Raw genomic sequence first — 72089 nt, 5'->3', positions numbered from 1 at the left:
AATATCGCTTGGACCCATTACACACTGCGCCCATGTTTTGAAATGATCCGCTAGATAGAAATCTGCTAAAGACTTAAAGCCCAGCGCTTCCCATTGCTGTATGTTTCTTTGATTTATTTCTAATCCTAACTTCCAAATATCCCTTACTCGTAATACCGAATATGTCTTATCAATTTGGTACTTAGCCTGTATCTGTTATATAGCAACCTGAATCATAACCGGTAATTTATATCTAACCCTTTTTGGTAGGCGAGGGAAATTCAGAAAGCATGAAGGATGGTTATTGGTTTCTACCAGCATCTGATTGAGATAGAAATTAAGTTTTGTTTTTTGTGCTTGTCTGGACACCCAATCCAATAAAGCTGCTTCATAATAAGTTGTAATATTGGGAAGAGCTAATCCCTCATCTTCCACCGCCAAAGTTAACTTTGCGAACTGGAGCCGGGGTTTCTTATGATTCCATATGGATTGTCTGTCAAAAAACTTTTTAGGTACTCTCAGAATTACACTTGAGAAAACAAATAGTAATTGGGGCAGGTTCATCATTTTGACCAGTGCGGTCCTTCCTATAATGGTCACAGTAGTTTCCTGCCACTTAAGAAATAGTCCTTGAATCTTTTTAAGAACATTCATATGATTCAACTGGAGCAGATCGGCCGAGCTCCTGGACACGTATATTCCTAGATATCTAATGGGGTGAGAAGATGAAGAAACAACACGGATATCTTTCGGCAGGACCGATGTCTCTGCATTATACAACAAAGCCTCCGATTTTGAATGGTTGATTTTATACCCCCCTAGCTCTGAAAAGACCTTGATCTTTGAAACGATCTGTCGATAATATGCTGATCAGCGCAAAGACACAAGATCATATCATCAGCAAATAGCTTCACTTTGGGGGCTGAAGACAGTGGCGCCTGAATATGTAGATCTTGTTGAATTGTTGCTGCCAAAGGCTCAATAAAGAGTGCAAACAAAACTGGAGATAGGGAACAACCCTGTTGTGTGCCACGTGAGATTTGTACTGACCCTGCTATTTGAGTGTTGACTGAAACTTTGGCTTAGGCCCCTGTATATAGTGTCCGTATTGTCTGAATGAACTTTGCGGGGAAGCCAAATTTTTCGAGCACCAAAAATAACACTTGCCATTGGACTAGATTGAATGCTTTTTCGGCGTCGAGCATTATGATTGCCGCCGGATGAGAGCTATGCGATAAATGATCTATTGCCAGTACCAATAAATTGGTATTACTGGACTATAACCTGCCCGGCATGAATCCGCACTGGTCCTCATGTACCAGTACCTGCGCCACCTGAGCTGTGCAAACTGCCAGAATCTTGGTAAATAATTTATGGTCCTGGTTTAACAAGCTAATTAAATGATATGAGCTGGGATATTCTGGTGGTTTGTCTTTTCTGATAAAGCTAACCACTATTGCTCTTGAAAATTCGGAAGGAACTTCTGCTCCTGCTAGTATTGCATTGAATAAGTCTACTAATATTTTGGTGATTTGATCTTCAAAAAAGTTATAGATTTCTGCCGGAAGGCCATCTTCACCTGGAGCTTTACCATTAGGAGCGCCCCTTATTATTTTAATAACTTATTGAAGACTAATTGGGAATAATAATATATTCTGTGCCGCTGCGTCTAACCTTGGTAAAGTTACTGTATCCAAGTATTGTTTAATTTGCACATTATTTACTTGTGTCTTCTCTGTATATAGTTTACAATAATGTAAAATAAATGCATTTTCAATCTCTTTGCGGTGTGTGACCATTCTGCCCTGCTCTTCATCAAAAATAGCTTTTATTAAATTAATGCTATAGTGCTTTTTGATTGACCAGGCAAGAAATTTACCTGCGTGCTCGCTTTCTTCATATTGTCGTTGGAAACTAGTATGTCTACTTAGTATCTCACTTGAAAGAACAAAATCCCTTAGTTTAGCCTGAGCCCTTGCCAGCCCTAATGCCATTTCCGGACTAGAGAGTAGTTGATTTCTTTTAAGTGCCTGTTCTAGCTCAATTTTGTAGTATAGTACTTCTTTCACAGGCAATTTTACCTAGATGTGCCTTGAAGGAGATTGCCTCCCACCGTACGAAAGCATTGGTGACCCCCGCAAATATAAAAAAGAGGGGCGGACCTCTTATTTATCTCTAAAAAATTTGTAACTAATGCTTTAAGGTTTGCTACCCAGTCTTTGTCTGCCAAAAGAGATCTATCCAGGCGCCATTGCGAGTGGTGCTGCTGATTGCCAGGCTCCTTAAAATCATTAAAATCGACCCAAGGGACAGAGTGATCTGAAAAAGAGTTTGCAAGTATTCCTGTTTGCTGCATTTTAATGTGAATGAAACTAGAATATAATCAATTCTTGATGCCCTATTGTACCTTTTGGAATAACATGTGAATTCTTTAGCATAGAAATGGTCGGCTAGCCACACATCTACTAAGACTAACTCTAGCATCAGTTATGCAAGCAGTTGAGAAGTTTTTAGTTTATTCTGCACTTTATTCTTCCGTGATGTATCCCACAAAGTGTTTGGTATAGTATTAAAGTCCCCTCCTATTATAAAATAGACTTGGAGAAGGGAAAGGTGCGTATACAGTGTCTGCATTGGCTTTGTATCGTCCTCTATCGGGCCGCAGTAGCTTACAAAGTGGACCTCTTTGCCTGCCAATATAGCAGTGACTACTATCCATCTCGCCTTCAGGTCTCACACAACACTATTTATTCTCCCTACCAAATTTCTAGAGAACAAAACTGCCACCCCCGTACTGCAGCATCTGCTGGTGCATAAAAGGAATGAGCAATGCATGCCTGGAGTCTAGGTAGCTTGACATTAGCCTTTAGATGTGTTTCCTATAAAAGAACCACTTGAGCCTGTGCTGATTCCAGCCAGTTAAGTGCAGCTCTAAGTTTAGCGTTATTATTAGCCCCATTTAGATTACAGGAAGCTACTCTTAACTTAGATCCCATCCTTTCTCAATGTGCCAACCCTTTGCTGCCACGCACCATTGTAATAGTGCTATTAATTTGGCTAAACTTTTGACTAAACTTTTGTCTAGTGTCTTTTCTTCAAATAAATAGTAAAGTTGGTTGATCGCCACCTGCATTTTTTGTTCTGACTCCTCTCTGTGCCCCCATCCCTCCCAGTACTCCAAGCTACACACTGGGCCTTACCCACCCTGGCCCTTCCCTCCCTGAACCCCCCCTGTGCTCCCCCTTGTAGCCCCCATCGTCCATACTTCCCCCCACCCTCCAATCCCCAAATTAGAGTGCACTGGCACGGCACTCAAGGGGCATAACCCGGTGCAGTCAGCAAGATCGACGGACGGAAAAGGAAAACAAAAAGAAATTGGGGTGGAGGCAAAAACTCTAAGGAAATTCCAGGGAGGTACTTGGGGAATAGGGGCATATCACAAATGGTGCATCCAGTTCCAACAGATACCCTTACTTCCCCACTCTTCCCCAAACCCCCCTCACTTATACCTCTTGCTCCTCTCTTCTGCTCCTCCCCCTTCCCCTTACCACTGCAGCCCCTGTTCCCTGCACTAATCATGTTGGCACTGTTTTAATGATACTAATAAATTGTTAGCATCCTGTACTCGCTGAAATACATGCGCTTGACCTTTATGCAATACTTTAAGTTTGGACAGTTATACGATTCCAGCCGGGGCTCCCAGCCCTTTAAAGTCATCTATAAGCCATGCAAACATCTCTGTGTCGATGAGCTGCATTAGCAGACATATCTGAAAGCACTCAAAAGGTGAAAGTGTACCCAGATCTAAAGTTTTTTTTCTGGATTGCTTGTGATAGAATCTGTTCTTTGATCCTAAAATTCCCAAAGTTAACTAATATAGTTTGAGGTATTTTGAAGTAGCAGAGTGCGTGAAGGGTACTCTATGTGCTCTCATTATTGAAAAGTAGGGTCTCTGCTCTAACCGCATCAGGAAGAATGCAGTTGGTAATGAGGTCTGAAACCACCTACGTTACTGTGGACGTTGCCTTTGTCCCTTCCGGTACTCCTACGAACCGCAGATTTGATCGTCGAGATTGATATTCCATCTCATCCATTTTTAGTTGGAGATCCTCTAATTCTGTTTGAAGCTGCGGTATTGCTCATTCCATTTGTTTGCTGGCATCTTCTAGATCAAGACTCTCTGTTCTACTTGTGTTAGTTTGGTAAAAAGATGGGCTAAATGGATGTTTAATTGCGTGAACTGCCCTTTAAGCCAACTCTTGAGATAGTTTTATAGCGCATAGTTCCTTTAGAATCTGCCTCATCCAGCCCTCCATTGAAAAAGTGTCTCCCATTGTTCTGTGATTATTAGGACTAGAATTTGGAGTGCCAGGAAGAGTACTAACTTATCCCTCTATGGTGGTATTTGATATTAATGAATCTGCTGTGGTGAAGGGGGAGATCTTCCTCCCGGGGTCTACTACTTTATTTGAAATTGTAGCACCATCTACAACCCCTGTTCTGGGTGTGGATATGGATTTCTCCCGGTCTGCATTTCTGATCTCTTTTTCTTCAGGCCCAACTGTTACTGATACTTTTGCAGGTGCTTTGTTGTTGGTGGAAGTTGAAAACAAAGGGTATGTAGACAGTTCCTTAAGCTGAGACCTAATAGCCAAAAGAGCGGGGAATTCACTACCAGAGACTGCCATAATTGATGTAGAGGCTGATGGGGGGTATTGATAATCTTGATGGAATCCCACTTTGTGCTTGTCTTGATGCTGGTGTCACATCTGAAGCGGGCACTACTTGCCCCGGAACTGCTGACAGCACCAAAGGAGCGGGCGAAGAGGAGGCCCGCTGCGGCGAGCCTTGCGCTGCAATAGAAATTCTGAGCCCCATATCTGCAGGCGGAGCCTCCGAACTACAGCCCGGTCTGCCCGTAGCGGGATTCAATGGCTTAGTTGATGTTTTAATTTTAGGTCCTTTTGCTATTTTCCCCATTGTTCGTGCCCTTTAGCTTGTGTCTCTAGTAATCCTTTTTATGCTAATGAGTGAGGCAGAAACAATTTAGACCCCTCTCCAGGATTTCTCCTAGAGTGCCTAGAATGGGCCAAGAGCTCCTAGAGTCCACTCAAAAAGCCAGAGAAAGGAATGTCACACCAGGGTAGTCCAGCATCCAACACCTCAATTGCTGCGTCTCTTGTGCCCCTTTGAGGTGATTAACCCCAATGTTGCTCCAATTCTCTATGATTATCAGAAAATATTTGCTGCTTGCTGCTTGTAATACTACTTGTAAATAGCTTTGGTTCTAAGCAAAAAATCCATGGTTGGGGGAGCAGTTTTTATAGCCCCCACCATACTCCACCACTTTCATACCTTGTTGAGGACTCTTCTCCAGTCTCAGCAGTCTCACCAGTCTCACATCGAGGTAGCTTAATTTGCTGTGTACTCTGTTTTGAAGGGGAGCAAGAAACAGGAGAGGAAGAACCAATTTGGACCCCCCCCAGGAATTCCCCTAGAGTGCCTAGAATGCACCAAGAGCTCCTAGAGTCCACTCAAAAAGCCAGAGAAAGGAATGTCACACCAGGGTAGTCCAGCACGCAACACCTCAATTGCTGCGTCTCTTGTGCCCCTTTGAGGTGATTAACCCCAATGTTGGTCCAATTCTCTATGATTATCAGAAAATATTTGCTGCTTGCTGCTTGTAATACTACTTGTAAATAGCTTTGGTTCTAAACAAAATATCCATGGTTGGGGGAGCAGTTTTTATAGCCCCCCCATTCTCCACCACTTTCATACCTTGTTGATGTCTCTTCTCCAGTCTCACCAGTCTCACATCGAGGTAGCTTAATTTGCTGTGTACTCTGTTTTGAAGGGGAGCAAGAAACAGGAGGGGCTGTAGACCTTAGCCCCTATTGAGACAAAAAAGCTCCCCCTGACCAGGGCTGGAGAAAACAGAATCCATGTAATATCATGCCATTGATTAAAAGTACTTGCTTCGAATTACGACGTGCCTGAAGCGTGCTCGTAGTAGCCAAAATTCTCTCCAGCGTCCTGGGACGCTATCCGCTACTGTTGTTTGCTGCCATACGAACCGTCTCTAATGCAGCGTGTAATGCGGGAGAGCGCTGCTCACTCGGTTCTGCCCGAGCCAGGTGCGCCTCCCGCTCGAAGAAAGCTGTGGGTAGAGCGCTTCAGTTGTTCTGAGCGGCAGCGCAAGCCCCCAGCTCCAGCGCTCAGCTCGGTCCGCCCGCCATCTTTCCTTTGGCTTGCTGGATTACTGGTCCCGGAGCATGATGGGAGCTCCCATGGGACCCGCTGTGATTCACCACCCTATTCCCATTTCTTATGGACAAAAAGTAAAGTAGTAGGAGGCTGGCTCTGTATATACTATACCAAAGTAAGTTATAGTGTGCACTCAGTTGAATGGATCCCCAGAGGTTTTACAGAGGCTAAAGTAGATAATACTAATGTTCTCTTTTGTTGTTGTGTGGTCAAGCAGTTAGGCTTATCAGAGGGTAGTGCTAAGTATTTATTATACACACAGTTAAGAAATGATGCACACTCTCAATGTCCAACTCCAGGCCAATGTTTATGTATAAAACAAATATACTTTGTTACTTCATTTCTAGAAACAAAAGGATTTTTGTTGCAGTTAAGTACAGTTTCAAGAATGTATCACTTTCAAGCATCAAATGCATTCTGTTTAGGTTTCACAGATAAAACAGTTCTCAGGTAAGTAATACGTTTCAAAATCAAAAGTTCACAGAGTGCAATTTTAATAGAAAGCACTGCAGTCCTAGGGGAGGAAACGTATCAACACAGTTTGCAGGTAAGTACTAGACTTATGATCCCATTCTTCAGGGGTTAGGGTTTCAACAGGGCAAGGTTCAAGAAGACACCAAGGGTGCACCACCAGCAACAAAGGCCAGCCGGGTGCAGAGGTCAAAGGTGGTATTGGGTGGCCAGTGGAATCCTATGGAGACTTGGGACACTTAGAAAGAAACAGCTTGCAGGTAAGTACCTGTGACTTCAGGGCACAGACCTGGGAGGTTTAGATCCGCACCGGGGGGCCACAGGTCAGCACCAACCATACACCTCAGCAGCACGGGGAAACTGGATGCAGGGTGCAAACAGAGAGTAGGCGCCCAATGCTGTTCAATGGAGGAACCCTGGTGGTCACAAAGAAGCTGAAGGCTTGGTCTAGGGAGTTGGCTGAAAAAAGACCAACAGCTGGACAGGTAAGTAGAGCACCCACTGGACATTGCTGGGCTACCGGTTGGGTTTCCAAGGCCAGGGTGCTGCAGGTGTAGGGGTACCTTTAGGCGTCAGTAAGCTTAACCGGAGCTGGTCGCATGAGTAGGGTCCTCTGGATTTAGGCTGCAGGCGTTGTCGTGTTGGTCAGGAGAGGTCAACCCAGGGTGGACTTGAGGTTGGAATCCCCTGGGGACCTTCTCTAGACCAGTGGGCCACCTGGACTTGGGCCGTGAGCATCAGGTGCACAGTGGGCAGGATTTTCAAATCCGGGAGGGTCTGGAGTCCTTCTTGGAGGTTCTTTTGGGGACAGGGCCACTGTCCTCGAGAGATCTTCGTCCTTGGGTAGGCAGGCAGTCCTTTGAGGGTTTGTAGAGGTCAATGGTCCTGTAGGATGCATCACCTTTTAGTAGCAGGAGTCTTGAAGCTGCGGACAAGCCAGTGGGGCTGAGGCCAAGTCCAATGTCATCTGGAATCTTCATTGCTGGAGCGGCTCTTCAGTCCTTCTTCTTTCAGGTCACCAGGAATCTGAAGAACAAGGTTCAGGGGGGCCCCTAAATACTAGATGTAGGGGTGTTATGGGGGTCAGAGGGAAGTAGCCAATGGCTACTGACCCTGAAGGTGGCTACACCCTTCCTGTGTCCACTCTGGGGAGGGGGGCACATACCTATCCCTATTGGCCATCACACTCCAAAACAAGATGGAGGATTCTGCCAGGAGGGGTTAATCTCAGCTCTGGTCACCCTAGGGGTGGTCCTAGCCGGGGTGGACACTTCTCCTGGTGTTAACTAATTTTCCCGCTGGACCTGCGGTCAAAAGTGGGCTTGGGCCGGGGAGTGGGCATCTCCACTAGCTGGAGTGCCCTGAGGCATCCAAACAAAAAAGCAGAAGCCTTTGAGGCTCACCACCAAGTGTTGCTGTTCCTGCAGGGGGAAGTGTGAAGCACCTCCACCCAGAACAGGTTTTGTCCCGCTCCCTGAGAGCACAAAGGCCCTCACCCCATGGGGTCAGAAACTTGTCTGGTGGTGGCAGGCTGGCGTAGACTAGTCACCCACACACTAGAGAGTTGAGTGAATTTCAGGGGGCATCTCTAAGATGCCCTCTGTGTGCATTTTACAATAAATCCAACAATGGCATAAATGTGAGTTTACTGAGCTGAGAAGTTTGCTACCAAACTTTCCAGCTTTCAGTGAAGCCATCTTGGAGCTGTGGAGTTTGTAATGACAAACTCCCAGCCCATGTACTCAATATGGCTACATTGCACTTACAGGGTCTAAGAAAGGACTTTAACACTGTAGGGGCATATTGCTCATGCAGCTATGCCCTCACCTGTGGTATAGTGTACCCTGCCATAGGGATGAAAGGCCTGCTAGAGGGGTAACTTACTTATGCCGCAGACAGTGGTTGGTGGGCATGGCACCCAGAGAAGGATGCCATGTTGAATTTACCTTTTTCTCCCTACCAACACACACAATCCGCAATGGAGGTGTGCATCTGTTTGATGAGGGGTCCCTTAAGGTGGCACAATACATGCTGTAGCTCTTTTGAGACCCTCCCTGGTCACAGGGCCATTGGTACCACAGCTATATTTTACAAGGGACTTAGCTGTGTGCCAATGGTGGAAGCAATGGTATGGTTTAGGGAAAGAATATGGGTGCTAGGGCCTGGCTAGCAGGATCCCAGGACACACTCAGTCAAGTTAGCATCAGATATCAGGCAAAAAGTAGGGGGATTAACCATGCCAAAAGGGGCACTCTCCTACATTAACCATTGTATCTTTATGAATACCAATTGTATATGTTTCAGAAACTTCACTGTAGCAAATGGTCCGATTTTAATTTGTGGACAACACTGCCACCCGCCACCATCCTATTTGCTCATTCTTATCCTTCGATCTCTCCCAGTAAATACTTGGATTACAATCTCAATTAATTGCCAATGACTCTTAGATGTTCTTCTCTTCTCTTTCTCTTTTTAATTTTAGTCCTGTCTCACATCATATCCTCTCCACATCTCTCTTTGAAGTCACATTTGATTTCTCTACCTCAACACATACAAACCTGAAATAATTTTCTTCTTCAACAGCAGACTCCTTCCATCAGTACTCTTTGTTATCTCAACATTTCTGATATTGTATTGTACAAGGCTTAATGTACTAAGGCATCCATATAAGAGACCTGTATTTAAAGGTCATGATCACAGGATTAAATTCATCTTTGCAAAAACAGTGTTTTCATCCCTTTAAGCTTTATAAAACAAGCTGCATTCATTTGAACAAAAAAAAACATTTCTTATTAGTTTCACGAAATGAACAGCATGCTTTATAAGTTATGTTATTGCTCCCCTTTTCCTCTTCAGTCCTGAGCTTCAGCATTAAATGTAATAATTCCATCTGGAAATGTTGTCTTTCTACTGGGTCACCCCAGATTTCTTTTGCCTATTTTTGCCTAACCCTACTTTTGCTGGCAGTTGAACTCTGTGCACTCTACCCTGATAATCAATGGTAAAGTGCTTGTCCTCCAACTTTCAACAAGGTAAAATTGTTATACACTCGATTGCCATATTCAAGTTACCGATAAGTGTTGAGTAAATGGTGCCAAGGTTCAGCCAGGGCCTAGATAGTAAATGTCACAAGTGGACTGCATTGGCCATTGTGCCATCCTCTACAATGACAATGTAAACATGATTGTAGGGCTGCCACCAGTAGCCTTGCTGTGCAGGTTTTAAATGCAAACACGGAATTTGATATGCTTAAACCTTTCTTTTAAATATTTATGTCACCTCTAAATAGGCATTGTTGCCCAATGGGACAGGTTGCATGGATTTTAAAAGTAGGACATGTAAAAGTTCATTATTAAACATGTCCTCAAAGTGAAAAAGTCCTAAACAGTATTTCACTGTTGCAGGGTTGGCTGATCCATAGAAAAGCATTGGGATACAATATTACGTTTAATAAATGTTATTGCTGACTAGGAAAGAGCTACAACTTTAATTTTAGATTGCTTGAAATAATCATTACAAGCCCATTCCACTGGTGAAGTTTTTGTCATAAATATTTTGGAAAAGTGTTTTTTTTAAAGTTACCGAAGACCCTAGAAGCTAAATCTGAATTTTGTTCTACCACTTTTGCCAGTCAGTAATTGGCATGTCAATATGAGTAAATGAGCTGTGAACTTGCTTCCAGAAATGTGACAAAAGACTTTGGATGAGGACCGATGCTCTTATGCGCTTGCCAGAAAGGCCGGTGGGTTGAGCCCAAGGACTTGATTAACTTCAAAGAGGCCTACCCTGCCATAAGTAGATACAGCTAACACCCAAGCTTGCACCCTTCTTTTTCCCTCCAGCTAGACCTGCCTCCATCGCAGTGGGCCCCTTGTTGACATCACAGTGTCAGATCCTTTTAGAGTGTCAAGGCCTGCTTGATAGAGCTGCTGGGGTTTTGTCATGTGATATTAGAGACACACTTCAAAGAAGGGAAACAGAATATCTCAGGGGCCAGACATAAATAAGGCATCTCCAGGTACCTACTTCAAAAAACTACTGGACCTGGGGAAGATCATAAGAAGATTGAATCTGCTGTCTGAGACTTAAGAAGAGCCTAGAATACTGGACCTACTCTCCCTCTTGTAGATGGGACAAGTAATTGGACTCCAAGGGTCATTATGCTGACCTTCTATTAAAGCTACTGGGACAAAACAAGCTACAAGAGGCCTTTTCCTGCGACTGCCCACCATGCCAGTGGCAACTGGACCTGGACTGGGCCTTCCTTTGGCCCTCTGCGGCCACTCTGTGAGTCTCTAAGTGCCTACCCTGAGGTCCTGGGGGCTTTAAAAGTGTACTTCTGTTTGTGGATTGGGACTTAAAGGACTAAAGTCAGAAGGTCAAATTTACCAAGATGAACCTGGTTAGTGTAGCCAACCCGTACTCCATCGTGGTCAGAGTCAAAATGCGTCTAGGTCCTGTTCTACCACGACCATTGACTATCATTGGCATTTTTTGCTTCTTGGCACTATTTACACATAAAAGTTTTTAAAAAATCATATCTCTTATTCCCCTTATTGAATCGTTGTTATTTTGGTGTCATTTTGCGTATCACATTTTACTCTGCTTTTCCAATTTGTTCTGGCATTTTTATTGTTTTGCATTTCAACTTTATTACTTCAATAGTACTACATAAATACTTTACACATTGCCTGTCCGTTAAGTATGTCTTCTGTTCTTCTGTTCTTCCGGTCTTCTGGCCTTCGGCTCTTCTGCCTCCTCCGTCTTCTTCTCCCCGCGCCTGCCCTCCTGCTCCTGCCTCATCCCCCTCCCTCACTCGCATCCCCCTCTCTATCTCCCCTATCTAACCCGTTCACTATCTACCTCCCTCACTCCTCCTATCTACCTATCTCTCTATCTCTCTATCCCACTATCTAACTCCCTCACTCTCCACCTCCTCCTATCTTCCTATCTCTCTATCTATTTCTCTATCTATCGATTTCTCTATATATCTATTTTCTCTATCTATTTCTCTATCTCTCCCCCCCTCCCGCCACCCCCTCTATTACCTATCTTCCTATCCTCTCACTCTACCTCTCACCCTCACCCACCTCTACAACCCCCCTCCCCTATCTTCACAACCCTACTCCTATCTTTCTCCCTAATCTCCTAAACCTCCTAACACTCACCCCCCTCCACCCTTAAACCCACCTCCCCCAGCTCTTCTCACTCTACCTGTCCCCCCCTCCCTCGCGCTTTCCCGCCGCGACCTCCTGCACGCCCCGCCCCCCAGCTCCCATTCGCCCCCAGCTGACCCCTCCCCTCCCCTCCTACCTCATATGGCGTCCGCTGCGCGACAGTGGTAGCGACCCTTGACCCAAGGGTAGGTCACTCCCCCTGCCGCTGCAGCTCCTCCAGCTCCTCCAGGTTCCTGAGTTCCTGAGACCCACCTCACAGTAAGTACCCCCCACCTCCCAGCCCCTCGCTCTGCCCCACGCTACTCACCGTCTCTCCTGCTCCTGCTTCTTTTCTTCTTTTCTTCTTCTCTGTTCTTCCTCCTCGCTCCTCGTCTGTAATCTTCTTCTGTACTCTTCTTTTCCCCGTCTTCTCTCTTCTTCTGTGTGCTTCTCAGCCTCTCCTGTCGCCTCTCTTCTTCCTCATCTTCTTCTGTGGTCTTCTGCCCTCTGTTCTTCGTTTTCTGTATCTTCTTCTGTGTTCTTCTGTGTTCTTCTGTGTTCTTCTGTGTTCTTCTGTTCTTCTGTTCTTCTGTTCTTCCGGTCTTCTGGTCTTCTGTCTTCTATCTTCTGCCTTCGGCTCTTCTGCCTCCTCCGTCTTCTTCTCCCCGCGCCTGCCCTCCTGCTCCTGCCTCATCCTCCTCCCTCACTCGCATCCCCCTCTCTATCTCCCCTATCTAACCCGTTCACTATCTACCTCCCTCACTCCTCCTATCTACCTATCTCTCTATCCCACTATCTAACTTCCTCACTCTCCACCTCCTCCTATCTACCTATCTCTCTATCTATCTATTTTCTCTATCTATTTCTCTATCTCTCCCCCCCTCCCGCCACCCCCTCTATTACCTATCTTCCTATCCTCTCACTTTACCTCTCACCCTCACCCACCTCTACAACCCCCCCTCCCCTATCTTCACAACCCTACTCCTATCTTTCTCCCTAATCTCCTAAACCTCCTAACACTCACCCCCCTCCACCCTTAAAACCCCCTCCCCCAGCTCTTCTCACTCTACCTGTCCCCCCCTCCCTCGCGCTTTCCCGCCGCGACCTCCTGCACGCCCCCGCCCCCCAGCTCCCATTCGCCCCCAGTTGACCCCTCCCCCCCCTCCTACCTCATATGGTGGCCGCTGCGCGACAGTGGTAGCGACCCTTGACCCAAGGGTAGGTCGCTCCCCCTGCCGCTGCAGCTCCTCCAGCTCCTCCAGGTTCCTGAGTACCTGAGACCCACCTCACAGTAAGTACCCCCCACCTCCCAGCCCCTCGCTCTGCCCCGCGCTACTCACCCTCTCTCCTGCTTCTTTTCTTCTTTTCTTCTTCTCTGTTCTTCCTCCTCGCTCCTCGTCTGTAATCTTCTTCTGTACTCTTCTTTTCCCCGTCTTCTCTCTTCTTCTGTGTGCTTCTCAGCCTCTCCTGTCGCCTCTCTTCTTCCTCATCTTCTTCTGTGGTCTTCTGCCCTCTGTTCTTCATTTTCTGTATCTTCTTCTGTGTTCTTCTGTGTTCTTCTGTGTTCTTCTGTGTTCTTCTGTTCTTCTGTTCTTCTGTTCTTCCGGTCTTCTGGTCTTCTGTCTTCTATCTTCTGCCTTCGGCTCTTCTGCCTCCTCCGTCTTCTTCTCTCCGCGCCTGCCCTCCTGCTCCTGCCTCATCCCCATCCCTCACTCGCATCCCCCTCTCTATCTCCCCTATCTAACCCGTTCACTATCTACCTCCCTCACTCCTCCTATCTACCTATCTCTCTATCTCTCTATCCCACTATCCAACTCCCTCACTCTCCACCTCCTCCTATCTTCCTATCTCTCTATCTATCGATTTCTTTATCTATCTATTTTCTCTATCTATTTCTCTATCTCTCCCCCCCTCCCGCCACCCCCTCTATTACCTATCTTCCTATCCTCTCACTCTTCCTCTCACCCTCATCCACCTCTACAACGCCCCCTCCCCTATCTTCACAACCCTACTCCTATCTTTCTCCCTAATCTCCTAAACCTCCTAACACTCACCCCCTCCACCCTTAAACCCCCCTCCCCCAGCTCTTCTCACTCTACCTGTCCCCCCCTCCCTCGCGCTTTCCCGCCGTGACCTCCTGCACGCCCCCGCCCCCCAGCTCCCATTCGCCCCCAGCTGACCCCTCCCCCCCTCCTACCTCATATGGCGGCCGCTGCGCGACTGCGCAGCGGGCGCGCCAGAGGCAAGCCCGTCTGCGCCCGTCTGCGCCTGGCCCACGCCCAGCGCCACGACCCCTGGTCCCCAGCTCTCCCAAGCCCCGCTGATCCGCTACGACCCCACCACCCTCCACGCCCTCAACCCAGGACGCTCCAACACCTGCTTCCAAGCTCACCCCAAACGCACCCATGGACCCTTCGCCTGCAACTCCTGCAAACGCATCTTCCACCATGCAACTACCACGACCACAAGCCCACGCGCCATCAACCACCTCAAGTGCATCCTAGTCAACGCTCGCTCCGTCCACAAACACGCCGTTGAACTCTGGGACCTCCTGGACTCCACAGCACCGGACGTCGCCTTCATCACGGAGACCTGGATGAACGCCTCCTCTGCTCCAGACATCGCCACCGCCATCCCCGAAGGCTACAAGATCTCCAGGAAAGACCGCACCAACCAAGCAGGAGGAGGTATCGCCATCGTCTTCAAAGACTCCATCAGCGTCACCACCTCCACGGAAGACACCCCTCTCGCCGCTGAACACCTGCATTTTCAGATTCGCACCGACCCGAGGACCACCCTCAGAGGATCCCTCGTCTACCGTCCTCCCGGACCACGCGCCCCTTTCAGCGACGCCATCGCCGACTTCATCTCCCCGCACGCCCTCGCCTCACCGGACTACATCCTCCTAGGCGACCTCAACTTCCATCTGGAACAAAACAACGACCCCAACACCACCACCCTGCTCGACAACCTCGACAACCTCGGCATCAAACAACTGGTGAACACCGCCACCCACATCGCCGGACACACGCTCGACCCTATCTTTTCCGCCAGCAAACATGTCTTCTTCAGCCACACCTCCGCCCTACACTGGACCGACCACAGCTGCGTCCACTTCACATTCCGACGTGAGACCCGCCACCTCCGCACTCAACCCATCCCACGTCGACAGTGGAACAAGATCCCTGAAGAGCAACTACTCTCCGCACTCGCCGCCAACCAACCCACCCTCACCACCGACCCCAACGACGCAGCCCTCAACCTCACAAACTGGATCTCCAACTGCGCAGACAACCTTGCTCCCCTCAAACGCACGCATCGACAGACCAACACCAAAAAACCTCTCTAGTTCTCTGACACCCTCAAAGAATCTAAGAAAACTTGTCGCGCCCTTGAGAAAGCCTAGCGCAAAGACCACACCGCTGACAACATGACCGCCCTCAAGAACGCTACCCGCGAACACCACCACCTGATCCGCGCTGCCAAAAGGAACTTTTTCACCGACAGACTGGACAAAAACAGCCACAACAGCAGAGAACTCTTCAGCATCGTCAAGGAGTTCTCCAACCCCAGCGCCAACGCCAACGCCGTCACGCCCTCACAGGATTAGTGCGAATCCTTCGCCACTTTCTTCCATCGCAAGATCAGCGACCTCCACGACAGCTTCGGACACCAGACCCAACCAAACACCACCGAACCCGCATGCCCGGCCATCACCCTCAACAACTGGACCCACATCAACACAGAAGAAACCAAATCCATCATGAACTCTATCCACTCCGGCGCCCCTTCGGACCCCTGCTCGCACTTCATCTTTAACAAAGCCGACGACATCATCGCCCCGCACCTCCAGACCGTCATCAACTCTTCTTTTTCTTCTGCTACCTTCCCCGAATGCTGGAAACACACCGAAGTCAACGCCCTACTAAAGAAACCTACGGCTGACCCGAGCGACCTGAAAAACTTCCGCCCCATCTCTCTTCTGCCTTTCCAAGCCAAAGTAATGGAGAAGACCGTCAACAAACAGCTGACCACCTTCCTGGAAGACAACAACCTGCTCGACCCCTCACAAACCGGATTCCGAACCAACCACAGCACTGAAACCGCCCTCATCTCAGTCACAGACGACATCAGAACCCTGATGGACAACGGTGAAACAGTCGCCCTCATTCTTCTCGGCCTCTCGGCTGCCTTTGACACCGTCTGTCACCGCACTCTAATCACCCGCCTCCGCTCCACCGGGATCCAAGGCCAGGCCCTGGACTGGATCGCCTCCTTCCTCGCAAACCGTTCCCAAAGAGTTTACCTCCCTCTGTTTCACTCAGAACCCACCGAGATCATCTGCGGCGTACCTCAAGGCTCATCGCTCAGCCCGACACTCTTCAATGTCTACATGAGCCCCCTCGCCAACATCGTACGCAAGCACGACATCATCATCACCTCCTACGCCGACGACACCCAACTTATACTCTCCCTCACCAAGGACCCCGCCAGCGCCAAGACCAACCTACAAGAGGGTATGAAGGACGTCGCAGATTGGATGAGGCTCAGCCGCCTAAAGCTGAACTCTGAAAAAACGGAAGTCCTCATCCTCGGCAACACCCCGTCCGCCTGGGACGAATCCTGGTGGCCACGGCCCTCGGCACCGCACCGACCCCCACAGACCACGCCCGCAACCTCGGCTTCTTCTCACCATGACCAAGCAAGTCAACGTTGTGTCCTCCGCCTGCTTCCTCACCCTCCGCATGCTCCGCAAGATCTTCCTCTGGATCCCCGCCGACAACAGAAAAACCGTGACCCACGCCCTCGCCACGAGCCGCCTGGACTACGGCAACACCCTCTACGCCGGGACCACAGCCAAAATCCAAAATCGCCTGCAACGCATTCAAAACGCCTCGGCCCGCCTCATCCTCGACATACCCCGCAGCAGCCACATCTCCGCACACCTGAGACACCTGCATTGGCTCCCAGTCAGCAAAAGGATCACCTTCCGACTTCTCACCCACGCTCACAAAGCCCTCCACGACAAGGGACCGGAATACCTCAACAGACGCCTCAGCTTCTACGTCCCCACCCGCCTCCTCCGCTCCTCTGGCATCGCACTCGCTGCTGTCCCTTGCATCCGCCGCTCCACGGCGGGTGGGAGATCTTTCTCCTTCCTGGCGGCCAAGACCTGGAACTCCCTCCCCACCAGCCTCAGGACCACCCAGGACCACTCCGCTTTCCGGAGACTCCTAAAGACCTGGCTGTTCGAGCAGCGATAACCCCCTTTTTCCCCTAGCGCCTTGTGACCCGCACGGGTGAGTAGCGCGCTTTATAAATGTTAATGATTTGATTTGATTTGATTCAATTTGCCCAGTTTACACACCTCCCCAAAAAAATGGTCTATGAAGTTTTGATTCTTGAACTAAAAGATAACATTGATTGGAATGAACTATACAAAGCTTTTTTAAGTTGTATTAAAAATTGGATAACTTACAATTTCATCTTTTATTTAAGAAACAGGTCAACTTCAAAATTCAAATACAGACATGCAACATCATTTATATAAAAAGTAAATTCATAGTTTTCTTATAACTATTTTTTGCAGTGTACATAGATTCCTTAGTCGTTACTCTGTTCATTTTATCATTTCATTAAATGAAAGTGGTGTTTGCAATGATGTCTAGTACTGCATGATCAATAAATGTAGAATTGACATACACATTTGTATGAATCTTCCCCCTAGACAGGTCCAATTTTTTCAGATCTATAGTAGAGCCTAATAACATCATACATGGACCCAAATTAATTATTTTATTTGACCTCTGGTTTTTAAATTGATGAATCCTATCCCAGAAAATAGAATCCTTTCAACGCTCCCAAGTTATGCACAACCAACTCCTATATTATCAAATTGCATCTAAACAGACAGCTGATGTGTTTGAATACATCTTGTTAAAACCTTAGTGACTAGTGCAAAGATGTTTTCAATAGATGGAAAAGGACTCATTTTGCAAGGAAATCTTAGTGTTTAACTTGAGAATAATCAAAGATTTAATTTTGGCTTAAATAAGAGAAAATCATATTGCAGCATTCATGTTAAGAGCCAATTAGCCAGTGTTAAAAACATCCCCTCTAAAGAACAGAACAGACATTTTGTAATCTATTTTTTGGGAAAGATGGTTGAGAAACTCTATCTCATTTATCAGATGACTGACCCAAAAGCAAGGATATCTGAATTAAATACATGAAAATTGTAATTGACAGATCAAAATGATGCAGTTGGTTGGTGTATAAAGAACTAAATATAAGAAATGGTCATGGAGAACTGAGAAAACTTACGAAATATATGACGGATGTTAAGATTGACATCTCATTCATATGGTTTAACTCTAATAAGCCTCTTGAACTGGGTTGGGGAGGGAAAATTAACTGCTACCATAATCCATCTAAAAAATGGCTCTCATTAATTGCAGTACAAGTAAATTCCATGGCTTTACTGGTAAAAGTCGAGGCATTTACCAAAGTGTAACAATGGAGCCATAACAGAACTGGTATAAAAGATGTTATGTCCTTTTAAGAAAAGTATATGAATGGTAATGCTAATGGATGCTCCTGAAATGCTCAGTTTTATAGACAGTTAATTTGGAGAATAAAGTTGATTACAATTTACAGAGTAAATTATGATCATTTTAAAATGCAAATAAGATGTCAGTTTCTAGAAGGACAGAAGACTATTGACGATATATATTTCATCATGGTGTGAGAAGTGAATTTAGAGTCATTTATGTTATTAAAATGTAAGATAGTGTTGATTTCAACTAGCAACTACATTATTGCTATCCATTGAATGTTAACCTCTGACTCAAGCCCTTGAATTAAACCTTTATTTGTGGGTATAAACCAGCTTCCCTCTTCTTTTTCCAGGATAAATGGAGTGGTTGTGCAGTGTCCTGTTTCCTTGAACCATACGGTGCACTGGCCTCCCTTTCTCACAGCACTGATGACTATAAGTCTGGAGCACATTCTTCAGTATCAACCTGATGGAAAGATCACCTTATTGGAATCTGGATGAAGGTCCCAGTGGCACAGGTGGATACCTTTGGAAAGAAGCAACTGAATGCTTGAATGATGCAGGATGCCGAACACCATAGAAAAATATCCAGACATCAATTTGGTGGCTTCAGGAGACCTGACCTTCCCCTCAATGGCTAAAATATTCCTAGGTCATCTGGCAAGGGCCAAAGTGGAATGGGCCATCTATTTATTGGCTTCTGGAGCCGAGGCCATCTGGGTAGTGGCTCCAGAGCCTGGGCCACTGGGTTAGTTGATCTAGGGTCCTGGGTCATCGTGCCATTAGTTCCAGGGGGTCTCAGTCATCTTGTCAGCAGCATCAGTAACCTGGGCCACTGGATAGGGCATCCAGGGGCCTTGACCATCTACTCAGTGGTTATAATGGCTTTACCCATTGGGTCAGTGGCTCCAGGTGTTTGGGCTATCTGGTTAGTGGCACCCGAGTGTCTGGGCCAGCTGTTGGGTGCTATATGGGCCACATGATCAGATGGCCAGCAGTGGTGGCTACCTCTGACATTTTATTCCTCTTTGGTTCCAAAAGTACCAGTTCATGACTCAGTAGTTTAAAATATACTTTCTGTGGAGGTCCAGAAGCCACATTAGCTAGTTCAGGTAAGGTGACAGGATATACGAGATTCCAAGGATTTAACTAATGTGATCTGATGATCCCATTCAGAGACAAATGCAGCAAGTGCTTCAAGTAACGCTTGGAGTGGTACCACTAAACAGGGCAAGATCAGGTTAACTTTGGGTTGGACATTTAGAACTGACAGCTTAAGTCACAAATGCCACATGGGGATAGAATGTTAAGACTGCAGCAGGCACAAGACACCACAAGCAGAAAGGAGAGACTGGCTGGTGTGGGCTCTGCAAGTCCTAAAGGTGAACTGGGTAGGTATATGCAGTAGGTCATGGAGCTCAAGGAGGACACTGTGATCCAAGTGTGGCAGTAAGTGACACCTCCAGGCTGTTTGGTGGCAGAGGGTAAGATGGGATATAATGTAGGTCCAGAAAACATATGTTATAAACAGTTCATCTAGAGCTGTGAGATGCCTCATAATAAGTCCATGATAAAATGTCCACCTGTGCATGCAGACCTAGGGTTCCCCATGCAATGACCCTTTGCACCCAGAGTTGTACATGTGATATGGGACTCCCTTGTTGCTTTCCAAAGACTCCATTAATGTTGAATTCGAGCTGGTGTAGGCCCTAATCCAGGTCTCAGGGTTTACCTGAGTATGATAAAGACAATCTAAGGAGACTCTGTGTAAAAAGAAAGTGTTACATATGCTAAGCAAGAGCTACTCCGCTCCTGCAGGTGTTATTATCTGAGAAGGCATCAATCATTGCTCCTTAAAGCACATCTGTACCTTAGGAGTGACCCCTGTACCTGGGATCTAGCCACCAATCTAGTGCATCCCTCCATATCCAAAGCAGTATTTTCAGGATCTGGTGAGGGCCCTGGTGCTCACTGTGGGTTCAAGCTGTTACTATACTCCAGGAGGCCTTCCCTATGATCTAAGGCAACTCACTACCCTGGATACAGGATAAGAAAGAGGCCAGATACATTTGGTGCTGAGCTCCAGTTACCAACTGAAGACAATGTTGAGTATTCAGGGCCGTTTTCCACACGCCCAATAAGGACTCCCAGTTCCACCTACATGAGACTCCCTCTAGAAGGGCAGGTTTAAGCTCCCACAGTATCACAAATGCTACCAAGATGCACACCTGAACTTCACTCTAGTCACCAACTTGGGGGTCTCCCTCTATAACCAGAGACAAATTCCACAGGCCAGAGGAGAAATCTTGTACTCCTCTAGAGAGTCAAGTTCAGACCAGACATCAGACAAACCACCAGGAGGCTTGCCTGCACATTTGGGACACATCCCCAGGACTGATCCATCCTCTAAGTGGAGGGGGCCTTTGCACTTCCACAGCACCATGGGAATTCCAGCACTCCACATACCACAGAGGTTCATCATAATGCCAGATGACTAAGGTCCTCTGGAATTCCAGATGAAGAATTATTTGGAAATGTCATCATTTTGGATCTCTGAGGTGGTCCAGTCCAGTCAAGGTTGTGAAAGAGAAGGAGTCAAGAAAGTGAACATATATGACTCCGCATAGGTTTTGAGTGAAGGGAGAAGGTGGCATCCATGGAGACACAAAGATGCAAAGCAGGAGGAGGGACTTCTAGGTCATGAGATGGTGGAAGGCCAATGGATGAATAGGAGTAGCCGGGCAGGTGCTTCCAGGTTAACTTAAATGCAGTCACCGGAACAGAAGACATTGCCGCGCAACTTTATTGGTTGAAGATGTAAGTTGATTCATTGTTGGCATTCACCTGTATGTTTGTTGTGTTTCCCTTCTTTATACCTGCTTTCCATTGCTCCTCTTTCTACTAGTTGCCTAAAGGATTTGTTTCTAAACTGATGATCTCTGCTCTTGGTTGGAATTCTGCATTCGTCTTAGCTGCTGGTGCTCTTGGGTCTGGGGATGGTTCCAAGAATGTTCCTAAGATCAGTGAAGATCAGTGGAGTATCAGGCAAAGCGCCAGGGGATCAGAGAATTGTACCAGTTTGCTCACCATATGTGAATGCTATAAATAATATGTGTACATTCATATTTGTAAAGAGTTTGCATACATGAGAAGCATGAGCCCAATATGAGCCACTGGATGAGTTACTGGTTGATATTGTGAACCGTGCTAAGGTGGAGCCAGAGGAGCCATGATTTGTCCAATTTTCCCCACCTCTTTTTCTTTCCCATTCCCTACCCCTAATTTCCCCTGGAGTTGGAGTGGCTGCAGGTTTTTTCTTTCTTCTTCATCATCAAATAGATTGGTGGATTATCATCTTTAATTTTTTGGCACAACACTGTCTTCAAAGCTCACTTGGTGACACAGTAGTACAAAGATTACCAAAAGCGTCCAGTTGCCTTCCCCTGCATTGTTAAATAGATTTTGATAAAGAATGCCCTACCACCCCATATGTCTCCTAGGCAAGAGTGCATCAGCAGGCCAAATTTAGACTCACAACTATGTGACCTGCGGGCATTTCAGATATAGTAAAATGTGAAATGGCCAACTCCGTCCCACTTCATTGTCTGGCACTATAGAGTTACATTGAACCCGCGATGGGCCTAGGATGCCAGGGGTTTTCTGGTGTGGACCAGGACTATCTAGATCACAATAAGGAACCCTTGATGATGCTTAGAAAACATAGGCTCTAGCCACATATTAAAGGCAAACCACAACACACTTGACAGAGTTGCACAAGGCTGGCAAGGACTTCTAGGATTCCACACAGTGTTAGGCACTGAGTAGACAGATGTCAGAGGTCTGAATTACCTGCCTGAAATGGGGTGTCTGGTTCTTGAACCAAGGCGCCAGGAATCAAACATGAGGCATCCTTTCATATTCAGATTAGAGTTCCAGAAACACATTGAGGTCTCTCAAGCCCCTCTGGTGCATTAAGCTCTGACCTAATCTCAGTCAAAGCATTTCTCCAGAGAAAATGTAGAGTTCCACCACCAAATGCTTCTAGGATCATAAAGGGCATCAATCTCTGGGAGGCCCATCCACACATACAGGGCATGTGTGCTGGCCTGTGCTCTAGCAGCTGAAACTCTGCATCTGTCTATCCTATGAGCAGAGTTCTGTAGGAGGCCCTGAATGGGCTACCATGCTCTGATGAGTCATAAAGTGTTGACCTGACTCTAGCCAGAAGTACAAGATGGTCACCTACAATGTCTAAGGTGCAGAGCCTGGATCATAAATTAACAACCGATCGAAGGTTTCCTTCCATTCCCAGGGCATAGTTCCATAGGCCAGACAAGGGCTATGATTCTCCCCTGAGGACAAACGCTCTATATATGCATGTCTAGGGCACATCCCTTGGACTTGAGCTGCAGTGCCTCATCCAAGTACATTCTCTGAATGCCACACAGAATTCCTCATGCCATGGGAAGGCTCCATACGTTCCTCTGGGGTGAAAAGTTCTGACAGCAGGCACCCATGCACCACCGAGGCATTGTCCATGGACAATGGCTCCAGTCGCTGACCATAAGCACCCTTTATACCAACATCATATTTCCACAAGCCTGTTAAGGGATTTCTTGTTCCTCTGGGGCATCAATCTCTCACAAGTCACCAGTAAGTGGTCCTGAAGGCCTCTTTGGGAATCTGGTGGAGACCCCAGACCTGAGCTCTATCCACTGATCCAAGGAACCTCTCCATATCCAGAGCTGGTTTCCAAAGGTCCTTTAAAGACACTTATATTTCTCTGCAGCATAAAGCTCTGACAAGGCCCTCATTAGAGATCTGGGAGGCTTCTCTCCCTCTCGAGCCACAGCTTCTGGTCCTGGGTTTCAGTCTCTAGCCATAGCATACCCACAACACCCAGGGTGAAATTGCTCAGGCCAGTAATGACTCCTGTGCTCCTTCATGGTACGCCTTCGATAAAGGCCAGTATGCAGCTCCTAGCAACCCCAACACACCTCCAGGACACAGTGGTCACATTTGGACTTCAGACCCTATGCAGTGCTCCATATGCCAGATAGAATTCAACAAGCATTGTAAGGGATGTGCCAATCACTTGGGGTAACACGTTCTAGCAGAAAGCCAGTTAAAGTTCCATGGCAGAGTTCCAGAAGCCCAGCAGCGACTCCCAGGTTCCTCCAAGTTGAAAAGCTGCATAAGTTATAACTGCCCTCGCCACTGGCAGGGTCTGGCACTGGCAGCTAGTGCTCTAGTGGACAATTGGGGGCCTCTGGGGTCCATGGTTTACATCAAAGTTCAAGGGCAGCTATCACTTCACTTCCTTTGGAGTGCACACCTCTAAAACCAGTAATTTGTTCCCATATTGAGAATGGATAGCAATACCAAATGATTGAGATACTTTCGAAGCTCTGGTGACGGCTCCTTTGACATTTTCCTAAATTTGGGCCAAGAGGAGGTCTGATGCATTTGTTCATGTGTGCCCATCTATCACCTTGGGTGTACTGATTACAAGAAAACTAGTCACCTTCCCAAAGAATAGTATGGACAGGGTGTTATGAATTTAGCATAGCTTGGTCAGTAAGATTGGGGAAAGAGGGTGAGCTTCAGATTCTCCGACAATCAGGTTCACATATAGGGGGTCATTACAACCTCGGCGGTCTTTTTACAAGACCGCAGAGGAACCGCCGTGCGGAAGACCGCCAGTAGTGGCGGTTTGCCGCTCGGCGTATTATGACTGTTGGCTGCTCTCCGTCCATTTTCCGATGGAGAGCCGCCAACAGCCATACTGGCGGGCGGCGGGGAAGTGGAGGTTGCTCCACCTCCACCGCCACGCAAACAGAACACCGCCCAGCGAATCACGTCCTGTGATTCGGCGCAGCGGTGTTCTGTTGGCAGTGTGGTGTCAGGGGAGCGGCCCCCATGGATCCCGTCCCCTCCTGGCGGATCTACGGAACAGGTAAGTTGAACGTCTGTTAGGGGAGGGGGGCGGGGGGGTGTTGTGTGTTGTGTGGGTGCATGGGGGTGTGCGTCTGTGTATGTAGAGGGGGTGTGTGAGTGCGTGTATGCTTGTGGGTGTGTTGCGTGTTTTGGGAATGAGTGCGTGTATGTCTGTATGTATGTCTGTATGGATGTCTGCGTGTATGTCTGTATCTGGGTGTGCGTGTCTGACTGAGTGTGTGGATGTAGGCATGTATGTCAGTGTGTGTGCGTGTGTGTGTTGGTGGTGCCTGCATGCGTGTCGTTTGTGTGTGAGTTATGTGATGTTGGGGGTCGGGGTGGGGAGGGGGGCCCTGCCACCTTTGGGGGGTGGCAGGGGTGGTGGGGGGTGTAGGGGAGGGAGTCGGGGTGGGGGTGGGGGGTGGGGGAGACCCCTATCAGTGTTAGGGAAGGAATTCCCTGGCACTGATAGTGCTTACCGCCATGGATTTCATGGCGGTTCCTACCGCTGGAAATCCACGGTGGTAAGCCGGGTCAAAATACCAGTGGCGGTATTGTGACGGCCGCCGGGCTGGAGACCCAGGTCTCCAGCCCAGCAGTCGTCTCCGCCCTGGCGGGCAGAACTGAGATGCGGCGGATGACCATGGCAGTAACCGCCATGGTCATAATACTAAACAAAAGACCGCCAGCCTGTTGGCGGTCTTACCGCCGCTTTAACACTGTCCGCCAGGGTTGTAATGACCCCCATAATGTTTAAATACATCATACGACAAGCAGGATGCATAAGTAGGGCCTAAGGGGGCAGTGGAAAGGGAGAGGAATGTGGTTTAGTAGGAGTACTGAGAGAGAAACACATTATTCTGTAAAATTACCAATATTTTTTGAGGACTTTCACACAGTGTGCGTGTGAGTTCTTGGTCTGTGTGTTTAAAAAAAAAACCTACATAAATCCAACTGATATCTCACAATACCATCAAAGCACCTGTATCCAACTATTTATAATTTTTTTAAAAAAACATTTATTAGGGGTGTGTAACACCTCAAACAGCCCCTGAAGCTACGCCCCTGCTTCTGATCGCTGTGTTCTATCCATGTTGTGCAAATAACTCTTACCCACCTCCTTGGCCCTTGTCTGACCCAACGTCCGGTCATACCAATAGGCTAACTGGCGAATGCCTTTTTCACAAGGCTTACTCCGTGTGTAGCGGTGAAGGACATAAAGAAGCTGTAGCCACAGGGTGGCTTGCTCGGGGACAGTTTACCCAGCTCCACGCTCTCCTCGTTTGGGAATAAAGATCCCTCTAGTTATTTCTCTCTCTCTCTGTGGTAATGGAATAGTTGTGGGTGCACTTTTCTTAGCTGTTTGCAGATTTGAGGAACACATTACTTACTGCTTTGAATGGGGCAGGAGAGAAAGTGTGAGGGAAAAGAGTATGATCCAATAGTATTCCATTTAAGCATTTTCAGCAACACAGTAGGTTGTACCATTTCGAACCTTATTTAGGATCATGTAATTTCTTCGTAAATACGATTACAGTTGATGCTTACACAGCCCAAGCAGATGTCTGTGCACATATCCTGCATTTCTTGAATAAAGAAATACATCATTGTCGTATGAATGATTGTGTATGCAAAGAGTGGAGATCCCACTCCAATAGTTTAGTATTAAATGAGCATACATTATAAATGTATGTATAACCCAGAAGCACTATATTGATATTCTATATTTTATATTCAATCGAGAATCTCACATCAGATTTTTCAAGTGCCGATGTACAATTAAAATGTAAACTATCTTAAAAGCAGTGGAGTTCAGAGTGATGGTTTCCAGACGATAGGTATGTATCTACTGAATTTCTGTATGGTTAAGAAAATATTGGCAGAGCCACTGCAATTATGAGATTGTGTGACCGCAGCATTTTCGCACAGTTATAGATTTGCAGCACTTGTCACAAAATTCACAGTCTGATACATAATCTGCAGATTTTAAGAAAAAATTGTTTCCAGTTTAAGTGGTTAAAAAGTTATTAAAAGTGCAGTGACTCGTGTTGCGGTACAGTGGAAGGCCCTTGGCAAAGCTTGACTGGTCACCTTTCTGTTGCTTATTGCTATATTTGGGTTTTAAAATTGTACTATTGAGGATCAACCAATGCCCAGACAGTGCTAACAAGTGTAAAAATGACAATATAAAGGGGTAGTATAACAATAGGTGCCTCATTATACTGCATAATTTGGCTTTTCTTGCTGCATAATTTACTCAACCCTGGCGCATAATCCGATGCTCCAATGCCACATAATTCCTGTGGCCCTGAATTTTTGTGTGTAGTGTTGACTATGAACTGTATGTTTGGCATTGTGAGTGGTATTCGAACGGGCGCTCTAATCATATTGTGGGGAACATTTGGCTGTGCCGAAGCATGGGGTGAATCAAAGAGGTGTGGGAGATATAGGGTCATTCACTTAGGAACCTATCTTTGTAATAAGGGCCACATTTATACGGGACTCCAGTGAGAAACAAGAGCAGTAGAAAGTTAGCTTCATTTGACTGTAAATTGGAATTATTATAAGCATTTCGAGAAAATGTTTCCTTGCAAATATGTTCTCAATCAAAATTATATTGTATTGGTCATGATAACTGCACCACGGAGTAACTCAAATAAATGTAAAAAATACATTTTTGAGCATTGCTTCTTACTTGTATTATTAGGCCCTGCAGTTGGGCATTGCCCATGCTGACCAGCCCATCTCGTAGGGATGACAAAATGGCTCAGCGGCTTAACACTCGCCATTGACACACGATAAGGTCTGAAAGTCCCAAGCGAATCCGGCAACATGCAACTAGCCTTCCATTCTTCATACATTGGTATATTGAGTACAACTGAACTAGATAATAGTAACATCAATTTGAACATTATCTGATATTTACTGAAATGACAGCTTAGGAAGTGCTACATAAAAGAACATGAATTTCTGAAACACAGACCATTTATCCTACCTTATCCCTGACATCTCCCCACGCCCGATGCTGCTGTGATCGACACTTTGATATTCTCACCAGCCCCTGATCTTTCTTTGATAATACATTGAAACTGTGCAATTGATGCGAATTAAAACATAAAAATCAAAGTGTAAATTAACAAGCCTTCTTTGCAGAAAGGAAGTTCAATGTGCTAACAACCCATCTGCCTATTTTGACACGAGCAGGACTCAAGGATACATCCTGCTCTTCGTTACTGAGAAACTGCTTTCAGGACAAATGTCACTATTTCCAAGAAGCTACAAAAATGTTTTTTTTTTAATGTTTAGAGCTGTTTATGTTCTGCACAGTTCTTAAAATAAGGCATACTGCGTTGGATACAGCTAGAAAGAATAGCATTAAATCTGTTTAAAAGTATTTATAAGTTCAAGGCCCAATCGTTAAGAGAAGCTCTAATTATTAACTTTCAGACTCGTAAGATGAATCGGTGTGCAGCCTAGAGGGAATTCTGATTGGGGGGTATGTGATTTCGTTAAGAATTGACTCATTGGCTAGCTGTTTCAAACAAAAAACTCCCACTTGCCATGATAGAATGGGCGGAATTATTGGAGTTTCATTCTGCAGAATTCAGATAAATTACATTAAAATTCCATGGAATTTTGGGAGGGGCCTAAATAAAACTGTTCAGCCCAGAGTGGCGGGTAAGGGGTGAAGGTGTCACCCTATCATCCTAAACACCTAAGAGGGATGTGCGGGACTAGAAGAGGCAATCACTTGTTTTTGTGAAGAGGGTGGTAATGAAACGCTGTGAGGCTTCTGGAGGTATACAGCTGAGGTACGTGGCACACCTTCATTTCCTCATGCACAAGAATGAGCGTGCAGGATAAAAACGCAGCTGACATTTCAATAACAGGACCAGATGCCACTGGGTCTGCTCACTCTCAACACCAGTGCCTTCAAACCAAGTCCAATGCATAGGTATTGTTCAGGAGCCAGTGCCCATGGCACCCTTCCTGAGACTCCACCCGCTGCCCTTACACAGAACAGTTCTCTGCCTTTATTGCCGCAAAAGATGTCCATGACCCTGCTGCTGGTGCCTGTGCAGACGACATGTGCCCTCGAGCACCAGATAAATCCTTCCTCCTACGCAGTTCACTCTCAGGGCAGCAGTGCTTACAGAGCAGGGACTCTGGAATCTAGAACAGGCCATGCCACAAATGGCTGTTCACAGCTCGAGCTCTGCAATGATGTCATAGGCCACTCGCGCTTACACAGTGTTGGAAATGGCTCTTCCTGCAGGGTTTCCCCTGTCTGACCTCTTGTTTTATCCCGTGCTGAATTTCGTTTTTGCTGGCTCTAGCACTCTGGGCACTTTACGACTGCTTATCAGTGCTAAAGTGCAAGTGCTCCCTGTCTATCGGGTATATGTGATTGGTTTATCCACAACTGGCATATTTGATTTACTAGTAAGTCCCTAGTACAGTGCACTGTGTGTACCCAGGGCTTATAAATTAAATGCTAATAGTGGGCCTGAAGCACTGATTGTGCCACCCACGAGTAGCCCTGTAAACATATCTCATAGCTGCCACTGCAATGTCTGTGTGTGCAGTTTTAAGCTTCCAGTTTGAACTGGCAACTGCACCTACTTGTCAGGCCCAAACCTTCCCTTTTACTAGATGTACATCATCCTTAAGGTAGGCCCAAGGCAGCACCACAAGAAGGGTGCAGTGTATTTAAAAGGTAGGCATGTCATGGTGTGTTTTACATGTCCTGATTGTGAAATACTGCTAAGTCCGTTTTTCACTATTTCAAGGTCTATCTCTCCCATAGGTTGACATAGGCTTTGCCTTATAGGTGTAATTTCCCATTGGAAGCAGATAGAGATATGGAGTTTCGGGTCTCTCAACTCACAAATCAAAAATACATATTTTAGTGAAGTTGTTTTTTAAAAAGTGAGCATTTTCTTGCTTAACTATTCTGTGCCTCTGCTTGGTTGTGGAATACATGTCTGGGTCAGGATGACATTTGGACTGTTTTTTAATTCACTCTAGACAGTCACACAAAGGGAGCTGAGCTGTGGCGTGCATATCCTGATGGGTCTTCGTTGGGTAGAGTGGTGGGAGGAGCTGGCACTTGCACCTGAATAGGGCTGTGCCTGTCCTTACACAAAGCAGTCTCAAAGCAGTCTCCAACCCCCTGGAGTGTGTATGGGGCCAGGGCAGGAATGGCAGGGTCTTGTGCAATACAAAGACTTTCCTTTGAAGTTTGCCTACTACAAAGGGAGAAATGTGTATAAGTATTGGACCTCTGAGACCACAAGTTTACAATCTTTCTGGACTGAGGACAATCTGCCAGGAAGAAGAGCTAGATGCTGTGGGGGGACTGCCACTCTGCCTGTTGCTGTGCCGTCCTGCTGCTTGCTGCTTCTGTCCTGGGAGTGAAAGAACTATACTATGCTTTCTACATCCAGCTTCCAAAGGCTTTCCAAGGGCTTGGACTGAGCTTGCTTCCTGTTAGGATTCTCAGGGGCATCAAATACTTCATCTTCCAGCACCTGGGCTCTCTTGCTGAGAGTCCTGACACACCAAGTGGTGCCTGATCCAGTTCCTGGGACCTTGGGAGTGAATTCTGGTATAACCAAGAGGAAACCAAGTACATCAACTCTAGAGGGACTTCAGAAACGGTGCTGCTGTCCAACTCTGCGCCACTTCCTGCACCGGAACCGTGGTCCCCGCAGAGTACAATGACCAGATGCCTCTTCAGTGCCTCCGAAGTTCTGCCACAGTGTGAGTCCCAAGTGCTGTGTCACCGACGTCCATGATACCTAACTCTGACTCCATCTCAGCACCTGTGGCCTCATGGTGTGATCCTGACACCAGGAACTTGACACCTTTTCAACTTGGCCTGCTGGATTTATCGATTCCGCCGGACTGTAAGGAACCAACGCCTCCCAACTGATGCCGTATCATGTCCTCTGCAACAGTAAGGAACTGATGCCTCACCTCCCCTTCCTTGCAGTAGGGAACCAACGCCTCACCTTCCCAGTAGAGGTAAGGAACCTATGCCGCATAGGCTCCAGCGACGCCTCACCTCCCTGACTCCAAGCAACGTCTTTGTTTCCTCATCGTTTTCAAAGGTACTGTTCCTGGGGTCCGTGCGACTCCGTGACTGTCCAGCACTCCCTTGCAAGTGGCGTCGGACTGTTTGGAATGACTCCGTCAAAGCCATCGTGATAGCCCTAGTTGGAGCTATTGTGTTTCTAAACGCTTTACTGAGATTTATTCTTTTAAAGTTTGTATCTTTGCTTGTGTATGCTGGATATTTGTCATTTGGTCTTATTTTACTCAGATAAACATTGGCTGCTTATCTTAACTGGTGTTTAGTACGTTTGTGGTGTTTTCACTGTGTTACTGTGTGTGTTTACCAATACTTTACACATTGCCTCTAAGATAAGCCTGACTGCTTGTGGCAAGCTACCAAGGGGTGAGCAGGCCATATCTTAGCTGTGTGACTCCCGTACACTTACTAGAGTGAAGGTCCTTATTTGGACAGGGTACAAATGACTGCCAACTAGAGACCCAATTTAAAGCACACAGCCTAGAGTTTAAAGTGTCTGTAGGCAGAGCATGTGCTGCATCAGATCTTGTAAGGGAATGGGGCATCAGCACTGCAAGTATGAATATTATTTTGATTAAAGGGGTTTACAATTCTGCTCTCATGTTGATCTCAGCTCAAGGAAATGAGGGGTAGATTATATTTTTAATTATGCTGATGTAGCCTTAAGTTCAGAATAAGGTATATTCAGCTTAGTTTGATGGTAGGTCAACAGCAGTGCTTATTTAATTCAACCTGTAGAATGGTGGAATCAATAAATCTGTGTTACATAAGAAACGTGGAATTACTAAATTACTCCAATTCCACTTGCAGAATTAAAAGTTCCACCCTCTTATAAATTCAACTCAAGTGCACCTTAGATAGGCCCTCTGGGATCTCTTGTCAAAGCTAGAGAATTCAAGAAGCCCAGTATCTATTTCAGTGATCCCACAAGATTGCTTTTAACTAGGGGTATAATGCAGCAGTCCTGTATGCAATGCTGTTGTCCTTATGAATTCAGAACATTTCTCCAATAGCTCAAAGCAACGATTCGGTAGAGAGTTCCAGCCTATCCAATGATGAGAAATCAGGACACCAGTGCACCTCTCATCCTTAGTCTCAGTCCATCTCTCTGTGGAGTGGCAGAATGGGCCCATGACTCCTAGAGAACTGGCAGTACAGTAAAACTGTGATTTAAATCCATTATGGGTTCTTTGACCACTCCAACTGTTACAATGATAAATATGGTAGTTCCAAGCTAATATATATGTCAAGGAGAGCTGACATCCCATGATGCCTAGATTTATGAGAATACAGCATATTCAGGTTTGCCAGACTGCTTTGATGACACAAGATAACCTCAGGCTAACATTTTATGTAACTTTTGTGCCTACCATAGTGATGTGATCATTGTTTATGGAGAATCAGTATTCAAGCAAGGAAGGAGGCTGAGAAGCAGATACAAAATTCAAGGAAAGAAGCAAGTGTACAAATTACCCACCCTTGATCTGGTGAGGAAAACACTTTTCTGCAATTTTGTGCCCCTGCAAATGGAATGAGTATACTTTGAATACACTTAAGGATTAATTGGAGAGTAAGGGCCATATTTACAGTTTGGAGGATAAGTGAAGTGTGCCAAGGTTCAACTCTTCCCCTTTGTAACATAATGTCCATATTAGTATGAACAATGGGTCACCAATTAAGGTTTGGACCACTTATTCATCAAATTTCATAGTTGTATGGAAGGTAAGTAAGTGAACCCGCTCAAGGTTAAATGTTAAGGGTAAGCATGATAGCTGTTGAAAGGTGATTTTATTCAAAAGCAGCATCTCCACATTGTTGTTCAAAAAAGAGATCGATGTGGTACTGGTGATCCAGATCTTCTTTATTACAAGGTGTGGAAGAACAGCCGACACATGTTTCACCCCTTCATAGGCTGAGAGCCTGGGGCTTTCTCAAGGCTGTAAAGGCAAATGATGTAATTCTTAGTTAGTCCTTAGAACCTAAGGAGAAGTGAAACCATCACCTGATGTGAAAAGTTCTATTCAAAGGAAAAGGATGACAAGTGAAGGGGTGAGCACCCAGTGATAATGGAAGTAACAAAGGAATAATCCTCAGCTTAGTCCAGTGGCGATTAATAAATAAGAAGAGAAGAAATCCCCAGAGCAAGCATTCCCTACCAGTTGGTATGTGCTCACAGCTGGAAATGCTGATCAAAAGAGATGCAGAGCAAAAAAGAAGGAAAAACAAGAGAATCATAAACTGCTTGTGCTGGAGTGTGATTTAGTCATACAAAGAAGTGACTAGAATGGTCTAAAAAGCATGCAAGGTAAAGGATATTGAGGGAATAAAAATAAGGATATGTTAGTGATCTCATTGGTGTTATACAGTGTAGACACCAGAGGGGGATGCCAGCAAAATATAACTAGTGAAAATTATAATTTATGCCACAAGGTCTCAAGGGAGTGGACGGTTATGATAGTCTAATCCTCAAATGCTTTATAGTACATTACTTAGGATGTTTGTATACTCTGCAAATCATTTTTTGTCTGATCCCTATGTAAATATATTATTAATATAGCCGGAGTTATTGAATGTATCCTAACATCCAGATGTACTCACACTGAAAAGCTGGCTGAAAATCTCTGTAAACAGTGTTTTGTCTGATTTAAATTTAAATATATTATTGACACACTCTAGATTTACTGAATGTGTCCTTACATCTAGATGTACTCATACTAAAATGCTGTCCGACAATCAAAAGATTTTGAATCATATACATGAGTCACTCCCGCCTATCTGAGGTATCGTATAGCTGACCACTAGTTTCGTGTATGGGGATGAGGGCGTATTTCTCCTGTCCTTTTAGCTAGGCCACCTTATTCCCATACCTTTTACCTTGCACAATTTTAGATAAATCTAGTCACTTCTTTGCATAACTAAATCTGACCCAGCATGAGAAGTTTACAATTCTCTTGTTTTTCCTTCTCTTTTGATCAACATTTCCTGCTGTGAGCATGTACCAACCGGTAGGGAATGCTTGCTCTGGGGATTTCTTCCCTTGTTATTTATTAATCACCACGGGACTAAGCCAAAGATTATTCCTTTGTTACCTATAGTTTGGAGAATGAAGGATATCTGCCAAAAAGCTGTGTATGTCCCATCCCTACAGTATAGACATCTAAACATGCTCTAATGGGTGGACAAGACATTTATAACTCTTTTGGGCGGATGTCCCACATCACAACATTAGATTGTTTAAGTGTTTAAACTTTTCAAACAGTCACCCACAGTCACAAATCTAGGGTAAATCCATTGTTCCTTTGCTCACCATGCCACCCCAGTTTGGACCCAAGCGTTTCGAAATCAGTCTAGGCCCTGCTCCTCATGGAAACAGTCAAGCCTGAACTTCCAGGCCAGGTCCACCTTAGACCGGAAAAAGCATCCTGGGAACCGATTTCGGGGTATCACTCCCCATTGGCCAGGCTGCTTGAATCCAGTGATACAGTGAGCAACTGACCCAAGTCTGGGCCCCCCTAGCCACTTAGGGTGAAGATAGCAACACAACAAGATGATGGACGGAGTGATGAAACTTTCAAACACTCACCCCTGAGTCACAGATCTGGGTCGAATACATTGTTATTATCCTCACCATGTCACCCCAGTTTGGTCCCAGCCATATGCAAATCAGTCTTGATCCTGCTCCCCATGGGAACAGTCCATCCCAAACTGTCATGCCAGGTTCTCACTGGACCAGAAACAAGCATCCTGGGACCGTTTTGGGGGTATCACCCCTCTTCAGCCAGGCTAGCTTGAATCCAGTGGCATAGTGAGAAAGGGACTCATGTCTGGGCATACACTAGCCACTTAGAGTGAACATAGCAACACAACTCACCCCCAGTCACAGAACTGTGTTAAATCCAACATTCTTTTTTTCACAATGCCACCCAAGTTTGAAAAAGTCCCACATCATTCAAGCTCTAATCCAATCCCTAAGCCAGCAGCAATGTACATTCAGCTCCAATTGTGCATACTTAAGTTGTAAAGCTGTTGTTGTTAAAAATCCTGTTGTTAGATTTTGGGATTAAGCTGGTGGTGCACCATCAGCACCTACATTATGAGTGACACATAAACATTCCCCTTATCTCCATACTACACTTACTATCAAGGAAAGCCTCAGTAATTTCAGAGGGGAAAGGAAAAAGATGGTATAATGAGTTTTAGGTGAGTCCATCAGAATGATAACAGTCTTCCCACTCTGTCACACAGTAACCCACCCTCCCGTTTCCAATGCTGGGGCACCATACTTAACCGCTGTAGCCAAGCATCTCAGACCCAATGGAGTAAGGGCCATCTGATAATTGGCCATATGTACATCTTCCCAATTAGGATGGGTGGATATATCATGTTTATTTGCTGTCTGTCACTGTCAGCCAAAAGCTGGTGGCAATGGACAGTTCAAAACACAGAGTGCCTCCCTCACAATATCCATTTTATTTTCAAATAGGTAACCTTGTTTTGAGATTTTCTTTTTGAAAAGAAAAAAGAAAATAGTTTGCTGCAAGCCTTCATCATTTTGACAGAGTCCTGCACCAAACTGTGAAAAGCATTGACAGAACACTCTGTGGCGTTGACTCCTGCCAATGCTTTAGAAATGACCAACAGCTTGGCAGTCATTTCTAAATTGGGCGGGAAGCATCTTTGTCAGAGTGATGGAGTAAATTACTCCATCGCCTTTTTGGAGAAATGGGCAGCCCTCTAAAATAGAAATCAGACCCAATGTCTGCTTGCAACAGGTGAGATTTCAGGTAGGAACACCACTTAAAAGTGGTGTTCCTATAAATATATAATTCCAGTTGGTCCTTGTAGCTTTCATCACTCGGCCCATTGGAATCTTCAGGAAATTTGTAGTCAATGCCAAGGTGAGCTACTGCCTGACCCAGCTCCTGCTGCAATGTGGATTCTTCATGATCTTGACAGAGTGACTTGGATGGTCCAAACATCCATTTTAAAAAACCCTGTATTTGAAGAGGGCAGGTGCCCTGAATATTTCTGCTAGAAATAGTAGAATATGACTGGTTCTATTTTGTTTGTGTAGGAAAGTGCCCCTTTTGGCATGGTGACCCCCACACACACTTTTTGCCTGATATCTGATGCTAACTTGACTGAGTGTGTGCTGGGATCCTAGAAACCAGGCCCCTGTGTTCTTTCCCTAAATTGTACCATTGCTTCCACAATTGGCACACCCCTGGCACATAGCAAAGTCCCTTGTAAAAGGTACCAGTGGTACCAAGGGCTCTGTATCCAGGGAGGTTCCCTAAAGACTGCGGCATGTGTTATGCTACCCTAAGGGACCCCTCACCAAACACATGCACACTGCCACTGCAGCTTGTGTGTGCTGGTGGGGAGTAAAAGGTAAAGTCAATATGGCACCCTATCTGGGTCCCATGCACACAAACCACAGCCTACGGCATAGGCAAGTCACCCCTCTAGCAGGCCTTACATCCCTAAAACAGTGTGCATGTTAACACAGGTAAGGGCATAGAGGCATGAGCAATATGCCCCTACAATGCCTAAGTCTATTCTTAGACATTGTAAGTGCAGTGTGACCATACTGAGTACATAGGCTGGGAGTTGTCACTACGAACTCCACAGCTCCATGATGGCTTCACTGAAGACTGGGAAGTTTAGTATCAAAAGTCTCAGCTCAATAAGCCCACACTGATGCCAGTATTGGATTTATTGAAAAATGCACACAGAGGGCATCTTAGAGATGCCCCCTGTATTTCACCCAAACCTCTAGTGTAGAGCTGACCGGTCTATGCCAGCCTGCCAAACAGGCAAGTTTCTGACCTCATAGGGTGGGAGACTTTGTGCTCTCTGGAGTCAGGAACAAGGCCTGCTCTGGGTGGAGGTGTTTCACACCTCCCACTGCAGCAACTGCAACACTTGGCGGCGAGCCTCAAAGGCTCCTGCCACCTGTTACACTGCCTCAGGGCACTACAGCTAGTGGAGATACCCGCCCCCCAGACCAGGCCCCACTTTTGGTGGCAGGTCCAGCAGGAAAATTAGTTAACACCAGGAGGGGTGTCCACCCCAGCTGGGACCACCCCTAGAGTACCTAGAGCTGAGGTGAACCCCTCCTGTCAGAATCCTCGATCTTGCCTTGGAGGGTGTTAACTAATAGGGTTAGGAATGTGCCCCCTCCCCAAAGGAAGTGGGCACAGGAAAAGTGCAACCACTGTCAGGCTCAGTAGCCATCGGCTACTGCCTTCTGACCCCTTTAACACCCCTAAATCTAGTATCTAGGGTCATCCCTGAATCTCGCTCTTCAGATTCCTGGCAACCTCAAGGAGAAGAAGGACTGAAGAGCTGCACCAGCAGAGAAGACTCCTGGTGACAACAGACTTAGCCCCAGACCTACCGGCCTGTCTGCAGCTTCAAGAATCCTGCTACAAGATTCTTGCAGGACCAGCGACCTCTACAAACCCCCTTGAGGACTGATGCTTACCCAAAGACCAAGATCTCCTGAGGACAGAGGCCCTGTCCAAAAAGGAACCTCCAAAAGAACTCCAGAACTGTCCAGGATCCGGGAGTCCTGCCAACTCTGCACCCAACACCCACGGCCCATGTCCAGGTGGCCCACCCATTCAGAGAAGATCCCCAGGCGATTCTGCCCTCGAGTCCACCCTGGGTTGACCCCTTCTGACCAACACGATGACACCTGCAGCCTAAATCCAGAGAACCCCTTTGGCCGCGACTGGCTCTGGGAAAGATTTCCCGATGCCTAAAAGTACCCCCCACCCACAGCCCCCTGGCCTTGGGGACCCCAAGCGACAGTCCAGGAAGATCCAGTGGGCTCTCTACCTACCTGTCCAGCAGTTGATGACTCCCTGGACGAAGCGTGCAGCATTTTTGTGACCTCCGGGGTTCCCTCTTTGAAAAGCATTGGGTAACTGACACTGTGTTTGCACCCCGCACCCAGCCGCCCCTGTGCCACTGGCAGTGTGTGTTTGGCGCTGACCTGTGTCCTCCCCCAGTGCCGATCTAAACCCCCTCCAGGTCTGTGCCCTGAAGCTGTGGGTACTTACTAGCAAGCTGTTTCTTTCTGAGCACCATCGGTCTCCATAGGATTCATTTGGGTGCCCAACATCAGAGTTGACTTCTGCACCCAACCAGCCCTGTGTTGCTGTTTGTGCACTCTTGGTGTGTACCTAAACTTTGCCCTGTGGACACTTTAACCTCAGAACACTGGGACTGTAAGCCAAGTACTTATCTGCAAATTGTATTGATACTTTTCCTCCCCTAGGCTTGCATTGCTTTCTATGAGAAATTGTACTGTGTCTACTTTTGAAACTGAGAAGTATTACTTACCTGTAAGCTGTTTTATCTGTGAGTTCTAAACAAAGTGCATTTGATACTTGTAATTGATAAATTCTTAAAACTGTACTTACCTGCAACAAAGATCCTTTTGGTTCTAGAAATAAAGTAACAAAGTATATTTTTTGGTACATAAAGCATTGGCCTGGAGTTAGTCATTGAGTGTGTGCATCATTTCTTGACTGTGTTTGTACAACAAATGCTTAGCACTACCCTCTGATAAGCTTAACTGCTCAACCACACTACCAGAAAAGAGAGCATTAATATTATCTACTTTAGCCTCTGTAAAGCCTCTCGGGATCCAATGGACTCTGTGACAACTATACGTTAGTTTAGTATATTATATATAGAGCCAGCTTCCTAGTTTTCATCATTACAGAATTAAGTGATGTAGCAGGAGACATTTGCATTATACTGTTATAACTGACATCAAAAACTGTAGTAGATCTGTCCACAAACTATACTGACTAGGGATACCCACGTGTTATACTTATGATTTGCCTATAAGCTTTGAGGAAAACAAAGGCTGTGCACTCTAGGGTTTAAAAGATGAAGCAAACTACCCAGGAAGCTCTGCTCTGCAGGACTCCTACTCGCACACATGCTACACATACAAAGAACCAAATCAGGAGGACAGGGGTTCTCTTGCATCACTCTTAAAGCATGGAATAACCTCCTATTTGATGTCAAAGCCTCCTCCTCTTTTCTTAAATTCCACAAGATGATGAAGACATGGCTTTTCAATTAACCAAACAACCATGGGCCGGGCTAGGCACACCCACATACCCATCACCAGGATATCCTTGCGGGTGATAATGCACTTTTCAAATACACATAATGAAATTAAAATATATTTCTAAAATTAAGAAATACTCTAAGATGTTTTGGCACTAAAACGCAGAACACAAAAACAACTGGCTGGAAAGACACTAGGCAAACCATCAAGAACATAAAGGGAGAAGAGCCAAGTTTTGAGATTTCTTCTGAACAGTGAATGATTCTGAAATTCTATGATATGACATGGCAGACTATTACACAATTTGGCTCTAACATAAGAAAAAAACTACCGCCCATTCTGGTGTGTCAAATCCTGAGCACTTCAACTCACCTATTATTGGCTGAATGCAGCACTCTTCTGTGTGACTACCAATGAAACTTAGGCTAAGAAACCGAGGACCAAAATTGTGCAGTGTCTTATGTACAATGCATAAGGCTTTAAACATAATTATTGTCCAGACAGGAAGCCATTGCAAGTCCCCCAGGCCCTGCAATACAGACTCATATTTAGGAATGTCTAAAATCAGCTCAGTGACTGCATTTTAGACCACATGAATTTTGTTGAGTGGGGCTTGATTAGTGTTGTGCTACAGGGAATTGCAACAGTCCAGCTGCTAAGACACCAACAAAAGGATGACCACTTTGATCAGCTCCGTAGGGATAAAAGCAAAAACCCTTTTCACAGATCTAATAATATAAAAACAAGAGGAAGCTGCCCAGCTCACTTGTTTGTCAAAAGAAAGCACTTCCTTACAAATCATCCTAAGATTTTTAGCTGACCTAATAGGGGAAGGAAGGTTGTCAAGTGTCTCTAGCCACCAGATTAAAGTCCAGATAGAAAGTTGGCAGCTAAAAACCAGGATGTTAAATTGTAAGCAGTTGTCATTCATCCACTTGCTAATTTCCGGCACAGAACTTCTAATATTCATGGGTACTGAGACAACACAGTAGGTAATGGTGACAAAACTCTAGGTGTCATATAACAATCCTTGAAACCAAAAGACTGTATCAATTTTGCTATGGAAGAAACATACAAGTTAAACAGAGTAGGACTCAACGATGACCATTGGGGAGCACTGCAATGTAAACAGAAAGGTTTGGAAACAAACTGTCCACACCTAACAGTCTGAGAACTATCTACCAGAAAAGATTCCAGAAGGCTGAGTGCTTTATCTTTGATCCCCACCTGAGGAAGACGAGATGTCAATAGTCTGGGAGAGACCGTGTCAAAGATTACAGACAGGTCTAACAAATAAGTATTGCAGTCTCCCCACTATCAACCACTGATCTCATAATGTCTGCTGTACCTACCAACGCTGATTCCGTACAGTGCTGACCTTTGAAACTTGATTGACATAACATAACATAATGTAACATACCGTAACGTAACATAACTGTAGGAAAAATTATTTTTTTCAGGTTTCTCCCAACTTTTTTCCCACATTTGGATGACTAGCTGCTAGATTTTGACTTTGACAGTGCACTGAACCCTGCTGACCAGGACCCAGTGCCAATGCGCTCTCCCTAAATCTGATATGTGTCAACTGGTGCTCCTAATTGGCAAACACTTTAACCCCCTTATAAGTCCCTAGTAAATTGTACTAAGAGTCCACAGGGCATGGGAGTTAAAGGTGTCCCAGGGCCTAAAGCACTATTTGTGCCACCCTGAGTGACCCAAGTAAACCTATGACAGCAGGCCTGCCATTGCAGATCGCAAGAACAGTGCAACCTGCTCCAACTCGACTTTGCCCTCACCATTTATGGCCAGGTCAAGGCACTGCTTTTAATATATGCCAGTCAATCATAAAGTAGGACTCCTGAGCCCAGGAGGCAGGGTGAATTACATTAAAAGTATGGCCAGCTTATATGTCCCCAATAGGGGCCTTTTCCATTAAAGGCTATTAGAAGAGGGAAGCGGGATACAGGCTAACATGGGAAGGCACCTGGGCATTCCAAGGTCACCAACTCCATTATGGCCACATTTTAGTCTGTCATGTTTGATATCAAACACCTTGTCTCATTAAACCTGACTTGAGTCCGCAGTCAAATTCAATGTGACATTCACCCAGGTGGCTACGTTAGAGGTTGCCCACCTGGATGGCCAAGCATTTTCTGTGCCCCAGCTGACAGCCTGCAGCTGCTGTCACCAAGACAGAATTCTGACCCCCTGCAAGGAAGTGTGAACACTACTAGGAGTCCGAAACAAAGGCCTGCCTGGGAGGGAGGTGCCGCCACCCTCCCTGGCAGGATGGCTAGTGAAGTGCACATCAAGGTGGTGAGCTTCAAAGCATATACCACATCTGATATGCAAGTAGGCTTTCCCCCAGGAAAAGACAAAGCTGTCCTCCTGCCCCCAGGCACATTTGTATCCAGGCAGGTGTGAAATTTAAGTGGTCAGGAGGCATACACTACCAGAAGGCTAGCCACACCTCTAGGATGGGCTTTCTGGTCTGTAAAGCAGAAGATGTGTTCTGCCATTTTAAAAAATGGCAAAATAGAGGGTTCTGGGTAGAAAAGGTGACACACACCCATGGATGTAGTCACCTCAGGGGTGGATTAGCTCTGGAGCTCGTAGCCCATTGTCACTTGCCCCCACACCCATAACATCCACAAATCTCGGATTTAAAGGGCACCCCCTGGCACCAGAACCTCAGATCTGATTCATCTTGCACCCAAGGACAAAGAAGAGATCAGAGTCTGCGACTTCAGGGCCTCCACAAAGAAAAGGCCCAAAACTTCTCACCTATGGCAACCACCCCACAACTGCATGACTGTGACTCGTCCTGGACCAGAGACTGGTTCCAAAGGTAAGAGGAACTTCTCTGAGCACCAAAGGCAACTCCAAAACTCCCTTGGACTAGAGGTACTAGTCCCTTGAAGTCCACAGGAACCAATATGCTCCTAGAACCAAAGAATCACTGGCCATGGGGCCCGTTGAGGGATCGCCCAAAAGTAATCGGTCTAGTACGTTGTGGGAAATGTAGTCCTAGTCTCCAGCAAACGTCTGGCTGTTACTATTTTCTCCTGAGGTCCACAGTGTTGAAATAATTGCATACTGTATTTGCTGCTGCCATGGCTTGTTGGTGGTCAGCAAAATCTGCTCCATTTTAATAAATTGGTGTTGGATTTCTTTTGAGTCATTTCAGTTACTTATTGTCCATGTTGGTACTCTGAAATGCTTAACACACGTTTCTCGAGTAAAGCTTGTCTGCTCTGTATCACACTACCAATACTGAACTAGGAATTTATTATTGTAAATACGAACAACGCAGTTTGAGGCACTGTGAGAGTATTGCATAGTGAGACCTAACAAGCCTCACTGCATAATACTCAACTTTCCTACAGTAACATAACATTAGCTGATGGGAGTCAAGAAAACAACTTAGGTTGTCTCCACACAGGACACAAAGACTCACCCGGCCAAGGTACATAAATAATTCATAGATTTAAATCTTATTCTGAGTTCTATGACTTGTGATGCAAGGCTAATCTAAGTTGATGGGGTAATTTGTGTGATTATTTAGAAAACTAATGAAACTTCTCAATGTTAACTAGTTACACAAACTCAAACTGTTTGTATTCAACATCGTAGAGGCACACGTGGTGCTCTGCCACTCAAGATCCAGCAGTCTGAGGTCTGTGTAGTGCATGCATACTACATTGAATGGATTAGCCTGTGTCCACTTTTCATAAACAATTGATTGCCTCATTCATTGAGATTCTAGGATCAACCCCATTTGTTTTGGTAATGGCCTTAGTAGAGTGCAGAAAATATAATCAAACTTCTCTGACTTGATGAAATATGTTTTAACATGGATTCTGTAGGTGAACTAATGTAAGGATCATTTATGTTGGAGAAGCATGATGAATGGTTCATGGCCAATGTTGACTGCCTCACAAACAGAATCAATCAGGCAATGTCAAGTCAACTGGCTGGAGGATAAGATGATTGCCCTGGATGAGAACACACTAGCTTGAGAAGAGAAGAAGGCCACAATGGGCCTGAGGGCCAGTAAAGATTGCAGCAGCAATGGTGATGTGTCTATGTGGGGGGGCAGGGGGCACTCGCTCCTCACATGCCTAAACAAGTAGTGCCTGGCTTTGTCATGAGAATGATATTGACAAATGGTTTGCCTCCCATAAAAAAGCATTAAAAATGTGCAAGGTGGACCAGAAACAGCAGGGAGCATTATTGTGGGAACTAGTACCAACAAGGGGGAGGGGCAGACTCCTGACTCAAGAGGACAGGAAAGCTGATTCATACACCCACATAAAGGATACACTAGTGCAGAAGTTTGGTCTCAGACCTGAAAAGTATAGGAAGGCATTTCCAGACACACAAAAAGAGTCACAACAAACTTGGGAAGATTCTGTAGAAGCACTGGTGGCTAGTTCAAGGGCAGTGCAGTTATAACTTATGATGGGCTAAGCAACTTGGTTATGTCAGAGCACATCTTGAGTAATTGTTCTTCAGAGTTACACCAACATCCATTGGGATCCAAGCTGACTAACACCAGGAAGCTTGGAAAGGCAGCTTATGTGTGGGTACACAAAAGGGTACCCACAATGATGAAATTTAGTTTATTAGTTAATTAAAACCATACACATACGCAGTTCAACAATCTTAGAATCATACATACATTAAAAGACTAAACGTTTCAAATAATTAGACATATGCATTTGACAATTGTAAAGTTGTGTTCTCATCTAATAACTACAAAGGAAAAATAGCTAGATTTCACCGTACTGACATACACAGTTCAATGATCGAATTATACATCAAATAAAAAGCAAACATTTCAAATGGTTATACATACATGTTCGACAATCATTCATGTGGCAAAGGAAGGGGTAGGTCTTGGGCGAACTGCGCTCCTTTTTTCTGTTGCTTTAATGTCAGTGAGTGTCTTCCCTGCCACTCATACCGTGGAAGAGTAGCTCTCCTAATATGATTGTTTTTTAAACATGAAGGTATACTACATACTTATGTAAAGGCCTTTGGGTATGGATACAATTATTTGTTGCTCACTTTAATGACCTAAAGCACAAGTAGATTAGGATTCCAATCCTGATAAATTGCCATGATCAGTTTTGACATTAAAAAGGCAAGAAACATGTCGACTTACTTTCCACTAATTACCTTTTGAGGCAGTCTGGGCCATTGTATCCATTTCCGGTTAATACAATATTATACATAGTTTTTAAAGATATTTAAAAGATTAGGGTATCCCCTAGTGTTTTCTAACCTCACCTTACACTAGTCTACTGCATAATCACACTGTACATTCCGCCTCACTCTTCACATCAGCAAAACACAAAAGAACTCTGACAAAGAGCCCCCTGGTGGGGTCTGTTGGGCATTGCAACACTGGCCCAGTGAGGAGCTGCCTGATGATGAAGCATGACACCCTTTTGGGAGTGTGAGGACTCTTGCTCCGGAGCAATCAAATCTTCTGATCTGATGCCTCAGGCTACGCCCAACCTATATCTTTCTCTTCTTTAGTTTTTTTGCTCTGAACAGGGGACCAGCTAAACTAGCTCTTGCAGTCACTTCTGATGAAGATGCAGGGCTCCACATCAGGGCTGGCCTCTGAAGGTTCAAAGCAGGCTCCATGCAGCACAGCAGTCCTTTCGGGTACAGCAGTAGTATGGTGAAGTGTACCGTATGTCTCATCAGCAGACAGTCCTCTGAGAGTCCTTTTGCAGGTCCAGTGGAGAACCGAAAAGTGGGTCAGAGAGTCCTATTTTTATACCCTAGTGCCCTGCTCCTAGAAGTTGGGAGACGTTTCCAGAAGAGTTCTTTGAAGTTCCAGGTGTTTCCAGCCTCCCCTGCCAATTGTGAGGTGGCAGAGCCCAGCCTACGTCGGTGTATGATGGGGGTTGTGCGTAGCTCCACCCCCATCATGTCAGTTAATGGCCCATTCAGGCTCTGCTAATCCCACTATTGTGTGACTGTCTGGGGTGAATTCTCAAAGTCCTAACTGTCAGTAACACCCAATTATGTGGCCTAAGGCAGGCTTGTAAAAATAAATCCGACTTTACCATTAAGGAGAGTTTATCATTACAAGTTCTTTAGATACCAAACATGACATATCTACCACATCTGGTTTAGGAATCACGGCTTACTAAATGTAATAAGGAATGCGCAATGTTATCTTATGGGAGGGGTAGGTCTCAAAGTAGTGAAAAATGAAGTTGGGATTTTTTTCACTATTAAGACATATAAAACTAAAAGGTACATATCCTACATTTTAATCACACAGCACCCTGCCATATGGACTACACAGGGTCAATCTCAGAGGTTACGTATATGTAATAAAAGGGGAGCTTAAGGCTTGGCAATGGCTTTTAAATGCCAAGTTGACATGGCAGTGGGATACTGCCTTAGCCTGCAATGCCCAGGCTTGGACATGCTTAAAAGTACTACTTAAGTTGGGGCACAATAAATGATGTACGCCCACTGCATTTAATTTACAGGCCCGGGGTGTATGGTATTCCACTCTACAAGAGAATTACATGTAAATCAAATATGACAACCAGGTGTAGGCCAATGATACCATGTTTTAGGGAGAGAGTACAAGCACAGTAGCACTGGTTAGCAGTGGTAAAGTGCACAGAGTCCTAAGGCTAACATACAAAATTCCATTAAAAAGGAGGAGGAGGAAGGCAACATGTTTGGGAGTGACCCTGTACAGTGGGCCATTTCAAAAGGAAGGATTACCTAGAATAGGCCTTAATAGCATTTAATTGTTAATGGGACCAAAAAGGTAAACTGGTGATCTCTGAAGGTGGTAGGAATCACTCCCATTGGATCGCAGTGAATGGGTCCCTGTCACTGCTCTGAGGAATACAGATGCCATCCAGATAATAGGATTGGAAAGGCTAGTTTCCCCAAATCAGTATCTGCCAGGAGACGTTTGCAGGGTAAGAAATACCCATGGGTAGGAATCTGTCCACCCTGTGGCCTTAGTATCTCTAAAATGGGAGGGGGACACTTACTCAGACGAGGGAAGTTGTCAGTACTCCTGACCTACCCCTAGACTGCTTGCTTGGCAGTGAGCTTCCACAGGCAAAAGAAGAGCTAGGTGTGGCGGCTGTCTAGGACACCCCAAAAACCCAGATTTCCGGGGATATTGAGCAAAGGCTAGAGAGGCCCTGGAGATGAGGAAAGGTAGAAGGAAAAGGCCCCCATGTAGAGAGGACCAGAGAGCCCAGTATGACTCACTTTGATAGAAGAGGGCCCCAGGCCTGGCACTGGGGGGGCTCCTGTAGGCATATAGGGCTGCCTGCACTGTCACAACAATAGGACAGAGGGGACCCAGTGAGGACAGACTACCCCAAGAACAACAAAAGTGTGTCACACTTGAGGGGTCTGTGTATCCACACTAGAAGTCCTGGATTGCCACGTGCCTGCTCATTCTCAGAGTACAGTCCCTGAGAGGGCAGAAGTGAAAGCAGAAGGAAGGTGTCTGCAGCGGAAGGCCTCTTGGTCAAAGGGATCTCAGCAGCAAGGGGGTGACTCCTTGCTAGCCCCAAGACTAGATTGAGACCTATTCCAGGCACCAGATTGGACCGTCCACCTGTCAGTGGCTAGCTAGGGGCCTGGTTACTGACACTGACAGATGTCGCTGGCCTTTGCTGGTTATTTGTCCCTGGACCAGTAGTGGCCCACACTTGCAGACCAAAGGCTGATCTGCTAGGCAAGATGGGACACATCACCTTGTAAGCCATGTTGGTGTTAGTCTCCTGCTTGGTTGCCTCTGTTAGTTGGCTAGGGTTAGCTCTATCCCAAGTGGGGTCTGCAGATGAGAAGGGTTTCCCATCTACCAGGTTAGTGGCTGGGGTTGAGCTTGACAGAGTAACAATACTGTCAAAGGCAAAATTTGAGAACAGACCTAAAACTGTTGATGTGGTCCAACTCCCAATTGGAACTAACCACCCCCCACCCCCCTCAATGCAGAGAGCTTTTCCACATCCTCTCTGCTGAAAACCAAGAAGGACTGTTAGGGAACGGCTGTTGCTCCTTGCATTTTTACTTGGTGTTAGAAATTGGGTTACCAGTGCAGGATGGGGTGAAACCCTTCTCAAGCTGTAAGCATAATTCTTCTCAGGGTGAAGTCACAAGTAAACCCTAAATTAACCTGTGCTCATCCCCTGGGTAACTTAGTACAGAGCATTCAGGCTTAACCCAAAGGCAATGTGTGAAGTATATGCGTAACACTTCAAACAGTGACACAGTGAAGACACACCACACGATGATCTCACACAAGTTAAGAAAAAAAGAGTAATTTTAAATAGCTAAAAAAGACCAAAACAACAAAAATCCAATTAGTAGGACCAGATATATTCCGTTTTAAAAATGGTATTGAAAATATCACCAAAAGACGTAAAACATGAACTGTGGATATCTGATCAGGCCGGACCAGGACAAAGCCACAAGTTCAGGTTGACCATGATGAAGCATGGGCCAGCTACAGGGACCCAGTTAGGCTAGCTGAGCAGAGTACCTTAAATCCTGGTTTGTGGAACATTGCAAGGATCCATATAGAAGATGTGTTGTGCAGTCGAAACATTGAGTCAGTTCTGAGATGCGGCAAGGCTGCGGTGTGAGGTCCTGCTGTGTCTTTGTCAAAGATCCTGTTGACGAGGGCTTGAAGTCAGGAGTTGAGGATGCCTCACACTGCCAGGGTGATTTGTCCGTTCCGAGGAGCTGGGAGGCTGTGATGTGGTCCTGCATCATTGTAGAGGCTGCAGCAGATGAGGGAAGCACTGACGTGCACCTTCAATGCTTATCTTTATGGTAGTTCCGATTCATGCAACAACACTGATGTGTTTGTTGTGCTCAGGGTTGCACCTCGCAGCAGAAGAGATACGTTGGTTCAGCTGGATCCACAAAGGCTGGGAAAGCACATCAGGCCAACTTTCACGAGTCCAGGACTGGGGCGGCACCACTTGGCAGGGTAATCTCATAAATGCACAGTCCAGGTGCAGGAGCAAGATTGTCGGATCCTTCTGCCCCAGAGGCTCAAGTCAGGAGGCCAGCCAACTAGCCCTTGGAGTCACTCTGGGTTTCTGGGTTCAAGCAATGCAGGTCCAGTCCTTCTCACCCAGGCAGGAAGGAAGCAGGTCAGCACAGCAAGGCAGCAGCACAGCAAGGCAATAGTCCAGCAGGGCAGCAGTCTGGCAGAGTGGCTGTCCTTCACCAGCTCAGAAGTCCTTCTTCCTAGCAGAGTACGAAAAGGTCCAGAAGGGTACTGAAGTAGTGGTGTCTGATGTCCAGTATTTATACACAGTTGTGCCTTTGAAGTGGGGGAGAACCTTCAATAGGCTTCCCTTTGAGGTCCCAAGGCATCCTGCCTTCCCTGTCCTGGCTCCAGACGAACTACAGGGAGTATGGAACCCTTTGTGTGGAGGTAGGAAACAGTCTGTTCCAGTGTAAGTGAAGCTTTGCCCAGCTCCTCCCTCCCATCCTGCCAGCAGCAGCCCACCTAGGCACATCTAAGCTCCCTATTGTACTTGGCTGTCTAGGAGGAATACACAGGCTAAAGACACTAAATAGCTAAGATGAGAAAATGCCAACTTTCTAAAGGTCACATTTTCAAAATTGCAATTCATAATTCAACTTCACCATAAGTTAGGATTTTTCATTACAATTCCAAAGACACCAAACATGAACTGGTTATCTGCTTCCCTTTGGAAATGACAGCACATTTAATGTAACAGGGTAGCTCAAAAGTTAGTCTATGGTAGAAGTACGCCTTGCAGTAGTGAAAAAATAATTTAATAGGCTTTTACTACCAGGACAAGTAAACTTTTAAATTACATTTCCCACTTTTTATACACATTGCACCCTGCTCTCTGTGCTGTCCAGAGCTTGCCCTAGGGGTGGCTCATATGTATTAATAATGGAGGTTTGGGATTCGCAAAAGGTTTACTTTGCCAGATCAAAAACGCAGTTTTAAAACTGCACACCCAAGCTACAGTGGGAAGCCTGAGCCATTTTTAACAGGCTACTTAAGTGGGTGGCTCAATTGGTGCTGCTAGCAGCATTTAATTTACAGGCCCTGGGCACATGTAGTGCCCTATTATTAGGAACTTACAACAAAATCAAATATGTCAAATGAGGATAAACCAGTGTTACCATGTTTCAAGGAGTGAGCACATGCACTTTATCACTGGTTAGCAATGATATTATGTGCAGAGTCCTAAGGCCAGCAAAAACGAGATCAGCAAAAATGGAGGAGGAAGGCAAAAAATTTGGGGGAAGACCATCCTAAGTCCAACATCTCTAACACTTGGGGGGCCTGTGTAGTAACATTTTAACCAGATCAAACCTGGTCTCACTATCAGTACTGTCCACCCCAACTAATAATCCGTTTTCTCACAAATGTCAACAAAACAAGGATAATTAGCAGTTACTGTAAAACATTAAGGGCCAGATGTAGGTAAGTATAGTTTTGCGACTTGCAATTTGCGAGTCATAGCGACTCGCAAATTGCAACTCGCAAAACCAAATGCAGAAAGGTGTCTCAGACACCTTCTGCGACTCGCTATGGGGTCGCAAAGACCCACCTCATGAATATTAATGAGGTGGGTCGCAATTTGCGACCCCATAGCGAGTCTGGGCACTCACGGGGATGGTGGCCTGCTGGAGACAGCAGACCACCATGTCCGTGACTGCTTTTAAATAAAGCAGTTTTTTTATTCACAGTGTAGCACGGTTTCCTTAAAGGAAAACGAGCTGCACTTAGAAGAAAAAAAACGAAACCTGTTGTTTCGGATTTTTTTCAGGTCAGGTAGTGGTCCCTTGGACCACTGCCTGCTCTGAAAAAATATTTTTATGTCCAGTCACAAAGGGGAAGGGGTCCCATGGGGACCTCTTCCCATTTGCGACTGAGTTACCATCCACTTCAAGTGGATGGTAACTGCGATTCCATTTGCGACCACTTTTGCGGTCGCAAATGGAATTGCATAGCATTGCGAGTCGCAAATAGGAAGGGAACACCTCTTCCTATTTTTTAGTCGGAAATGCATTTTGCGAGTCGGATCCGACTCGCAAAATGCATTTCTGCATTCCGGTGAGGCTTTTGCGACTCGCAAACGGCGTTTTTCGCCATTTGCGAGTCGCAAACGCTTTGCTACATCTGGCCCTTAAAATACAAAAAAATTACTAACCCTTCAACCAATCAAATTAAACTAAAAACACTTGGCAAATGAATAGAAAGAAAGAACCCACTTGAAAAACAATATAAAAAGGGAACAAAAACATGCAAATAACTGCTGTAGAAAAAGCTGCCACTGCTGTGAAGCGTCACGCTTCCCATATGAAGCTGTCAGAATATCTACAACACTCTTCAAACATTTAGCTCCAACAATTAAAAAGTAATTACTGAATAAATACATAACTTAAACTTAACTACAACAATTATTTGAATAGTTTAATACATACAACATTAAACTAGCAAACATTCAAAACATTTACCTACAAACATAGGTACCAAGACTGAAAGACCACCAATGCACAAAAGCAATGGAAAATAATTTTGCAACAAAGGCAAAACAAAATGCAAGTTTCATAAATAAAATCAAAAAGTAATGCAGTGTCTAAGATAAATTATTACCAAACCTTTTCTAATCTAAAAATATTTTATAAAACATAAAAAAAATGAAAATAAACTCCAAAAACAAAAAGGTTTTTCTTCTCACCATTAAAATTAGGAAAAAAATTAGAAGAGAAAAAGAACAACCCTCCAAAAAACACAAAGCCTACCAACCAGAAACAAAAAAGAAACTCCAAAAATTAAGTACTAAAGTAAAGCATTTAGTGATGAAAGCTGCAACATATATTAAATTTTAAAAAAGGGTAAGTACTAGTAAGATATATTGGATACTCCTATAGTAAAGAAAGAACTTATAGTGAAAGAACACATTTGGAATGTACAAATTATTACTCTAATGTTTGGTATGGTAGGGCCACAACTAAAGAAGATATTGTTGAACGTGTAGGAGAACACAAGCACCCTCCAAACATGACTAAAATTCAAGTTACAAGCATCCTATGGAACATAAGAGAAGGAAGCACACGTTTGCAAGAAATTACAGGAGCTATGCTAAAAATATATATTTAACAAATTTGATCAAGACCCGACTGGTCAACTCCTTCCCACAGGAAATCTAAAAAGACTAACAACTATAACAAGGAGGATTGTTAAGAAACATGAAGGTCACCTAGAACATATGAAGAAATAGAAATTCACCCGAATTTGACAATAACATATACTAATCAGGATTTCTGACCACAAGACAATGAACATACCAAAAAAAGCATCATAGTTTACGCAACCAAAAATAAATTACTAATACTCACACACTGCAACACACCGATGATGGCATTACACAAATATACACTTTATATGGGCAATTGTTTCCTATTTACTAAATGCACTACTGCCAGATAAGCAAAGTGTGAACTATAAAAAATTCTTAACATTAAATGAAAAAAACAACAAATAATTACAATCCCCAAAAGCTAATCATTGCTTTTGAACAAGCCATGATTTCAACAATTCTGAAGGTCAGATTTGTAAGCACTTTTGTCCAGATTTGCCTAAAAAATGTGATGCAAACCAGGCCAAAATGTTGTTATGACGTTTTCTTTACGACACAGATCATGATTTGATTTGCATTGGAGAGTTGCCTAAATAAATGCAAAGTAGTATTATGCACTACTTTGCACTATTTTGCATCAACAGGGTGTATCATAGGTGGTACATGGACGTTCCCATGCAACTATCCATGGGTTTTGTTGCAAATCCCTATCTACTAAAATTTGTAGACAGCACTGTTCACCAGAAAGACACCTCCTGTGGCAGACGTAACAGTGGAGCACGTTTTAAAATTCTCAACACGTCTCCGACTTTGTATGTGTGCTGCACTGTATAGCAGACACACAAAAGGGGAAAAGTATTGAAGCATAGCTTTTTAACTGGTCCCCTCTAAGTACAAAACAAAACGTATGCTCAACAGAACACCCATACCCTTGGAGAATAGTGCAACGGTGTGTGTGTTGGCACGTGGCAGCCTAAAGTGCGCCAGCAATGAGGGAGAGAAAAACACCAGTATATATTAGGAGATATGCTAGCATTTTACTCTCACCCTTTGATTGGACACAGTGCATCAACCTTAGTTGCTGCACTCCATTGTGCCAAAACATTGTAGATCTGCTCCTAACAGTGTATACATACAATAATACAAGGGTTCTTCTAGCATTTTAATGAAAGTATATGGAGGTACCTACAAAAACAACACCTAGTACAGCAAACACCATAAATGCAGAATATGCATTTGAAGTAAAAAAAAGGAATAGTATTATCCTATGTTCCTGTCATAGAAGTAACCCAACACTGTGACCTGTTAATCCCCATAATACCAGAGAAAAGAAAATAAACTATCACCACTAATGGGCTTTTTTGAAGGCACTTGGTTTGATTGACTGAACTGATCAGGACGCAGGGTGCACCCAGATTTAATATTATATGAAGAAATGTCTTTGATAGCACCTTCTCTCGAGAAGCAGAAACTAACAATATAATGGAAGGGTGGCACACTGCTTTTCTTTTAAGGAACGCTTGAAAGAAGCCAACCAACACTGTACTTATTTCTAGAAATACTCAAAAATAGCAAAGTTACCAAGAATTAACACTAGGATAATGCCTTTCCCAACTCAAAACAAAAATATCCAAACTAAACAAATGCATAAAATGATAGCAAGCATAATGTGATTATTTACTAATAACCAAGCCAGAACACTACTGTAAAATATTACCAGACAATATCTCAAACTAAAAATAGATTAAAAAAATGAAATACAAATAACCTAAACAATTGTGTAAATAATAAAACACTACTTAATTTTTATCGCTTTGAATGTATATATAAACCATTAGAAACTATAAATTAAGAATGGTAAGCATAAATTATAATTATTGTTATTTATGAAAACAAATCTTGAATTAACATAAATAAAAAAACACAGCACACTATAGCAAAATAGAATTACACATAATTACAGAGTAACAAAACATATAGAAATACAAACCAATAAATCAATTCTACCCAGAAAATAAATGATATAAAAATGCACTAATGATTTTGTAGCTTGCATCCTCCTTACACACTAGGACATCCAAAATGAACACGGGTGGCTCTTCCATATGGGCGGAGGTGCGTTGATCCCCCCCCACCCCCGCAGCAACTGCTGCAAATCCTTTTACATGGAAAGGATAATAAACTCCGTTTATTGGGGGTGACGAGCTGAGGGAGTGCAAACACACATGCGCACAGGGCTGTCTCCAGCCCACGGTTGCTGGGCTGAAGAGAGCCTGCACAGGCTCCCAGTCTGGCTGGGCACTCCTAGCCAATCATGATGGTGCTCTGAGCAGCGTCAGGATTGGCGCTGGGCAGGCTGGGAGCCTGTGCCTGCAGCAGCAACAGGAGAGGAGTGCCGCACGGAAGCAAAGCAGGTTTGTTTTTTTTACTTATTTTTTAATTATTTTTTCCTCGAGCCCTCTGCGTCCCCTGCATCCTCCCACCCCGCCCAGCCCCAGCCACATGAGTTGCTCCTGAAAATGGATACATAATTCATCAAAAATGTGTTAAGATATTGCCATCAAAGTGCAAAAATAGAGGTAAAAAAGTAAATCCATCAATTTCCATGACTAAACAATCCAGGAAGGGCCTCCAAAACCCAAAAAAGTATAAATTACAAAAGCTCCAGGAACACTGCAAAAAGGATAAGTAAAAGTTCGAGTTTGTGAAAAACACAGTTTCAAAGAAAACACACAAAAAGTGACCCTCAAAAAATGGAGTCCACATTAATAATAACAACACACAACTCTGTTGTGGATACCTAGAATCTTGGGCACTGTCTAAAATGTATATGTTATCCAAGTTCCAGATGATGTCACTGGATCTGGGAGAGAAGCTGACAGTTGGTGAGGGTCAAGACGTGTTTCTGCTTGCTGTGGGTTGGTGGTATTCAATAAAGCTCATCTCGCAAACCATGTGTCTAGAGTTCAACACTGGCGACGAGGAGTCACCACCAACCCAGAACCCGTAGTTTGCCTACTTGTTTACATCTGCTATCTTGTTCTCGTCGGAGTCGGTTTATCAACTGCACCCGGCTGATGGTGATTGGGATGCTGATGGAGTTCTAGTGGCGCCGACACTGTTCCTGCGATTCAGCAGATGTAATTTAATAGCGGCCCCCAAGCGGTGATTGAAGCGGTGAAGCGGTGAGGTCTTACGCGGAGATCGAGACCTGATGCCCTGCACTCAGACGCGCAGTGCGGTCTTGGAGGCCGGCGGGGTATTTCTTTTTCTTTCATGCCTGAAGGTCTGTTCTACTTATTTTTCTCAACTCTCTGTATCTTCAAGCGCGCGAGTCTTATAACGGTCCTCTCTGCGCATGGGGAGCTTTCTTTGAGCGCAAGAGTGCACAAGCTCGTCAACGTTCTTTCTTCCGGCATTGAGCTGTGTGGGTAACCATAGCGACGTGTCTCCTCCCAGTGGAAGCGGGAGGCACGCGTGCATGCTGTATATCTTCGAACACACGCGTACGCATTGTGCAACACTAGACTGTGAACTACACTTGTTTTATACGTTGTGAAACACTAGACTGCGGGCTCTCCTTGTTTTTTTTGTGTCTCCAAACATTGGATGAACTTTGTTTTGAACTTAAAGACACTCACTTTCAATTGTTGCTATATATATATTTCTGGTTTACCTTGGAAGCTAGGGGTTTCAAATACTCTAGTATATTCACCTTTATTCTTCTGGTGCCTATTTCTATATATTGTCTGTACCTTCACCTGTCCAACTATTCTAAGGACTAAATTATTATTTTTACCAAGCTTATTTGGTGCAGCATTGTGAGCTCATTATGGCTTCTCCCACGATGTCTCAACCGCCCCCTTTTTATCAGACAAAGGAGACCCTATTTTTCTTGGAATAGTTGGAAAAATCTTTTTGACTCCTACCTTATAGCGATTGGGGGGGGAAAGTTCTCTCCAGCCTGCAAACAGGCTGTTCTTTTGCACAATTTGGGAATCGAGGGTAGGAACATCTATGATAGCCTGGAAACCCTACCAGTGGGAGGGGTGGAGGGAGAGCCTAGAGATATTTATGAAATGTCAGTAGCAGTTTTGGCAGCACACTTTGAATCCAAGCTCAATGTAGTTTTGGAAAGACATACATTTTTTGCAAGAGCCCAAGGGAAATCAGAGAATGTGGGGAACTTTGCTGCTGCATTGCGCACATTGGCACGCACATGTGACTTTGGGGATATCACGGATTCTCTCATCCGTGACCAGTTGGTCCGCTGTATAAACAGTAAGAGAGTTCAGGAAAAGTTGTTAATGAAGAACCCTGACTTGAAGGAGGCCATCGCAATTGTCAAGGGAATGGAGAGTACCAGCAATTGGATTAAGGAGATGAATGACCATGAGGAGGACAAGTTGTGCATGGTGCAAGCACCTCAGGTTCGGGAAGAAGTTTCGACACCAAAGCACAAGTACCCACTCTGGAGAAAAAGAGAGAAATTAAACATCAGTGTTGTTATCGTTGTGGCAACTCTGGACACACGGCAAACAGCTCAAATTATTTTGCACGGAATTCTCTTTGCAGGAAGTGTAGAAAAAAGGGCCACTATGCCAGGGTCTGCAATAGTGACAAATGTAACATAGATTCTGTAACTGACAATGTCAGCAAAATCATTTTGTGTATCGAACCTGATATTAACCAAATTGAGAACAATGGTAGTATGGTGGATGTTGGGCCTGTCGTCATGCCTTGGGAGGACTTTCATTCTCTAATTGAACCTGATATTAATCCTGTTAGTTATGGTGGCACTAAGATAGAAGTAATCGGGTACAAGGTCATGAGGATCCAATTTCAAGATAAAACCACTTTAGGGAAGGTTTACCTAGCAAAGCGTGGTAATAATTTGCTAGGTTGGCACCACCAGCGTGACATGGGAATTAAGTTAGACCTCAATTCTCAGTGTCAGGTTATGGTAGTGAATGAAGATCTTGAAATTGTTAAGGAGTTTCCCCAAGTATTTAGTGACAAGCTAGGATGTCTGGCTAACTTTGAACACAAGATTATCCTCAAGGTGAGGAGAGTTCCTAAGTTGATGCTAGAACCTCTCAGAGCAGAATTGAATAAGCTTTTGAGCACAGGTGTAATTGAAGAGATAGAATCATCTGAGTGGTTGGCTCCCATTGTCCTTGCACCGAAAGACAATGGGAGACAGATCCGTATGTGTGTGATCTGAGAGATCTTAACAAGCGTATATGGGTAGATCGCCAACCCTTACCTAACATTTCTGAAGAATTGTCAGGCCTGGGTGGATCGAGAGTGTTTAGTGTGTTAGACCTATCTTCAGCCTATCACCAAATTATTTTAGGTCCTGATTCCAGGTATCTCACGTCATTTGTGACGCCTGTGGGAGCCTACCAATTTTTAAGAATGCCCTTTGGGTTGGCCTCTGCAGCTGCCTGTTTCCATTGAATTATGAAGAAGATCTTAGGGGAAGTCTATGGTGTCTTATTTTTCCAAGATGATATCTTAGTCCATGGCAGTACTGTAGAAGAACACGACAAAGTTCTTAGAGAGGTGTTGAGTAAGCTGGCCCGTTCAGGTCTCACTGTTAAGAGGGAGAAGTGCAAGTTTAGAGTCCCTTCGGTAACTTACTTGGGCCATACCATCTCCAATGAGGGAATCAAGCCCAAGTTGGAGTTGGTTGATTCCATTATCCGAGCACCTCAACCCAGAGACAGGGATGGAGTAAGATCATTTCTAGGTCTAGCAGAGTACTACTCTAAATTTGTTGCCAACTTCTCGAGTGTGACGCAACCTCTGAGATCTCTCCTAAAGAAAGGGTGTGAATTTGTTTGGACAGATAAGTGTACAGCTGCCTTCACTTTTGTGAAGGATTGTATTGGAAAGATGCCCACTTTAGGACATTTTGATACGCATGCCAAAACCTTCTTGTACACAGATGCCAGTATTAAGGGGCTGGGAGCGGTTTTGATCCAAAGGGTTAACCAAGAGGAGAAGGTAATTGCCTTTGCGTCCCGATCCCTCAAAGGAGCGGAACAACAGTATTCTGTTATAGAAAGAGAGGCACTTGTGTGCACGTGGGCAGTTAAGCACTTCAGATTCTACTTGTGGGGCTTCCCTTTTATAGTAAGAACAGATCACAGACCCCTTGTTCAAATATTTTCTTCTAAGAAAGGGGAGGAATTGCCTCCCAGGATAAAAAGGTGGGTTGAAGGATTAATGGAATATAATTTCTCTGTTGAATATGTGCCTGGACCAAAGAATATGGTGGCTGATTTCTTGTCCCGATCATCGGTTGATGGTGATGATGAGTCTCAAGATGAGGTGGAAATTAATTGGGTGAGGGAGATGGCTGTAAGTGAAGATGAATGGAAGACTGCGGCCACTCAGGATTCCGATAGACGTGATCTTAATGGATTCATTGTGAGTGGTTGGCCTGAGTACAACAACGTTTCCGATTCTTTAAAGGGATACTGGAATGTAAGAGATGAACTGTCGCTAACTGGGGGTGAATCATTTTGTGGTACCAAGTCCATACCTCCTACTAGTCTGAGGAGTAAAATTGTCATTCTGATGGATACAACTACCTGTGGATTCCTCACCTCATGAATACTCCCATGGCGCCAGCCTTCGACGGAAATCTTCTTACTAGTCTCTGCACGTCGACGAGGACGTCACTGTCTCGCACGCGACGCCGTCTGACGTCATACAGGCAATAAGAGGTCCTCGACGACGTGCGGACGTCAGTTCCCTTTTTTCCGTGCATTCGAAACGGTTATCTTCGAGGGAGCAACTGTTACTCTTGCGGTTACAGTGTATATCTTGCTGCGTACTCTTTCTCTGTGGAAATAATGTCGCAGAGAAAGTCTGGATTTAAGCCTTGTCGTGAGTGTGGAGGCAAGATGTCGGTGACGGATCCTCATTCCGATTGCCTTTGGTGTTTGAGCTCCGACCACGACGTCTCGACTTGTGATTCGTGTCAGCACATGAATCCGAAGGCCATTAAAGAACGCGAGGCGAAGCTGTTTATGGCCAAGTCAAAGGAGAAGCATCACAAGAAAAAGTCTTCTCCAAGACATCGGCGTCATCGAGACTCCCGGCGCCGTAGAGAATCTCGGCGTCATTCAAGGGAGGCTCGTTCCAGGTCTCCGGATCGGCGCCGGAGGACATGGGAGGTCAGCCCCACGGTGACGCCGCATCCTTCGACGCCGTTGCTCTCTCCGACGTCTCCAACTTCGCCTGGACAGGCGTCGGTGATTGAGGTATTGGAGCCTCAGGTGTTTTCTCCGGCGCAGACGCCGAGGCCGGCGTCGGGGTCGCCTCCGAGTCAGGCACCCCAGTATCCGGCTTTTCCCACCCCTGGAGCCGATAGTTCCGCATTCTTGAATGCGATGTATGCCATCTTCCAACAGATGGCTCCAGGGGGTGCTCCGGCTGGGCCTTTGGCCTTTTCTTTGGGTGATCCTGCGCCTCTTCGGCCGGCACCCTTTATGCCCTTTCTCCCGTTTGGGAACGTGGGCTCGGCGCCAGTGTCGGCGCCGGTGGCCGCTCCGATGGCTTCGGAGGGATTGGCCCCAGGGATTTCCATCCCGTCGACGTCGAGATTTCGGCCTGTGACTCCGGTGGGTCCATCCGTTTCATCTGCTCTTCAGTCGGCGCCGAAGTTACCTGTGGCGCCGGATGCGGCGTCGGTGGCTTCGGAAGATCGGCGCCGATCTCCGACTTCGGCGGAGGTGTTGTCGACTCCGCGGATTGAGCAACGACTGCATTCAAGGAGGCGTGCTCTCCGGGTACTAGAGGAGCAGGAGTACCAACGAGCCCTAGAGGAAGGAGAGCTAGAGGACTCGGGTGATGGGCTGCGTGGACTGGAGTCGGCCAGTGGGCTGGACACTTCCCCTGAGTGGGACCTTTCGTCCCCGGGGGAATATACCGAGGAAGCTGCTTCCTTTCATACAGTGGTACGGAAGGCAGCTAGTTTTTTGGACCTGCCTTTGCCGGTGGTGGAGGCGAAACAAAACCTTTTGACAGAGGTGTTGCATCCGGCCTCAGCCGCGGCGGAGCCTCTATTACCTTTTAATGACGCTCTGCTGGATCCGGTTTTAGAGGTGTGGAAGAAGCCGGCATCTTCCCCAGCAGTTCACAGAGCCGTGGCCAGGAGGTATCGGACGGCTCCAACTGATCCTGGTTTCCTATCTAGGCACCCTACGCCGGAGAGCTTGGTTGTGCAGGCCTCCTGTTCGTCCAAATCAGCGCCTGGTTCTTTCCCGACGGTGCCTGGGGACAGAGACTCAAAAAAGCTAGAGGCGCAGTCGAAGAAGATTTTTTCGTCCTGCAGTCTGGCGTTAAAAGCCACTAATGCGACCTGTATCCTGGGGAGGTATATTCATGCTCTGATGGATGACATCTCCTCTTCGTTTACAGAGCTTCCCCAGGGTCTTTTGGATCTTGTCTCTGATACCCAGGCTGCTGCGACCCAAATTATCCAGACGGGACTGGATACCACCGACTCGGTAGCCAGAGCAATGGGCACAACTGTGGTGGAAAGGAGACAGGCCTGGCTACGTAACTCGGGCTTTTCGGCAGATGTACAGTCCACATTGTTGGATCTCCCGTTTGATGGGGACAAACTGTTTGGGGCTAAGGCTGATTCGGCCTTGGAACGTTTTAAGGAGAGCAGGGCCACGGCTAAGTCGTTGGGACTCCAAGCTCCTTCTTCCACGGCCTCTTCCAGATTCTTCAGGAGGTTTCGTGGATTTGGGCGTGGCTCTTCCTCCTCTTCCTTTCGGGGAAGATATCAGCAACCTGCCTCTTCCCATCCCTATAGATCTTTTAGGGGGAGGGGTAGGGTCCGCACCAGGGGAGCCTCTCAGCAGCACTCTGCCTCTTCCTCATCCTCTGGCGGGGTGCAGCAGGGGAAGCAGCCTTAGGCTTCCACCATTTCCCACTCACTCCTCTCCTGTAGGGGGAAGATTACAGCATTTTCTCACCAAATGGGAGACTGTTACGTCGGACACTTGGGTTCTCAGTGTTGTGGGAAAAGGCTACACCCTTCCCTTTCGGGAGTTTCCGCCCCTCATCCCGCCCCGCCCTTCGTATTGTTCACAAGAACACCTCCTGTTGCTAGAACAGGAGGTAGAAGTCCTCCTTTTAAAGGGCGCGGTGGAGTTGGTCCCGGAGCAGGAAAGGGGTCAAGGAGTTTACTCAAGGTATTTCCTGATTCCCAAGAAGGATGGTCGTTTGAGACCAATTCTGGACCTGAGGATCTTGAATTGGTTCCTCAAGCAGGAAAAGTTCAAGATGCTGACCCTAGCACAGGTGCTTTTGGCGTTGAACATGGAAGACTGGATGGTGTCTGTCGACTTGCAGGATGCTTACTTTCATATCCCGATACTCAAGTCACACAGGAAGTATCTCCGGTTTGTGGTGGGATCGCAACACTACCAGTTTGCGGTCCTTCCGTTTGGTCTTACTTCAGCACCTCGAGTCTTCACGAAGGTGATGTCGGTGGTTGCGGCAGAGCTCAGAAGGAAGGGGATAGCAGTATTCCCTTACTTGGACGATTGGTTGATCAAAGCCAAGTCCCCGGAGCTTGTGTTGCGTCATCTGCAGTCAACAACCCAGTTGTTGTTCGACCTGGGCTTTTCGGTGAACGAGCCCAAATCTCACCTGGAGCCCTCTCAGCGCCTCCTGTTCATAGGGGCAGTACTGGATACGACATTGGGTCGGGCCTTTCCTCCGCCTCAGCGGATTCAAGATATTCAGGATTTGGTTCCAATGTTTCGAAATGGAGCGGTAGTTCCAGTCCTCAAGGTCCTTCGTCTGCTCGGTCTTTTTGCCTCCTGCATTCTGTTGGTCACGCATGCTCGCTGGCACATGAGGGCTCTTCAGTGGTGCCTCCGAAGGCAGTGGTCTCAACACAGAGGGGATCTAGAGGGTACTGTCAAGATCTCCAGAGATGCTGCTGTGGATTTGAAGTGGTGGATTGCAAGCAACAATCTTTCACAAGGAAAACCGTTCCAGCAGTCGCCACCAGTGGCCACAGTCATAACGGATGCTTCCACTCTAGGGTGGGGAGCTCATCTGGGGGATCTGGAGATCAAAGGTCTTTGGTCTCCAGAGGAACAGATTTTTCACATCAATCTGTTAGAGTTACGGGCTGTACGTCTGGCTCTCAAGGCCTTCCTCCCTTCCCTTCGTGGTCAGTCGGTACAGGTCCTAACGGACAATACTACCACGATGTGGTACATAAACAAGCAGGGAGGAGTGGGGTCGTACCTTCTCTGCAGAGAAGCTCTTCGACTATGGTCCTGGGCAAAGGACCATCGGATTTGCTTGATAGCAAACCATCTGGCCGGAGTCTTGAACGTGCGTGCGGACAGTCTCAGTCGCCACTTCTCGGCAGACCACGAGTGGCGTCTCCATCCAGATCAAGTCCGTTTAATCTTCCAGAAGTGGGGGTTTCCTCGGGTAGATCTGTTTGCCACTCGAGAGAACGCGCATTGTCCGTTGTTCTGCAGCCTTCAGTATCCGATGCAGGAAGCGTTGGGGGACGCGTTTCAAATGACCTGGTGCGGCCAGTTGCTTTACGCGTTTCCTCCCATACCCTTGATTCCTCGAGTATTGAGGAAGATTCACCAAGACCGGGCTCTAGTAATCGTAATAGCTCCGGATTGGCCAAGGAGGGTGTGGTACTCCGACCTTCTCCAACTCTCAACGTGCCCGCCGCTCCGTCTCCCTTTCAGGGCAGACCTCCTCTCGCAGTCGCAGGGGCAGGTTCTACACCCCAACCTCCAGAGTCTGCACCTACATGCCTGGAGATTGAACGGGGCAACCTGAGTTCCTTCTCTCTCCCGCCTGAGGTAGTGGATGTTATATTAGCGGCCAGGCGACACTCCACTAAATCTATCTACGCTAATAGGTGGTCTAAATTTGTTGCGTGGTGTGGAGAGAGGCAGATTGATCCTTTACAAGCTCATCTATCGGACGTTTTGTCTTTTGCTCTATCTCTGGTGCAGAAAGGTTGTGCAGTGGCTACCATTAAAGGTTATTTATCGGCCTTGTCAGCCTTCATATGTCTTCCAGACCAACCATCTTTATTTAAATCCCCTATTGTTATCAGATTCTTGAAAGGTCTTCTAAATCAATATCCTCCAAAGCCATTCGTTATGCCGCAATGGGATTTGTCCTTAGTCCTGACTTTCCTTATGGGGTCCCCTTTTGAACCTATGCATTCTTGCCCCTTGAGGTATTTGTTTTTAAAAACAGTCTTCCTGATAGCTATAACATCAGCAAGGAGAGTGAGTGAGTTGCAGGCCTTATCAGTAAAACCCCCTTATACAACTTTTTATGGGGATAAGGTGGTGTTGAGGACCAAGGCTGCTTTCCTCCCGAAGGTTGTTTCACCCTTCCATTTGGCTCAGGCAATTACTTTGTCCACGTTCTATCCTCCGCCTCATCCTTCCAAAGAGGAAGAAAGACTGCACCGTCTGGATCCAAAGAGAGCGTTGAGCTTCTTTATCGATAGAACAAAGGATTTCAGGCTGGAGGATCAGCTGTTTATTGGATACGTGGGCAAGAGGAGAGGAAAGGCAGTCCACAAGAGAACACTATCCAGGTGGGTTGTTCTTTGCATTAAAATATGTTACTCTTTGGCAAAGAAGGATCCTCCTGAGGGCATTAGAGCTCATTCCACCAGAGCTAAGTCGGCCACTTCGGCCTTAGCCAGAGGTGTTCCTGTGGTCGACATCTGCAAGGCCGCAACTTGGTCGTCCCTTCACACTTTTGCAAAACATTACTGTTTAGATTCTGAGGTTAGAAGGGACGGCCATTTTGCACGGTCAGTGCTGCAGGATTTCTTGGTTTGACCATTTAGGCACCCACCGCCGGGCGTGGTACTGCTTTGGGACTCTATTCATGAGGTGAGGAATCCACAGGTAGTTGTATCCATCAGAAGAACGAGTTACTTACCTTCGGTAACGACTTTTCTGGTGGATACATTAGCTACCTGTGGATTCCTCACGGTCCCACCCGCCTCCCCGTTGCCTTTATGGTCTTGCCAAGTAATCCTTGAGTGCGCTCCTCTTGATCTTTGAGGGTGCAATAGATGTATATATATAATATATTTATATATATATAGGTATAGGTGTATATATCTTTATGTATATACTTGGTGTGTGTATATATTTTAAAAGAAAGAGTTTTATATATATATATATATATATGTACATAAAAAAAAAAAAGATTTACAGTTATTCATACAATGTGGTGTATTTTTACAATATAATGGATGTTGCTTTGTTCTTTCATTGCATTGCCTGGTTGTTCTCATGCACGTAAAAAATGATTGGTACTGACGTCCGCACGTCGTCGAGGACCTCTTATTGCCTGTATGACGTCAGACGGCGTCGCGTGCGAGACAGTGACGTCCTCGTCGACGTGCAGAGACTAGTAAGAAGATTTCCGTCGAAGGCTGGCGCCATGGGAGTATTCATGAGGTGAGGAATCCACAGGTAGCTAATGTATCCACCAGAAAAGTCGTTACCGAAGGTAAGTAACTCGTTCATTTGGCTCATGAGGGTCACTTGGGCAGGAATATGACTAAATCTAGGCTAAGAACAGTATATTGGTGGCCAGGTTTAGATCGAGATATTGAAGCGGTGGTCAAGGATTGTTTGACCTGTGCACGAAATGACAAAAGCAAAGTTGTGACGAAATCTCCACTTTCTCCTGTTGCAGTTCCAGAGAAACCTTGGGTGAAATTAGGTCTTGACTTTATGGGTCCATTCCATCTCTTACCAGCTAATGAGCGTTATGTCATGCTCTTAGTAAATTATACCTCGAAGTGGGTGGTGACTAAATGTGTGAATTTTGTGGACACCAGAACTGTGATTGAGTTCTTAAAGGAAGAATTCTCGCGGGAGGGTGTACCAAGTCATTTAATCACTGATAACGGTGTACAGTTAACTTCTCGGGAGATGAAGTTCTTTTTGGATTCACTAGCTGTTGTACATCTGAAGACAGCCTTGTATTTACCTCAGGCCAATGGCCTTGCTAAACGCATGAACAGATTGGTAAAATCCTATGTCCAAGAAGCAATTGAAACCAGAGCTTCCCTGGCGGATTTTCTGAGGGACCAGTGATGGGCATATCGTAATACCCCCAATTGTACCACTTGTATCGCCCCTTTTGAATATATGAGGGGGAGGTCTGGATGTACCAAAATGTCTCCTGCCTGGTTTAGAAATAAGTTTGGTCAAGGAGATCTTGATCAAGAGAAACTTAGTAGGGCGTCTAGTTGTAGAGAGAGTTACCAATATAAGTACAAATTGCGATATGATGGCAAATATGGTATTTCAGGTGTTAAATGGAAGGTTGGTGACATGGTGTTGCTGAAGGATCCCGGGTTCAGGACCAAGGGCAGATCAAACTTCAAAGGTCCTTTCTGCATTAAGGAAGTCAGAAAGAATGTGGTTGTCCTTGACAATGGAGATGTGTGGAGTATGTCCAGCATAGGGAAATGGAATAACCGGGTGGCAGATTTCCCTGACTCAGGAGGAGATCACCTCTTGAGTGAGCCTGAGCCTAAAACAACACCATGCATCAAAGCTTCTTCTAGATTACGCTCCAAACCAGTGTGGTTGAAAGATTATGGGGGTCATTACAACATTGGCAGTAAAAGGTGCTTACCGCCGTGCAGAAGACCACCAATACACCGCCTCGGCCGCCGAATTCCGCCACAGCTATTATGACACACATCTCGGAATCTGACGAAATTCAGACACCCACACAAGTCCGCTACACCAAAGGTCAGTGTTAAACTGGCGAAAACAAATCCTCCACCTCCACGCCAACAGAAACATGCCCATGCTATTACGACCCACAAATCCACGCGGTGGTCTTTCAACCGCGGTATTCCATTGGCGGTACACACCGCCGCGCTCAAAATACACACACATCTCCAAAACACCGTGACATTGGACAATTCAAAATACACACACCTGATACACATACAAACAACACTCCCACACACCCATTACAATATAAAACACCCACCCACGTCACCCACAAACCCCTACGACCAAAAATTAGTCACGAAGGCCAGAGAGACAGCACTGATTAGACAATCCCACCACACAGAGGCACACAACACCATCACCCACACAACATCCACGCACAAAACACCACACACCAATACACATCACCACACACATCAACACTCACACCGCCCCACACATCACACACACCACCCCATGGCACGCCAAAGACACCCCGCTTTTCCGAGGAGGAGCTCAGGGTCATGGTGGAGGAAATTGTCCGGGTAGAGCCACAGCTATTTGGCTCACAGGTGCAGCACACATCCAAAGCCAGGAAGATGGAGCTATGGCGCAGAATAGTGGACAGGGTCAATGCTGTGGGACAGCACTCAAGAAATCGGGAGGACATCAGGAAGAGGTGGAACGACCTACGGGGGAAGGTGCGTTCAACGGTCTCCAGGCACAACATCGCGGTTCAGCGGACTGGCGGCGGACCCCCACCTCCTCCCCCACAACCAACAACATGGGAGGAGCAAGTCTTGACCATCATGCATCCAGAGGGCCTCGGAGGAGTCGGTGGAGGAATGGACACTGGTAAGTCAAATCTTAACTATCATATCCCCCACCCTACCTGCATGCTATCACACATCCCCACCCTCACCCCCTCCCCTATCACTCCAACTCCTCACTTATGTACTAATAACACAAACCACACATCCCAACACCAAGCCCTGCATGACACAACTAAGCATGGACACCCATCACGAAAGCATGGCCACGGCACATACCCATAACAACCCGCTAACCATCATCACACAAGCCCCCACACAGGAATGCTTGCACTGGGGTACACAAACACCCACCCATTGCTCACCATCACACACACACACATGCAATAATCATGCTCTTATGCCCCTGCAGGATCACGAAGGACCGTCACCACACCGGAGGGTCCAGACAACTCCACTCCACCCACAGAAGAGGCCCACAGTGACGATAGCAGCTCTGCCCTACTGGAGCCTGATGACCAGCCCGGACTATCGTGGGCCTCGGGACAGTTGATTCCCCTTGCACAGGCACAGCCCAACACTGACCTTCCACCCTCTGGTAACACCAGTACAGCACCCACCCAGCGGGCCCAAACCTCCGTACCCAGGACAGGTCAATCAGCTGTGTGTCCACAACTACAGGGAACCCAGGATAACCCACCACCCCAACAACAACAGGGACTTGGGGGCAGTGGTAGTGGGCACACGGTCCAGGGGACGGAGGCACAGGAACACAGGGGAACTGGGAGGGCTGCTGTGCGACAGGGGGCGGACAGGCCAAGGGAACCTACTCTCCACGAGGCCCTATCCTCCATCATGGGAGCATACCACCACTCCCAGGAGACGATGGCGACGGTCCTGGTCAAGTTGCCGGAGACCCAACGCCTGCTGGAGGAACAGTATTTGGGGTTCAGTGAGGAGCTCAGGACCATCAGCTCCGCCTTGGGCACCATCGTAGGGGTGCTGAAGGACATACAGCAGACCATGAGGGACACCGTGGCACTCCAAGGCTCCCTTGACACTAGCATGGACGATGAACTGCCCACCACCTCCGCCGGTGCTTGTGGACAGGATGCCCCGCCACAGGACCACTACACCAGCACCCCATCCCCTGCAGACGGAAAACCACCACGCAAGCGGTCCCTGAGATCCAGGAACAGGACAGAGCAAGATGGCAAGACCCCCGCCAGGAAATGAGAACACCCTGATTGTCCCCCCACTGTCCCACTTTGTTACCCTGTCCATACTTAAACTGCCCCAGCTCCACTTCCTATGCCCATATGGGCAGTGCACCTGTGAGACTAATAGACAGGACTCTGCCATGGACATTCCTCCGCCATCACCCATCACCATTTTACAACCCCCCTCCATTTTTGAGCACTTAAATAAACACCCTTGAAACACAAAACAATCTGGAGTCAGTCTATGATTTGGTCAAATGTATTATCAATGACAGTGTCAAAATGCGTTGTTAGTTGTAAAGGCAACATAACAATGTCACATATCACAAGTCCTTGAAGGATGCATGCAGATGACATACGTTGGTAAACACACCTGTGAAACCGTAATGGAAAGAAACAACTCAGTTACCAAATAATCCCATGAAATTACACACAGGATAGAGGAAGACGTGTGACACGGTAATGCATTCCTGGAGGGCATTCATTCTGGTCAGGCTGTCCTTCAGCGAACCCTGCAATCTCTGGCCTCAGCACTGATGGCAGCCATTGTCCCTGTGTCTAGCCTCCCCCCTCCAACCTCCTCCACCCAGACCCAATCCCCTGTACCCCAGCCCATCCCAAGCACATCTACAGACCAGCATGCACACAAGTCAACACACAAGGGAAGCTCAGGCAAACATAGGCACCACCCAACCCACAGGCACAGACACAAGCATCACCCACATGCAGACACAGCAACATCCACTGCCTCCACTGTGTCCCCCTCCTCGTCATCTCCCTCCTCCCTCCCAGTCTCGTCTACACTCTCACCTGCATACACTACATCTACAGGCACCAGGATTCGCACCAGAACACCCAGCACCACACCCCGCTCACCTGCACTCACCACCTCCACTCCCATTTACACGTCCCCTGTGTCCTCTCCCAGTGTGTCTGTGACGCCCCCTCCCAAAGTACACAAACGCGGGCACCCACACACCCAACATCCATCCACCTCACGACAGCCTCCAGTACCTGCACCTGCACCCAAAACACCTAAAGTGATACCTCCTACAACCACCTCCTCTTCCTCCACTCCCAGGCCCCCTCAAACTACCCATCCCAGTGTTCGTCAGAAACTGTCCCTCTGTAAAGTTGACCTTTTTGCCCCCCCCCTCCAATTCATCAGTCCCGTCGTAGCGCCTCAGCCAAAAAGCCTCCAATACCAGTGGTGCCTGTTCAAGGTGTGTGGAGTGTACGGGCCACCAGGGCAGACAGTGTGACCCGGAGCCAAGGCACTGGCAGCCCACCCCCTGTAAAGGCTCTGAAATTGGAAAGTGGCCGACGGGACCCTGTGAAGACTCCTGGAGGCAAAACAACTCACAGGGTTCCAGGGGGATTGCAGAGTCAGCTGTGACTCCTCCAAAGGTGGGGAAGGGCCAGAGGAAGTCTGCACAGCCTGGTGTGAGCATCACGGCGGAGAAGGGCGGCATCCTTCACGGTGGTACAGACACCGTCGTCACTGGTCCGGAGACCACCGCCAGAGTCATTGCCCATGAGGGCCCAAGTAACGTCACTGGTCTGGAGACCACCGCCAGAGTCATTGCCCAGGAGGGCCCAAGTATCGTCACTGGTCAGGAGACCACCGCCGGAGTCATTGCCCAGGAGGGCCCAAGTATCGTCACTGGTCAGGAGACCATCGCCACCGCCGGAGTCAGCGCCCAGGAGGGCCCAAGTATCGTCACTGGTCAGGAGACCACCGCCAGAGTCAGTGCCCAGGAGGGCCCAAGTATCATCACTGGTCCGGAGACCACCGCCAGAGTCATTGCCCAGGAGGGCCCAAGTATCGTCACTGTTCCGGAGACCACCGCCAGAGTCATTGCCCAGGAGGGCCCAAGCATCATCACTGGTCAGGAGACCACCGCCGGAGTCATTGCCCAGGAGGGCCCAAGTATCGTCACTGGTCAGGAGACCACCGCCACCGCCGGAGTCAGTGCCCAGGAGGGCCCAAGTATCGTCACTGGTCAGGAGACCACCACCAGAGTCATTGCCCAGGAGGGCCCAAGTATCGTCACTGGTCAGGAGACCACCGCCACCGCCGGAGTCATTGCCCAGGAGGGCCCAAGTATCGTCACTGGTCAGGAGACCACCGCCGGAGTCAGTGCCCAGGAGGGCCCAAGTATCGTCACTGGTCCGGAGACCACCACCAGAGTCATTGCCCAGGAGGGCCCAAGTATTATCACTGGTCCGGAGACCACCGCCAGAGTCATTGCCCAGGAGGGCCCAAGTATCGTCACTGGTCAGGAGACCAGCGCCGGAGTCATTGCCCAGGAGAGCCCAAGTATAGTCACTGGTCAGGAGACCACCGTCACCGCCGGAGTCAGTGCCCAGGAGGGCCCAAGTATCGTCACTGGTCAGGGGACCACCGCCGGAGTCAGTGCCCAGGAGGGACCTGGCTGCCACAGCCCCACTGGGCAATGAGGGAACGTCATGCCACACACCAATGCCCAGTCCAGGGAACGTCATGCCACACACCAATGCCCAGTCCAGAACCGCCATGGCAAAGCACCGCTGAACAGTCTAGAACCGCCATGGCAAAGCACTGCTGAACAGTCCAGAACCGCCATGGCAAAGCACTGCTGAACAGTCCAGAACCGCCATCGCAAAGCACCGCTGAACAGTCCAGAACCGCCATGGCAAAGCACCGCTGAACAGGGCATGCACGGGGAAGAATGAAAAGGCCGCCACATCAAGCATCGTCATCCCATGTGCAGCTGGGACAGTGCCGGGACAGGAACTTTCACGGGGAGACTAATCCAGTCTGGGCACCAGTCCCCCTCCAGAGCCAGTGGAGGCTGTTATCTACTTGCGAAACTGTGGCTTTGCACTCCCCAGGATGGTCCAGTGGGCAACCCACCCACTGTAGAGCCTTGAGAGACTGTGGCTTTGCACTTCCCAGGATGGTACAGTGGGCAAACCACGCACTGTAGAGACTTGAGAGACTGTGGCTTTGCACTCCCCAGGATGGTCCAGTGGGCAACCCACCCACTGTAGAGCCTTGCCAGACTGTGGCTTTGCACTCCCCAGGATGGTACAGTGGGCAAACCACCCACTGTAGAGACTTGAGAGACTGTGGCTTTGCACTCCCCAGGATGGTCCAGTGGGCAACCCACCCACTGTAGAGCCTTGAGAGACTGAGGCTTTGCACTCCCCAGGATGGCACAGTGGGCAAACCACCCACTGTAGAGACTTGAGAGACTGTGGCTTTGCACTCCCCAGGATGGTACAGTGGGCAACCCACCCACTGTAGAGACTTGAGAGACTGTGGCTTTGCACTCCCCAGGATGGTACAGTGGGCAACCCACCCACTGTATAGACTTGTGAGACTGTGGCTTTGCACTCCCCAGGATACATCAATGGGCATGGAGCCCCGTCGTGGATCTGGCTTTGCACTCATCCAGCTGAGGTGCCCCCCTTTCCCTTTCCCCTGAGGTGCCTGTTGTATTTCTATCTGATGCCCCGGCAGTGTTCTCTCCGATTGTGGACAGGTATCTTTTGTCGGCCTCGCCCATGCATTTTTGAACTAGTCGTGCACGGACATTGATATGTGCATATCTGCACTACTTCTCGTAATGCATATATTTTTGAATGATTTTATAATATATCTGTATATTTTTGAAACATGTATATTGATACATTACAATGTTTGAACTGATTTAGTTTTGTCTTTGCATTCTTCCGGGAGGGTTGTGGGTTGTTACTGTGATTTTTGTGAATGCATTGGTGTGTGTGTTGTAATATGTGAGGGTGGGGGTGTTTCGTGTGTGTGTCCCTAACTTTTGCCTCCCCCTCCCCTATGTCGTAGGTGCAGTACTCACCGTTGTCTTCGCCCGCGCCGGCGTTGTTCTTCGTAGATGAGTAGGAATACAAGGGCCGGTAGGATTTGTAATTCCGGCTCCATAGAGTCCTCCTTCCTCGTGGGATGTGTTCAGGTGAGCGTTTTCCCATTGCAGTAACTGTTTCCGCCGTGTTTTTATCCACGGTGACTCCGCCCCGGAAAAGGTGGCGGATTGGTAGGTTGTGATACCATGGGCAGTACATTGTCTTCTGCCTGTCTGTTGGCGGTGACCGCCGCGCTGCTTGTCTGTACCGCCGTGGCGGGCGGTGTGTTAAAGTGGCTGTCTTTGTTGGCGGTTTCCGCCAGGGTCATAATTCCCTTTTTTTGTCCGCCGGCCCGTTTGCGGTATTACCGCACCTTTAACACCGTCCGCCAGGGTTGTAATGACCCCCTATGTATTTTACTAATTTTGTAACCTTGTTATTATTTACCCTTGTGCATTGCAGGTATTGTTGTTTTCACTATACAGTTATTGCTATGTTATAATCTTTTATCCTTTTGATTCTTTAACTTTTTTTTTTGTATGTAAAGGGGATGTGTTGTGGATACCTAGAATGTTGGGCACTGTCTAGAATTTATATGTTATCCAAGTTCCAGATGATGTCACTGGATCTGGGAGAGAAGCTGACAGTTGGTGAGGGTCAAGACGTGTTTGTGCTTGCTGTGGGTTGGTGGTATTCAATAAAGCTCATCTCGCAAACCATGCGTCTAGAGCTCAACAAACTCAAACTTCTTAAAAAAGAGTTAAAAATATCACCAATTTCTTTATAGCTCTTTCTGAGCTTATCATTTTTATTCCACCGATGCAGCTCAATTCGACTTCTTACAGGCGTATTGGCCTGTTGTATTCCTGACTCCATTTTCCCGTGTGGGAGTGGAAGCTATTGATAACAATGTGTACAGGGAGTGCAGAATTATTAGGCAAGTTGTATTTTTGAGGATTAATTTTATTATTGAACAACAACCATGTTCTCAATGAACCCAAAAAACTCATTAATATCAAAGCTGAATATTTTTGGAAGTAGTTTTTAGTTTGTTTTTAGTTTTAGCTACGTTAGGGGGATATCTGTGTGTGCAGGTGACTATTACTGTGCATAATTATTAGGCAACTTAACAAAAAAAAATATATACCCATTTCAATTATTTATAATTACCAGTGAAACCAATATAACATCTCAACATTCACAAATATACATTTCTGACATTCAAAAACAAAACAAAAACAAATCAGTGACCAATATAGCCACCTTTCTTTGCAAGGACACTCAAAAGCCTGCCATCCATGGATTCTGTCAGTGTTTTGATCTGTTCACCATCAACATTGCGTGCAGCAGCAACCACAGCCTCCCAGACACTGTTCAGAGAGGTGTACTGTTTTCCCTCCTTGTAAATCTCACATTTGATGATGGACCACAGGTTCTCAATGGGGTTCAGATCAGGTGAACAAGGAGGCCATGTCATTAGATTTCCTTCTTTTATACCCTTTCTTGCCAGCCACGCTGTGGAGTACTTGGACGCGTGTGATGGAGCATTGTCCTGCATGAAAATCATGTTTTTCTTGAAGGATGCAGACTTCTTCCTGTACCACTGCTTGAAGAAGGTGTCTTCCAGGAACTGGCAGTAGGACTGGGAGTTGAGCTTGACCCCATCCTCAACCCGAAAAGGCCCCACAAGCTCATCTTTGATGATACCAGCCCAAACCAGTACTCCACCTCCACCTTGCTGGCGTCTGAGTCGGAC

The sequence above is a fragment of the Pleurodeles waltl genome, chromosome 1_2 (assembly GCF_031143425.1).
Source record: "Pleurodeles waltl isolate 20211129_DDA chromosome 1_2, aPleWal1.hap1.20221129, whole genome shotgun sequence".
In the NCBI taxonomy this organism is placed as follows: Eukaryota; Metazoa; Chordata; class Amphibia; order Caudata; family Salamandridae; genus Pleurodeles; species Pleurodeles waltl.
This window is presented reverse-complemented; position numbering follows the sequence as displayed.